Source organism: Polypterus senegalus, chromosome 1, assembly GCF_016835505.1.
Source record: "Polypterus senegalus isolate Bchr_013 chromosome 1, ASM1683550v1, whole genome shotgun sequence".
NCBI classification, from domain to species: Eukaryota; Metazoa; Chordata; class Cladistia; order Polypteriformes; family Polypteridae; genus Polypterus; species Polypterus senegalus.
The window spans coordinates 17203095-17269668 of NC_053154.1; the positions used below are offsets into that span (position 1 = coordinate 17203095).

General features: G+C 40.9%; 1 protein-coding gene across 1 annotated transcript; it reads left to right on the forward strand.

The window, feature by feature from the left end:
* The first annotated feature begins 29925 nt into the window (after positions 1 to 29925).
* On the forward strand, positions 29926 to 59381 carry commd9 (COMM domain containing 9). The gene is made up of 6 exons (XM_039744317.1): positions 29926 to 30021; positions 30633 to 30758; positions 36415 to 36554; positions 45139 to 45173; positions 49363 to 49466; positions 59034 to 59381. Exons 1-6 carry the CDS (start codon positions 29971 to 29973, stop codon positions 59172 to 59174), a joined length of 597 nt encoding a protein of 198 aa, XP_039600251.1. The 5' UTR covers positions 29926 to 29970; the 3' UTR covers positions 59175 to 59381.
* Positions 59382 to 66574: the final 7193 nt, after the last annotated feature.

Consider the following 66574-nt stretch of genomic DNA (forward strand, 5'->3'; position numbering starts at 1 on the left):
ATCCTGATACTCTGTATGTTCAATTCATTATAATAACTATTCATGGTGGCTCTAAAATCCGTACTGACCCCAACTCTTTCTTCTGTTTCTTTTTCCGGTTTCTTTGTGGTGGCAACCTGTGCCACCACCACCTACTCAAAGCATCATGATGCTCCAACAATGATGGATGGATTAAAAGGCAGAAGTCTACATGACCATCTTCTTCAAGTCCTTCCGTGAGAACCCTAAATCCAAAGAGGACTGTTTCATTTATGTTAGGTAGAATGCCCAGAGGGGACTGGGTGGTCTCATGGCCTCAGAACCCCCGCAGATTTTATTTTTTTCTCCAGCCATCTGGAGTTTTTTGTTTTTTCTGTCCTCCCTGGCCATCGGACCTTACTCTTATTCTATGTTAATTAATGTTGACTTATTTTATTTTCTTACTGTGTCTTTTATTTTTCTTTTCTTCATTATGTAAAGCACTTTGAGCTACTTTTTGTATGAAAATGTGCTATAGAAATAAATGTTGTTGTTGTTGTTATTCTGGTAAGAATTGAGGAAGATGATATCGAGCTGTATAACAATCTAACTAAGGGTGATGACCTGCTCCCATCTGGGACTGAGGACTACATCCATTTAAGAACTGAAGAGTGGAACAGAAGAAAAACTCTGATGACCATCCAGGGAATTGCAGAGGAATATGATTTTGATTAACATAAGCTGGTGAAACCTTCAAGACGAAATTTGCATGCAACTGAACTGTGCCCAGTTTGTGAATTCTGACCACAGACTTGTTGTTGCTACTCTTAGGATCCAGCTTTGATCCAGTATGTTACCAACTACTAGGAAAATACGCCTGGACTTGGCCAGACCCCATGACCAGGCTGTTTCTAATGAGTTTCCACGCAGTTTGTGTGAGGAACTTTCAGATTTGGGTACGACTGCCGATCCTAATGTGATGTGGGAGACCTTCCATGACAAGAACCTGAAGGTTGCTGAGGGTTGTGCTGGTATTATTGGTGCTCCCAGAAGGAGATGTTTCATCTCGCAGGACACACTGGATATCATCGAGAGGAGTCGCAGTGCACGGCTCAATGACAACTCTGGTCTGAACTGAGAAGGATGGCTGCGAGGGCTCTGAGGGCAGATAAAGAGGTGTTTGTTAGAGGAATCTGTGAGCAAGTGGCACACCATCTGTGGTCTAGCGACGCACGTCCTGCTTAATCTGTTCATTGGAGAGTCGCAGTTAGGAAGGGTGATGGAGTGGTTCTTACTGATGACACTGCAGTAGTGACCCACTGGGCTGGCTACTTTGAGCAGTTGTTCAAAGCTGATCCTCCAGCTGGGACGTTGACTATTCTCTGGGTCCACAGTCCTTGAGGCTAATCCTCCAATTAGATAGATAGATAGATAGATAGATAGATAGATAGATAGATAGATAGATAGATAGATAGATAGATAGACCCGAAAGGCACTATATAATAGATAGATAGATAGATAGATAGATAGATAGATAGATAGATAGATAGATAGATAGATAGATAGATAGATAGATAGATAGATAGATAGATAGATAGATAGATAGATACTTTATTAATCCCAAGGGGAAATTCACAAATAAAAAAAATCGTGGAACAAGACAAGACTTTTTAGCCTGAGACGAGACGTGACTTTTTCAGAGAGATACTTTCACGTCCCACAAGATGAGACTTTGTGCCAAGATATTTAACCACACCCGGGGCCAGAAATAAAAGACAAAGAGTAGATGACAAAGTAGAACGTCGTAAAGAATTCAGAAACGTTGGTGTGGTACACATGCAGAGCAGGTCAGAGATAATGGAAGTACGAAAATTCGAAAGTTTCAAAAAAATGATAGTAAAGATCGCATTAGTGCAAACAAATGGAAATTATTACTCAGTGAAATAACGGAACAGCGAAAAGAGATCGAAAATATCGTTCGGCTTTAAACTTTAAGTGGGAGACTTGTAGATCATCTAATTTGTGTTGCCATCAGGGAAAAGTAGTGTTTCTTTACAATGAAGAGGCGTATCCGCGAGAATTAAAAGATTTGTTGTTTGGTGAAAGTGAAATCTACAGAGACGCGGAGCGGCTGGCGTGTAGCACAGGCTGGGGGGATTGGCGAGTGAAGCGATCAGGTGGCAAAGCCCCTATGTGTTTCAAAATAAAAGTGGGTCATGGTATGAATAAAAAAAAAACAACTCCAGTTGCCCGCCTCGTCTACTCGGCCAACATCAAAACACTCATAATTGCTCTTTAGGCTGAATGAGCACAAATTCCCTCAGACGCACTCCAATATCTTGTGGAAAGAGAGGAGTGGAGGCTGTTATAGTCACTGAGGAGGGGTGAATCCATATTAATGGCCAAAGGTTTGGAATGGGATGTCCAACAAGCTCATAATGGAGTGATGGTAAGGCCTTAACTCTTTTAGGGCGGATGTCGACTTTTGTCAAAATTCAGGGGTAGAGAATGGTAATCACCCGTAAACTGCAACAAAACTCGCCGTTATGTTTTACTTCAACTCTCTTTGCTAGAAGGAAAGTTAACTTCATTGATTTGACCTCAATTACCTGCGTATGCATGAGAAGCGAAGAGCAAACAACCTCTAAAATGGCATTGACATCTGGTGAGAGACGAAACCAAATGCACAAACTAAAATACTCAGTGGACAACATTTTGCGTATTGCCACCGAATCGGACTCTGACTTGTCAGACTCTGATTTTTGCTTTGGAGATTGAAAACGAAAGTGAGGGACTGGCTTCAGCTGATCGTGGTGCTGAACGCGCTTGTGTAGCTGACGCGCCTATGGCAACGTTCGCCTGGGAGGACCACCACTTACGATAACAAGAGGTACAAGCCAGATTGCGTCGTACTGTCACGTGAAGATGGGCCAGGCAGCCAGCCCCCCACACATTCCTACCGCCCATCGAGCTGCCCCCACACAGCCACCAGAGATGCTGAACAGGCGCCAACAGCAGCCACAGCAACAGACGTCTTACGTTGATTTACATGTGAATCCTTTGCTTTGTGTGCTTTTCAGAAAATGGAGTTGCCTGCAAAAAATATTCAGCCCGGTGGCGTAGCGTAGAGGGGGCAGCAGGGGCGGCCCGCCCCGGGTGGCACTTTTAGGGGGCGGCAAAGAATTACTATATATTTTAGTCTTTTAAATTGAAATACCTAAATAAGGGGGCGGCGAAATTTTCCTCCGCCCCAGGCGGCTGACACCCACGCTACGCCACTGATTCAGCCCTCAAAGAGTTAAAGTGTATCGACAGTATATGGTTAGCAGATTGCAGGCCCTGTTCTGTAAATATGGATGCCTGCTTTGGGGGTCTGCAATACCCTTTTGACCTGTCCAGAGTTGTTTCCTGCCTTCTGTGTAGGGCTGCCAGGATTGAGTCCAGCTGCAGCTGTGGCCCTGAATTGGATCGAGAGGCTCTGAGAATGTTACGTTAGGCTGCATTTTATATTATAAATGTGATTTTGCATCTGTGATTGCCTGGCACCTTACCCAGTGCCAGTGGGAGCAAAATATATATTTTTTAATTTATAGAAAACACTTAACTTTAAAACACAATTCCATGTTACAAATGTTTATAAACCATGTTTGTGAAGGAATAACTTTGAATTAACATTAATTTAGACAACTTTAAACTAGAACGTGGAACCGGACAAGGATGCCACCTTGTTACCACTACTTGTTGCAATCACCATTGAGCCACTGGCAGTTCACTGTTGAAATGCTTATGAACAGAAACTTTCTCTATATGGTACTGTATATATCAGACCCACAAAATACTGTGCCTGCCGTCCTAACAGCAATTACAGAATTTCAAAAGATTTCTGGTCTCAGAATTAATTTGACTAAAAGTGTGCTCTTTCCAGTGAACTCTCAAGCACACAATATATTAGATTGGACACCTACCCTTTTATCATCACAGATCAGTTTAAATACCTAGGGGTTAACATCACAAGTAAACACAAAGCTCTTTATCAACAAAATTTCACTGTCTGTATGGAAAAAATTAAGCAAGACTTGCACAGAAGATCAACCCTTCATCTCATTTTAGCTGGAAGAATTAACGTTACTAAGATGAATATCCTCCCAAAGTTTCTCTTTTTATTTCAAAATATTCCAATACTAGACATTAAGCCCGTTAAAATAACGGGCGCTAGAACAGTAGTGCATAAACATTAGTATGAACAGTCTATATTAAATGGCAAGGGACCTTGTATGTGGCTGTAATATGCGTCACTGTATTGTGTGCCTTTAATTTTCTCTCTCAGTAATACTGGTTTGTATTTCCGTAAAATGCCTGTAATTTTGTCAGACAGTAATACAGTGGAACCAAAGTAATTTCCCCCATAGGATTGTATGTAAATACAATGAATCCGTTCCAGATCATATGAACTGTATGTAAATATATATATTTTTTAAGATTTGAAGCACAAATATAGTTAATTATACCACTGAATGCACAGCGTAATAGTAAACTAAATGTAAAAACATTGAACAACAAAGAAAACTAACACTGCAAGAGTGTGCGCTATGGCCTTACGACCCGCTCGCTAAAAACACCTTTTTTAATGAGTTTTAAGCACAGGGGAAAAAAATGAACATTTGAAAAAACCGTAATCTAATAAACAACCAAGAAAAGTAACATTGCAACAATGCACGCGTGTGCGCCTGTGTGTGCGGTAGGTCGGGCGTGCGGGCATGCGTATCTGTCTCTGTCGCGGGCCTGCCTGCGTGCTAGTGATGGGAAGTTCGGATAATTTCACCGACTCGGACCTTTGAGTCTCGTTCAGCCAAATGAACGAATCATTTTTCGAGTCATTTCGTTCAATTCTCTTTCCGGCTCAGACTGCATAGGTTAAGCTTATGGGGCTGTCACGTAATGATCGAACGACTCAAACCCGAAGACTCGAGAGATGAACTAATCAATTCTGTTTCCGGCTCAGACTGAGTTGGTTAACCTTATGTGGCTGTCACGTGATGAACGAATGACTCGAAAAACCCGAAGACTCGAAACAGGTGAATCAATTCCAATACAGAAACTATAGGAAGTTGCGCAAATGCGCATGCGCGACTGAACGAATCACTCCCACGAGACGATTCGTTCTTCCCGAGTCACATTAAAGATTCGTTCAGAATCGTTCAAGAACGACCTATCACTACTGCGTGCGTGTGTGCGTGCATGTCTGTCCCCCATGCGGGCCTTACTCTGTGTGTGTGTTTTTGAGTCTCTTGTGCGTGTGTGCGTGCATGCGTGTCTCTCACGCGGGCCTGCGTGTCTGTCTGTCTCTCATGCGCACGCACCTGTGTGTCCCTGTCTCTCTATCTCTGCACACACAGGGAATGCACAGGAAGAGACTGAACACGTGCCGTGTGGCCCCGCGCATGCGCACTTCACCAGAAGACACACGCACGGACATCTGGACGCACACAGAGGTTTTATTAAAGAGGATGATACATCAATGAATCATTCTTTAAGAAATTAGATTCAACCATAATCTCATTTATTTGGAACTCAAAACATCGACGTATCCAAAGAGCGACCCTACAAAGACCTAAGGCAGAAGGCGGCATGGCTCTACCTGTTAATTTTATTACTGGGCAGCAAACAAAAAATCTAATTCTCACTTAGAGGATCTGCACAGAACTTTTTTAGAACTTGGCAGGATCTGATCAATGACATTTTAGAACAGCGTTTCTCAACCCGTAAGTATTTGCGACCCGAGTTTTCATAACAGTTTTAATCGCACCTCCCCTAACATTTTTTTGAAATGAAGATGCATATTTTCTTATACCTACTTAACTTTTATCGACATTTATCTAACTCTATATTTATCGTTCTAGTATCAGAATGTAGTTTAAGTTCATTTGTTTTGGTTTCAACGGATGTTTTTTTTCATATTTTTGATTCTTGTTTTCTTTTTTTCACATCTTCGCGTCCCCCTTTTTGTTACTTCGCGCCCCCCTAGGGGAGCCCACCCCACAGGTTGAGAAGCACTGTTTAGTAGAATAAGCTTTGAAAGCACTGAGGAAGCAGATTCTCTCCCTATTCCTTTTTCTTTTTCTTCTCCATGCATTCACTTATTAATTCATCTATTCACTTACAGTATTTTTAAAAGGTTTAAGTTTTACTCTGCTGCTCATGCTCTCTTTCTCAGGGGTGGGGGTTGATTTGTTTTCAGTCCTTCAGTTCTTCTAAAATGGATCTATTTGTATGGAACGTTGTGTGATTTCCATAAAATCAATAAAATAAAATAAAAAAAAAAGGAATAACTTTGAATTGAAAATCACCAAACGTATCCTTTATGGTGATGTGGCTTTGTAAACTTTAAGTGAGTTACTGCTCAGGATTTTGTAGTTTGTGTATGTATGTCTGCTGGCACGTGTGTTGGATGGCCTCTTCTGAAATGCGGGTAGTATGGCTGCTGGCATTGAGGAAGCAGCAAAAGGATACAATCAGAGAGGTGCACAAGTATACCTTGATCTTCAGAAGGATTTGAATAAAACACCTCATATGAGAGGCCAGTAGACAAAATTAAAGAAGTGGAAATGTAGCCGGGGCACTGTGTGTAGGTGAGTACACAATTGTCTTCAATAACGGGAACAGAGAGAGGTATGGAAGAGGAACCTTCACACAGTTAGGTAGTTCTGCCACCAGCAGGAGAACAGACAGAGCAAGATGAGGAGAAGGAAGAGGAAGCTGAGAAACTATTGTAACCACCAGAGGGCACCACAGAGCTCCACTGTAATGGCCAACACACTTTTAAGAAAAAAATAAAAGACACTGTCACAATAGCCACCCTTTAAAAGATCATGCACAATAACAATGACTCAAACCAATTCTTCCTCCTTCCGTCCTCCAATTAAGTGTTGCCCACTGCCTCCCGATTCTGATTCATCCATTATGAGGCGGTGGGCTTCTTATCAAGCCAGAGCCAGGAATGTTTCCAGTGTCTTCCAGGAAACACTTATAGAAAGTAGGGAGGTCCTCCCCCAAATGAGACCCCTGTCAGCACCCAGGGACCTTGACAGGGTTACACTTCCAGACTCTATCTCCCAGTCATTCTTGCGGGTGTCCCAACTGGGGTGCCACAAAAAGACCACTGCCACCAGAACTAATGCATAATCAGCAAAATTGAGAAACTATTGGCTTACACCTGAGTCCGGAAGGTAGGGCTGTGTATTGGCAAGAATTTTGCGATACGTATCATAATACAGGGGTTACGATTCAATATATTGTGATATATTAAAATACTGTAAGCAAGGCAATATATTCCAATTTTTTTTAATCTAATTTTAAGAAAGCTATCACAGTGTTAAGGGCGGCACGGTGGCACAGTGGGTAGCGCTGCTGCCTTGCAGTTAGGAGACCAGGGTTCACGTCCCGTCTGTCAGATACCAGCAGCCATGTCACCTGCACTTCAGAAGAGGTCATCCGCACGTTCAGGCCCAGCCAGAACTTGGATGGCAGACCATCTGGGAAAAGCTTGAGTCGCTGCTAGAAGAGCTGTTGGTAGGGCCAGCAGGGGGCACTTAGTCTGTGGTCTGAATGTGGATCCCTAATCCCCAGTGCAGTGACTTTCTATTATATATTGCTTTTCATATCTATCTATGGGCGGCACAGTGGCTGAGACCTGGGTTCACTTCCTGGGTCCTCCCTACGTGGAGTTTGCATGTTCTCCCCGTGTCTGCGTGGGTTTCCTCCCACAGACCAAAGACATGCAGGTTAGGTGTGTTGGCGGTCCTAAATTGTCCCTAATGTGTGCTTGGTATGTGTGTATGTGTACCCTGCGGTGGGCTGGCACCCTTCCTGGGGTTTGTTTCCTGCCTTGCACCCTGTGTTGGCCGGGATTGGCTCCAGCAGACCCCCGTGACCCTGTGTTCAGATTCAGTGGGTTGGAAATTGGATGGATATCTATCTATCTATCTACAAACCGGATTCCAAAAAAGTTGGGACACTATACAAATCGTGAATAAAAACTGAATGCAATGATGTGGAGGTGCAAACTTCTAATATTTTATTCAGAATAGAACATAAATCACGGAAAACAAAAGTTTAAACTGAGAAAATGTATCATTTTAAGGGAAAAATATGTTGATTCAGAATTTCATGGTGTCAACAAATCCCAAAAAAGTTGGGACAAGGCCATTTTCACCACTGTGTGGCATCTCCCCTTCTTCTTACAACACTCAACAGACGTCTGGGGACCGAGGAGACCAGTTTCTCAAGTTTAGAAATAGGAATGCTCTCCCATTCTTGTCTAATACAGGCCTCTAACTGTTCAATCGTCTTGGGCCTTCTTTGTCGCACCTTCCTCTTTATGATGCGCCAAATGTTCTCTATAGGTGAAAGATCTGGACTGCAGACTGGCCATTTCAGTACCCGGATCCTTCTCCTACGCAGCCATGATGTTGTGATTGATGCAGAATGTGGTCTGGCATTATCTTGTTGAAAAATGCAGGGTCTTCCCTGAAAGAGATGACGTCTGGATGGGAGCATATGTTGTTCTAGAACCTGAATATATTTTTCTGCATTGATGGTGCCTTTCCAGACATGCAAGCTGCCCATGCCACACGCACTCATGCAACCCCACACCATCAGAGATGCATGCTTCTGAACTGAGCGTTGATAACAACTTGGGTTGTCCTTGTCCTCTTTGGTCCGGATGACATGGCGTCCCAGATTTCCAAAAGAACTTTGAATCGTGACTCGTCTGACCACAGAACAGTCTTCCATTTTGCCACACTCCATTTTAAATGATCCCTGGCCCAGTGACAACGCCTGAGCTTGTGGATCTTGCTTAGAAATGGCTTCTTCTTTGCACTGTAGAGTTTCAGCTGGCAACGGCGGATGGCACGGTGGATTGTGTTCACTGACAATGGTTTCTGGAAGTATTCCTGAGCCCATTCTGTGATTTCCTTTACAGTAGCATTCCTGGTTGTGGTGCAGTGTCGTTTAAGGGCCCGGAGATCACGGGCATCCAGAATGGTTTTACGGCCTTGACCCTTACGCACAGAGATTGTTCCAGATTCTCTGAATCTTTGGATGATGTTATGCACAGTTGATGATGATAGATGCAAAGTCTTTGCAATTTTTCGCTGGGTAGCACCTTTCTGATATTGCTCCACTATCTTTCTGCGCAACATTGTGGGAATTGGTGATCCTCTACCCATCTTGGCTTCTGAGAGACACTGCCACTCTGAGAAGCTCTTTTTATACCCAATCATGTTGCCAATTGACCTAATTAGTGTTAATTGGTCTTCCAGCTCTTCGTTATGCTCAAATTTACTTTTTCCAGCCTCTTATTGCTACTTGTCCCAACTTTTTTGGGATTTGTTGACACCGTGAAATTTTGAATCAACATATTTTTCCTTTAAAATGATACATTTACTCGGATTAAACGTTTGATCTGTCATCTACGTTCTATTACAAATAAAATATTGACATTTGCCATCTCCACGTCATTGCATTAAGTTTTTATTCACAATTTGTTTAGTGTCCCAACTTTTTTGGAATCCGGTTTGTAATAGTGCCTTTAATTTCTATTTATTATATAGTGTTTTTAATTTCTACCTATCCATTGTAAAGTGAATTTCTACAAAGCTGTCAATCTATCTATCTATTATATAGTGCCTTTCATATCTAGCTATCTATCTTAAGCTAAGCATGTATGGCCCAGCCAGTACTTGGATGGGAGACCATCTGGGAAAAGCTTGAGTCACTACTAGAAGAGCTGTTGGCAGGGTCAGCAGGGGGCGCTTAGTCAGTGGTCTGAATGTGGATCCCTAATCCCCAGTGCAGTGACTTTCTATCTATTATATATTGCTTTCCATATCTATCCATGGGCGGCACAGTGGCTGAGACCTGGGTTCACTTCCTGGGTCCTCCCTGCGTAGAGTTTGCATGTCCTCCTCATGTCTGTGTGGGTTTCACATTACAAAGACATGCAGGTTAGGTGCATTGGTGATTCTAAATTGTCTCTAGTGTGTGCTTGGTGTGTGTGTTAGATCTCTTATATCAATGAAAGATGCTGAGAAATTAGTTCACGCGTTTGTTTTCAGTCGACTAGATTACTGTAATGCACTCCTCTCTGGACTACCCAAAAAAGATATAAATCGTTTGCAACTAGTGCAGAATGCAGCTGTTAGAATCCTAACTAGGAAAAGAAAATCCGAACACATCACACCAGTCTTAGCGTCACTACACTGGTTACCTGTGTCATTCAGAATTGACTTTAAAATTCTGCTTATGGTTTATAAAGCCTTAAATAATCTGCTCCATCTTATATATCGGAATGTCTGACACCTTATATTCCAAATCATAACCTCAGATCCTCAAATGAGTGTCTCCTTAGAATTCCAAGAACAAAACTTAAAAGAAGTGGTGAGGCGGGCGGCCTTGTGCTGTTATGCACCTAAAATCTGGAATAGCCTGCCAGTAGGAATTCGCCAGGCTGATACAGTAGAGCAGTTTAAAACACTGCTGAAAACACATTACTTTAACATGGCCTTTTTATAACTTCACTTTAATCTTAATTTAACTTAATCCTGATACTCTGTATGTTCAATTCATCATAATAACTATTCATGGTGGCTCTAAAATCCATACTGACCCCTACTCTCTTTTCTGTTTCTTTTTCTGGTTTCTTTGTGGTGGTGGCCTGCGCCAACTCCACCTACTCAAAGCTTCATGATGCTCCAACAATGATGGATGGATTAAAAGGAAGAAGTCTACGTGACCATCATCTTCATCAAGCCCTTCCATGAGAATCCTAAATCCAAAGAGGACTGTTTCATTTATGTTAGGTAGAATGCCCAGAGGGGACTGGGTGGTCTCATGGTCTGGAATCCCTACAGATTTTATTTTTTCTCCAGCCGTCTGGAGTTTTTTTTGTTTTTTCTGTCCCCCCTGGCCATTGAACCTTACTCTTATTCGATGTTAATGTTGATTTATTTTGTTTTATAATTGTGTCTTTCATTTTTCTATTCTTTAATATGTAAAGCACTTTGAGCTACTGTTTGTATGAAAATGTGCTATAGAAATAAATGTTGTTGTTGTTGTTGTTGTGTGCCCTGTGGTGGGCTGGCATCCTGCCCAGGGATCCAGGTTAGGTGCATTGGCGATCCTAAATTGCCCCTAGTGTGTACTTGGTGTGTGTGTGTGTGTGTGTACCCTGCGGTGGGCTGGCATCCTGCCCGGGGTTTGTGTCCTGCCTTGTGCCCTGTGTTGGCTGGGATTGGCTCCAGCAGACCCCCGTGACCCTGTGTTAGGATATAGCGGGTTGGATAATGGATGGATGGATCATAGTGTAAAGAACACACACCACTATATGTATCAAATCTGAGTAAAAAAAGTGTACTTTCTTTAGGCAATCAGAACAGTGGGATCTGCAACTGCATTTATCACAGTCCGTATAACTTCAGACATCATAGCAATACCTTTTGTGTAATCTGAGGAAAGAAATGAACATGTTCCTACATCACAAACAAATCACTTTACATTTTGATTCTGCTTTAAAGGTTCTAAGTAGTTTATAAGAAAATGCATAGCATCATAGCACTGTAATCTGAACAAAGGAATTAACATTTGTTTACAGTATATATGGGCTGGAGACGGTGGCACAGGAGACAGAGCTGGAGGTGGCAGAGTTAAAGATGCTAAGATTTGCATTGGGTGTGACGAGGATGGACAGGATTAGAAATGAGGACATTAGAGGGTCAGCTCAAGTGGGACGGTTGGGAGACAAAATCAGAGAGGCGAGATTGAGTTGATTTGGACCTGTGCAGAGGAGAGATGCTGGCAGGGCCGTTTGAAGGAATTTGGGGGCCCCAAGCAAAATGGACATGGAGGCCCCCCGCACGCACGCACACGCACGCAAAGGAACCACAGCATAGCCGTACAGTTTAAATTCACTCACACTTTATATTAATAAAAAAGGTTTACAGTATAAATACTGCTGTTGCATATACTGTGCATAAATAAAAAAATGTTTAGAGTGCAAATACTGCTGTTGCATATACTGTGCATAAAATTTGAACATTTTTCAACAATTGAACATTTGCAAAAAACACCACTGTACAAATAAACAATCATTAATTGAAGGTAAATTGACAGTTAATTAATCTTTAGTCTTTAGCTATGCATTTACTGAATGAGCACTGTGCAGCTGTTCGTCCGACTGTACTGTATTTTATTTTATTTTTCTAAACTGTTTTAATTATTCTTATTTCTTTTTATTATTTTAATTTCTTCTATGTAAAGCACTTTGAATTGCCATTGTGTATGAAATGTGCTATATAAATAAACTTTTTACTGTTAACAAACAGTGAAATTATAATTAAATGTTTACTAATTATTAGTAGTGCTGTGAGTCGACTACCAATGCTTAAAAACATCCCAAGCTAATGTTTGATGCACAGAATTTATTGTGTGGTTTTCCTAAACAGATTATCACAGTGGAATAGTTAGTATAGCATGCTATGCCACTTTCATCAAAACCTATTACAAAGCTATAGCAATGTCATGTCATTTATGTATGATACATACTGTAAACATATTTCTGCTAGCCTACCTGCTGCAAAATTGCACCATTTGTACAAGACAAGTAGAGCTATTTTATGTGTGTAATTTATCACTTACCACTGTCTTGTTTTTTCTTATCCTCCTCTTCCTTTCTCTTCTTTCTTTTTTGGCTTCCTGAAGCATAATTCCGCTTCATGACTGCCGAGGAGGAAGTTTTGTATTTTGCCGGCAGCAGAGATCGCGTGGTTGGCTGGCTGCTGTCAGCGAGGGGGGCCCCCTTGAGGGGGATCCCGATAACAGTGTCATTGCACTTTACTGCATTCACTATCAATGGGGCACTCACACAGTTTGTCGCTGCATTTTATTCTTAACCAGTCGTTGTCTTGGGGCCCCAGGCCAGCTCGGGGCCCCAAGCAACTGCTTGGTTTGCCTGCTTTGTCGCGACGGGCCTGGATGCTGGGTATAGAAGTACCAGGGAAGAGGAAAAGAGGAAGGTCTAAGAGGAGGTTTATGGATGTGGTGAGAGAGGACATGCAGGTGATGAGTGTGACAGAACAAGATGACGAGGACAGGAAGATATGGAAGAAGATGATCCGCTGTGGTGACCCCTAACGGGAGCAGCCGAAAGAAGATGAAGAAGAAGGTGTCAGTAAAAAATAAAAGTGCTTGCAGGATTCTTTAGGCAAACTAATTGAGAAAATTAAATAAAATCAAACAGTGTTACATATAAATTCAGACAGTATATATATTCAATTCTGCTTTAAAGGTTGATATTCTACTGTAGTATGTACAGTAGGCCATTTTTAAAATCTTCAATCTGAAGTGGTTAATAAAAGAAAATGCATTCTCCCTGTAACATCCATCCATTATCCTAACTACAGGGTCACGGGGGTCTGCTGGAGCCAATCCCAGTCAACACAGGGTGCAAGGCAGGAAACAAACCCCAGGCAGGGCGCCAACCCACCGCAGGGCACACACACACCCAAACACCAAGCACACACTAGGGACAATTTAGAATGTCTTTGGACTGTGGGAGGAAACCCACGCAGACACGGGGAGAACATGCAAACTCCACGCAGGGAGGACCCGGGAAGTAAACCCAGGTCTCCTACCCACTGCGCCACTGTGCCGCCCCTCTCCCTGCAACATTAAACTTCAAAACACTATATTATCTGCAATCTGACAAAAGGAACTACATCTGCCTATATCGGTGAAAATGAAAACTGCTTGCAGGATTTCTAAAGAAAATATTAAACAAATGTAAGATATTGATATTGAACATTTTCAGATCTTAAACTTGGATTGCATGTGTTATTACAGTTTGTATGTTTGTCAGTGCTTATTTTTTAACTCTTTGAGGGCTGAATATTTTTTTCCAAAAAACATTTTTTTCTGAAAAGCACACAAATCAACATTAAAACATGTGCTGTGGCTGCTGTTGGCGCATGTTCGGCATCTCTGGTGGCAGTGGTTGTGCTGGGGGCACCTTGATGGGCAGTAGGAATGCATGGTGGGCCAGCTGCCTGGCTGTTTTTGCACAGCAGATGGGTGGCGGTCGCAGTGTGACGCAATCTGGTTTGTACCTCTTGCCATCATAAGTGGTGGTCCTCCCAGGCAAACAATGCTGTAGGCACATCAGCAACATGAAAGTGTTCAGCACCACGATCACCTGGGGACCGATCAGATGATGCTGGTATTTTTGACCTCCATCTCCAAATCACTTGCATCAAACTCAGAGTCCAACAAGTCAGAGTTCTATGCAACAAAATGACCTAAAACGTCCATGGAGTATTTTGCTTTGCACATTCGCTTTGGTCTCTCGCCAGATGTCAGTGCCATTTTAGAGGTTTTTTGCTCTTCGCTACTTGTGCACGCGTAGGGAATCGAGATTAAATCAACAAAGCTATGTAACTTTCCTTCTAGCAAAAATAGTCAAACTAAAATGTCATTTTGTTGCACTTTACAGCTGATTACCATCCTCTATTACTGAATTTTGACAAAAGTTGACATCAGCCCTGAAGAAGTTAATGTCAAGGCTTTTATGGAGGAAGATGAGCTGCTCAACATGTCCAGCTTTCAGAACACTTCTCTGCGGTAGCAGTGTCTCCTGCGGTGGAGCTGAGAGATTCCAGTACCTTCATTTTTACCAACTCGTACAACTTGGGCACAGCAACGTCAGTGATGTTTTGTCGGGAGGGTATGGTGTAACGAGGCTCCATTGCATTCACCATATTTCGGAAGGCTTCACTCTCTACAACACTCAGAGGGTGCATATCTTGTCAACATCAATGTCAATTTATTTATATAGCACATTTAAAACAACACAGGAATGCTGTGGCCAAAGTGCTTTACAATAAAAGAAGAAAAAAAAAAAACATACAAAATAACATAGAAATAAAATAAATGAACATAAATAGAAGTAATGTTATATAATCATACTGAGGAAACCATCAGTATTACTGAAGGTCACGGAATGCAAGTGAATAGAAATGAGTCTTTAATCTCGTTTTGAATTGTCGACGACTCCTTTATCTGACGAGGTAAAGAGCTCCACAGGCGAGCTGACATCTAGTGTCCTGGGGGAGGCACTGTCCCAAAGTAGCTGCCTTCCCCCCGTCCTTCCACTCTTTGAGCGTCCCGGCTGGGTTGAGCTGCTAGCCATCCATTGCAGAAAATAAGATAGAAACCTAATAAGATAATAAGATAGGATCCTAATCAAGGACTTTGTTAAATGGTGCGACTCAAACCACCTACAACTGAACACCAGTAAGACCAAGGAGCTGGTGGTGGATTTTAGGAGGCCCAGGCCCCTCATGGACTCCGTGATCATCAGAGGTGACTGTGCAGAGGGTATAGACCTATAAATACCTGGGAGTGCAGCTGGATGATAAATTGGACTGGACTGCCAATACTGATGAGTAGTGCAAGAGAGGACAGAGCCGACTATACTTCATTAGAAGGCTGGCGTCCTTCAACATCTGCAATAAGATGCTGCAGATGTTCTACCAGACGGTTGTGGTGAGCGCCCTCTTCTACGCGGTGGTGTGCTGGGGAGGCAGCATAAAGAAGAGGGACGCCTCACGCCTGGACAAACTGGTGAAGAAGGCAGGCTCTATTGTAGGCACAGAGCTGGACAGTTTGACATCCGTGGCAGAGTGATGGGCGCTGAGCAGGCTCCTGTCAATCATGGAGAATCCACTGCATCCACTGAACAGGATCATCTCCAGACAGAGGAGCAGCTTCAGAGACAGACTGCTGTCACCGTCCTGCTCCACTGACAGACTGAGGAGACGCCACACTATGTGACTCTTCAATTCCACCAATGTAAATGTTAACATTATACAAAGTTATTGTCTGTTATACCTGCATTGTTATCACTCTTTAATTTAATATTGTTTTTTATCAGTATGCAGTTGCTGGATTATGTGAATTTCCCCTTGGGGATTAATAAAGTATCTATCTATCTATCTATCTATCTATCTATCTATCTATCTATCTATCTATCTATCTATCTATCTATCTATCTATCTATCTATCTATCTATCTATCTATCTATCTATCTATCTATCTATCTATCTATCTATCTATCTATCTATCTATCTATCTATCTATTCTAGAAAGAGAAAGAAAAGGCGAAGAATTGTGTTGGGTGTTGTGCTTGGGACTGTGTTGTTGTGTCTTCCTGGTCTCCCACAAGGGAAAAGAACAAATAAAAGCCATGTGTGCTTTGGAGTTGTGCCTCTGCGTCTGTCTGTGCCAGGTTGGGGTAGCAGTGCCCACCTGAGAGGTCCACACTAGGCTGGGACTCAGTCAGAGACAGACTTATAACCTTTTAGGAAAAGCTGAAGGAGTCGAGCCTTTTACCTTTATAATTAGGCAGTGACATGATTGCAAGGTCTAATATTACAACAAAAATGATTACCGTGGATCCTAGCTGTTACTTTAACATAAATTCTGCAACAGGAACACAGGGACATGGTTGGAAAATTGTTAAGGGCAGATTTTGCAAATTTGTCAGAACGTTTTTCTTCACGCGATGAACCACAGACACATGGAATAAATGACGAAGTCTTGTGGTGGAGAGTAGGGCTTTAGGGACCTTCAAACATCAACTCCATGTTTTTTGGAGAATCTAGAAGGACAGGATTGGTGATCTTATTTGGCCGAAAAGCATATCCTCGTCAAAATTGTGATAACGTTTGTGGACCACTGGGGCGCGTACAGTCGCCCTAACCCCGACACAGACAGGCAGGACATGAGTTCCAATCCAGCACACACATTTATTTACAGCTGGGGAGTGTTTTTCTCTTCTCTCCACAGCACAGTACATAAAGCCCAGCTCTCTTCTTTCTCTTCCTCTCGACTCCCTCTAAGGCAGGCTTCGTCCTCTTCCTCCCAACTCTGGCTCCCCGATTGGAGTGCGGCGTCACCTTTTATTCAGCTGTAAGGTGTGGTAGAAATCCACTGTGGGGCTCTGCAGCTCCCCCTGGCGGCCCAACGGAACCCAACAAGGTAGTACCAAACTCCAAGTCCCAGCATGCCCTGTGGGAATCCGTGGTGCTACAGCCAACCAAGAGAGCTGCCCTCTAGTGTCCCAGTGGAGGTAGTGCCTTACAGATATTCTTTCTCCAGGTCCTTCCATCCAGCTAGCGTCCCAGCCGGGTAATGGCCGAGGCCCCCCGTCACATGTTCTAATGTGTATCTATGCATATTGCTTGGCCAAAAGGTAAGGAAAGGGGTCCTAATGGGTAACCTACACTGGTGACTGAAGAACTCATCCAGAACACAATTTGGTTAATCAGTTGCTAGGGTACAGGACCCTCACATCCTATAGTTAAGGCCTCTGAAGGTAATAATCAGCACACACACATACCTTTGTACAGCAGGCTAACAGACCGCCGTGACACATGGCGCACTGAGCGTGTGTGTTCTGCATGCACTGCTGCAGCGTGGCCTCCTTGCCATCTTTGACTCAGTGCTCACACTATTTCATAGAAATCTGTGAATAAGAGGAGTTTTGAATCAACCCCAAAAGCAGATGTCGAAATCAAATGTTCTCGCCTGTGTAACTGTTAGTCATTTTGTTGGCTTTGGTGGAAATCATGGGTGATTCGTGGAAAATACGGGCCGGCTGTGACAACGCATGCATCTGCCAGCCTGCCTTCTGAAGGGCACGGGTGTAAAAGCACATGGACTGTAATTCATCCCAACTGCTCTGCAAAATGATCCACATGTCTGTCAAGAGCCGTTTATGGAGGAATGAGGGAAGCTGAGGGGGTCTCAGTGACATTTTATCAATTGCTCAATGTGATTTACTTCTCATTTTTAAAAGCAGATGGTGCCACTTGCCACCTTAACCCGGCCTGGTATCGCCAAACTGAGGAGCCTACAAAGAATTTCGCAAAGAAATGAAATAAACATGGCTCTCACCTAAGAGTTTTGCTTTTTTACCTTTTGTGCATTTTTCTTTAGTTATCTAACACATTGTTTTAATTTTCTTTCTGCCCGCTTTGTAATCGTTTCAGATCTTTACTAAGGCTACGTCCACACTACTACGTTTGCATTTAAAAACAGCATTTTTAAGCAAAATTGATCTCCATCCACACTAGCATTGTCACATCACTTACGAAAATATCTCCATCGACATGAATACGACTGAAAACGCACCTGACGTAGCTGCTCTCCTACACTGGGCATGCGTACATCGGCAAGAACAGGAAGATGAAGTGTCCTCCCTGACGGGATGGTAACGCCACTGGCCATGGGATTTGTCACAAATCTGTAGTTACCAGTAACTTATTTTCCTTTTGTGCATTTATGCAGCATTCAGACGGTACAAAACAAAATTACGTGTATACAATGTCACACACGTGCGCATGGGAGACAACTAATGGGCTCAAAAGAAGGCAATTCCATGCCAGGCCAGGGGGTGGCAGAGTGCAATAATCCTTTCTCTGTTATTCCTGCAGATCAAACATGGGAAATTCTGCCTGGACCCGATGACACCATTTCTGGCTCCGGGCCTGATGACCTCACTTCCGGTTCCATACCCGATGACATCACTTCCCCTGACCAACCTTAAAACCCCGCCATCTTTCCACTGTTAGTCAGTTCTGTTTTGGACTCAATTTGTACAGAACCATGCAACCTGTTTTCTCTTTTTTGCAGCCAAATCTCAAGTATACGGGTGGCTGCCCCAAACGTTTTTGTGCGTGTCAAGGCTGATTACTTCACAACAGGTAAGTAGTGGTGATCGGCAAAATTTGCCAATGAATATGCTGGGCTTGCTGCCAACCTCGTTCACTGAATTTTTCTTTGTAAATTTGCCATAGGAAACAAGCACCCCATGATGCCTGGTGCCACGTGACATCCAAGAGCTGTAGTAATGTTGGATCAATACTAAAATGTTGACTTCAGTATTGATATTAGCTGTTGGAACTCAGCCCTGCAGTGGGCTGGCGCCCTTCCCGGGGTTTGTCTCCTGCCTTGCACCCTGTGTTGGCTGGGATTGGCTCCAGCAGACCCCTGCGACCCTGTAGTTAGGATATAGCCGGTCGGATAATGGATGGATGGATGTTGTAAGGGCGGCACGGTGGCGCAGTGGTAGCGCTGCTGCCTTGCAGTTAGGAGACCCGGGTTCGCTTCCCGGGTCCTCCCTGCGTGGAGTTTGCATGTTCTCCCGTGTCTGCGTGGGTTTCCTCCGGGCGCTCCGGTTTCCTCCCACAGTCCAAAGACATGCAGGTTAGGTGGATTGGCGATTCTAAATTGGCCCTAGTGTGTGCTTGGTGTTTGTGTGTGTCCTGCGGTGGGTTGGCACCCTGCCCAGGATTGGTTCCTGCCTTGTGCCCTGTGTTGGCTGGGATTGGCTCCAGCAGACCCCCGTGACCCTGTATTCGGATTCAGCGGGTTAGAAAATGGTTGGTTGGTTGGTTGGTTGGATGTTGTAACTCAGTGCCAACACCAAAATGGTACCAAAGGAGAGAACTGATCATCAGAACTGAGAACTGACTCAACATCAATACAAGGAACAGTTTCCTCTTGGAGTCTCCAGTGCGTCAAAGACTGAGGATGCGTCAAAGACTGAGGATGGGACAGGACTCCCCCATGGAGTCTTCAGATCATCAGAAAACTGACCCCCCCCAGTGAGGTCTATAGTACGGCGAAGAACGGGTCCCCCAATGGAAGACATTAAATTATGTTCTACCAAGTACGGGGTAGGTACGGTATATAATGCACTCCTGGACGCCAAATATTTTTTGCTGCACTTTTTACGGAACCGTCACAATTCACCAAGAAGAAGTGAAATTTTAACGGAACACATATTTTTGTCCATGCAATCAGCCTCACAATTACTGCAACATTGATCATGTTACACACTGCCAATGAACTGTAAAGAACTATAAAGAAAACTACTGCGACAATCTCTTATTATATGTAGAAGGTGCAACTGATGCCATTGATGAAATTCAGTAAATCACCGAGCTAACTGCGCTTGAACTGGCTGCACACGAACACACAGAGGCCAATGCTGATGCTGGCAGGGTAGTCTAGTGCAGCGGCTGAATCCCAGGGACAGTGACAATTCACTAGGGGGCGCCAGTGGTCATGAGCTGGCTGCTTAACGAATGTAAGGCACGGACTGATCAGCTCCGGCGTGCTGACAAATTGCACTGGGAACCGACTATAGCCGATTGTGGCATTCAATGAATGTCTTCTTCTTTTGGCTGCTCCCTTTAGGGATTGCCATGGCAGATCATATTAACGGTGTTCAATGAACGTACGTCACTGAATATACTCGGCTCTGCCGTGCAAGCAAATTGCACTGGGAAATGACTATAGTCGGTTCCGGCAGTTTAAGGGTTAAAGTCCCAGCTAAAGACATTGATCTCTTACGCTTTTCGTGATGGCCTGAAGGTAATCTAAGTAAAGAATTTAAAATCACAGTACATGTTTTTGGTGCTTCATCTTCACCCAGTTGAGCTTCTTATGCTTTTACGTAGAAAAGCCGAAGATACCAGAGAAACGTTTCCCGAGGAAGCTGTTAACGCCGTACTCAATAATTTCTACAAAGATGACTACTTAAACAACAACAACAACATTTATTTATATAGCACATTTTCATACAAAAAAAAATGTAGCTCAAAGTGCTTTACAAAATGGAGAATAGAAAAATAGAAGACACAGTAACAAATAAAAATAAGTCAATAAAGTCAGTGTCACCATAAAGTTAGCAACAGATCTCCAAGTCCTATGCCTCAGAGGGGGATTCCACCTGACCAAGTGGGTGAGTAACAGCAGAGCAGTTTTATTGTCTCTTCCTGAAGAAGACAGAGCTCTTCCACAATTGGACTTAAACTTGAGCCACAGTCTGCTTCCAACAGAACATACCCTGGGTATCCAGTGGAGTTCAGAAACAGACAGTTTCAAATTTCAGATAAAGTCACAAAACAAGCCAGCTACAAGGTGTGGTATCCTGTCTGTTTATGGCCCCGTTAGATTTCTAGCACTCTGTCAGCAAAGCTTATTTTAAGAGACTTGTGCAAAGATAAGTGTGGGTGGGATGAAGAAGTGGAAGTCAAGCACATACACCCTGACAGACTCTTAACAATTTGTACTGAAAATCTTCAGAGACTGTTAAACTTTCGTGGAAGAAGAACTCAAGTATTCCTGAAAACCGTAAATAATGCTAACAATGATTCAAGGTGGGAGGCACGGTGGTGCAGTGGTAGCGCTGCTGCCTCGCAGTTAGGAGACCCGGGTTCGCTTCCCGGGTCCCCCCTACATGGAGTTTGCATGTTCTCCCCGTGTCTGCGTGGGTTTCCTCCCACAATCCAAAGACATGCAGGTTAGGTGGATTGGCGATTCTAAATTGGCCCTTGGTGCTTGGTGTGTTTGTGTGTGTCCTGCGGTGGGTTGGCACCCTGCCCTGGATTGGTTCCTGCCTTGTGCCCTGTGTTGGCTGGGATTGGCTCCAGCAGACCCCCGTGACCCTGTATTCGGATTCAGCGGGTTAGAAAATGGATGGATGGATGGATGATTCAAGGTTGGGAGCGAGATCCTGCCCCAAGTGGAGGAATTTAATTATCTCGGGATCTTGTTCACAAGTGAGGAAAGAATGGAGCGGGAGATCGACAGGCAGATCGATGTGGCTTCCGCAGTGATGCAGGCTCTACATCGGTCTGTCGTGGTGAAAAGGGAGCTGAGCTGAAAGGCAAAGCTCTAAATTTACCAGTCGGTTTATGTTCCTACCAATGTTCCCTCTAAGGAGTAGCATATAGTGAGCAACAAACATTGTTTATGAGTGACATTTTGTTTAAGCCAAAAATTTATGAGCACCAATTTTCACGATAAGTACGAGCGACGCCGTCGGAATGAGCGACGCTCTGAATTCGGGTGAGCGATCGCTCACACGCTCAGCTTAGAGGGAACATTGGTTCCTACCCTCACCTATGGTCATGAGCTATGGGTAGTGACCGAAAGAACGAGATCGCTAATACAAGCGGCTGAAATGAGTTTCCTCCGCAGGGTGTCTGGGCTTTCCCTTAAAGATAGATTGAGAAGCTCAGTCATCCGGGAGGGGCTCAGAGTAGAGCCGCTGCTCCTCCGCATCGAGAGGAGTCAGATGAGGTGGCTCGGGCATCTGATCAGGATGCCTCCTGGACGCCTCCCTGGTGAGGTGTTCCGTGCACGTCTAACCGGGAGGAGGCCCCGGGGAAGACCCAGGAGTACACGCTGGAGGGACTATGGAACGCCGCAGGATTCCCCCGGAAGAGCTAGTAGAAGTGGCTGGGGAGAGGGAAGTCTGGGCATCTCTGCTCAAGCTGCTGCCCTGCGACCCGACCTCGGAAAAGTGGAAGGGGATGCATGGATGGATGGATGGATGATTCAAAAGTGCCAACTAAATGTTCTATCTTATCAGATATGCAAGTCTGTGGTCTCAATGATAATGAATATATCGATTGGCCAAAGGTCTATACACAGGTCTCTATTCCAGTGGGAAGAGAAAATATTCCACGTCAAGAAGACACCGAGAAGTGGACGTATCTTGAGGAGGTATGTCTACCATTCACAGACTTTGAAGTCGATCTTTTAATAGGTGTCAACATCGCCAAGGCCTTCGAGACATGACAAATCGTACCTGGTGTCACACACGTATGATTAGGGGACAGTCAGCGGGTTTGATCGTGCGTGAAACTACAAGAAATGGGCATCTGGATCGTGGTATTAATGCTCTTCTCTCCTTTTCATCTACAGGAAGACGCCCGTACCTCAATGAATACATAATTCCGCACCATGAAGAAAATGTTCCGTTCCAGCCTAGGAAATCACCTCACTTCCGGTCCCGTCCTTATAACTTCAGTTCCATCCCTCTGCACCTGATGTCATCTATGGCTCCGTCCTTCTTCGTCACTTCCGTTATTTCGATTTGTCCCGCTAGAAATAGCCTCGTGACCCCTGTGTTTTTGTTAAATGTATCAAACTTTTTGTTGTACTCTTCACCTTATGGCTTATTACTGGAACCTACAACCAATATGTGAGGAGGCTCTCCAACTGTTAATCTGTTTCATTTTCTTTATTTATCACACTAGAGATCCAGGAGGACCTCACGCTTTGAAGACTGTACTTGGATGGATGATCGGTGGGCCATACAAAGAACAACAACAACAACAACATTTATTTATATAGCACATTTTCATACAAAAAAATGTAGCTCAAAGTACTTTACATAATGAAGAATAGAAAAATAAGAGACACAGTAAGAAAATAAAATAAGTCAACATTAATTAACATAGAATAAGAGTAAGGTCCAATGGCCAGGGGGGACAGAAAAAACAAAAAAAAACTCCAGACGGCCAGAGAAAAAAATAAAATCTGCAGGGATTCCAGGCCATGAGACCGCCCAGTCCCCTCTGGGCAATCTACCTAACATAAATGAAACAGTCCTCTTTGTATTTATGGTTTTCACTGAAGGATTTGATGATGATGATGATGATGATCACGTGGACTTCTGGCTTTTAGTCCATCAATGCTGGGGCATCATGGTGCTTTGAGTAGAAATAGACGGTAAGCTGCCTAAACGTTCAATCAGTCATGCATCGATAGTAGAATTTGAAGATATGTTGCTTCAGCAGTACAATTCAGACTTTCCAGAGTGCAGCTGTGAAGAGAAGAACGAAACGTCACAGGAGGACATCAAGTTAATGCACACAGTCTCAGAATCTGCAAGACTTGTATGGGGTCACTATTGCTTAAATTTGACGTTGAAGAATGAGCAGGTTTCCATGAAGACTATAAAGCCTTCATGAGAGACATTATTCAATTCAATTCAGTTTTTTATTGTCATGTGTACAAGTACTTTGTACCATGTGCAATGAAATGTTTGCTTGCATGTGCCAAAAAACACACAATAAATACATTTATATAAATAAGTAAATAAATAAAACCAGAATCCTAGGAATAAACAGAGACAGTGGCAGAAGTATATGTGCAGGTAGCAGTGGAGGTGACACAAGGTTACTGATTGTTCACGAGTCTGATTGCAGCTGGGTAGAAACTGTTCCTGCACCTGGAGGTGTGCATCTGAATGGTCGTTCCCTAGATGGAAGGAGGGTGAAAAGTGACAGTGCAGGGTGGCTGGGGTCCCGCCTGATACGGTTCACTTTACTGAGACAGCGTGTAGTGTGGATGTCATGGATCACAGGGAGCTGTGTGCCCGTGATCTGCTGTGCTGTGTTCACCACCTGCTGCAGACTCTGCAGTCCTGAACTGAGTAGTTGCTGTACCAGGATGTGATGCCTCCTGTCAAGATGAATTCCACAGTACACTTGTAGAATCTGCACAGAGTTGTAGGGGACAAGTCTCCTGAGGAGGTAGAGGCGTTGTTGGGCTTTCTTGACTACTGCCGCAGTGTGACTTGACCATTTAAGGTCATCAGTGAGGGTGACTCAGAGAAACGTAAAGCTGCTGATCTACTCCACAGCCTCACCTCCGATGTAGATGGGGCTGTGCTCTGTTGCCCGTCTGCGGAAATCCACAATCATCTCCTTAGTTTTGTTAACGCTGAGGGTGAGGTTGTTGTCCTGACACCATTCTGCCAGGAGTCTGACCTCCACCCTGTAGGCCGTCTCATCATCCTCGCTGATCAGACCTATTACAGTGGTATCGTCAGCAAACTTGAGGATGGTGTTAGAGCTGTACTTAGCTACACAGTCGTGTGTGTAGAGAGAGTAAAGCAGTAAAGAGAAGGGTTATGCTGTCAAGGCAGGGCCATCTTAATGTATGGGCACAATGGGCACCACAGGAGTATAGGGGTCCACGATGTTTCTGATGCCTCTGTTTTGCTGTCAAAACAAGGGGCCCTGTGCCCGGGATGGGTGGTGGGTGTCTATAATGCTGTTAAGACTGTCCCGCGTCAAGCTCCCCAAAGAAAGACTGAATTGCAATAAAAACAGAGTGTGGCACATTCCACACCACAGTGTGTAAAATCCAAAGAAAAATAAGATCTGAGTGGTCTTTGGCTGAGAAAACTTCAGCACTTTGTATCATATGGGGTAGGGTTTTCTACTCTGTGGAGTCTCCAGTGTGTATTGTTTGTTTACTTAAATAGGAAGAAACTGTGGGTTCTTTAAATGAACTTTATTACAATTCTAAATCGTTACTGAAACATTTCAACTATATGCTTCTCTAAGCAGGCACTGGTGGCAACTGCAACACTGCTAATGCTTCTTCTACAGTGTGTACAGTCTGTTGTGTTCCCTGATGTGTACTCTACTGCCCTCTACAGGATCGCCATGCTTATTTACATTTCCTTCACACAGTGCCTTAGAGCAGTGGTTCCCAAACTCGGTCCTGGGGACCCACTGTGGCTGCAGGTTTTTGTTCCAACCAGACTCACAATCAATGATAATAATCGATAACAACTGATCTCACTTAATTAAGTGGTCTTTTTACTCTTCACATTATTCTACATTCAGAAAAACACAACAGTATGGTTTTTACATTTATTAGGCATTTAAAAAATATTTCTGTTTTTTTTCTAAAGCTATAAATGCTTAGCATCTCTTTTGTTGCTTTCCTATTCTTTTCCCCTTTGTAGTTTGCGCCCTTAATTTAACCCTAATAGTGACAACTAACAACCAACATAACAGACACCTGGGATGATGAAAGCAGAAGCGACTTCAGCGACAGACCCGCTAATTAGTAAATAATTAAATAATCAGAACACCTGGACAAACAGAATGAAAATTAGGTTGTAAATCCTGTTAATGACTTAAAAAACTACATATTCCCCATATAACTGTTATTACATTTAATAAAAATCTATCAAACTTAGTTTCTAATTCCTACATTGACTCCAAAACACAGAGACTGGGAAATAATGACTTACTTAATAAGGCTAAGAGTCCAATGGAAAACGGAAGTTGGTTGGATCAAAAACCTGCAGCCACAGTGGGTCCCCAGGATCGAGTTTGGGAACCACTGCCTTAGAGATTTGAACAGCGGACAAAGAATGTTTTACTCCTAGTGCTGAAAATAGCAAAAATGCTGCTACCATATCATTTTAAAAAATGACCACCTAACACTAAACTGTACCAGCCAATGCTGAATGAGACCTGCACCAAATGAAGTTGAAGAAAGTAACTGGTGGTACTCTCTGTAGTGTCCGATTCTTCTTCCTCCTTGTGATGAATTTCACATAATACATACAGATCGGGGTTGGGGGGCTTTGGAGGGCCCTCTTGGAGGTTTGAGTGAGCTGTGCTGATATGCACCATTTGTTACACCATACCGCCCGCTCTTCAGAAAGGGTCACCCGACGTGAAGCTAAGCATGTTCAGGCCCGGCCAGTACTTGGATGGGAGACCACCTTGAAAAAGCTTGGGTTGCTGCTAGGGGAGGTGTTGCTGAGGCCAGCAGGGGGTGCTTTCATTGTGGTCTGAAGGTGGATCCCAATGCCCCAGTGCAGTGATGGGGACACTGTGCTGTAAAAATGGAGCCATTCTTCTGAAGAGATGTAAAACTGAGGTCCTGACTTTCTGTGGTTATTAAAGATCTCTGGGCATCCTTTGTAAAAAGTAGGGTGTATCCCAATGTTCTGCATAAATTGCCCACTGTGTCCTAGTCAGTCTGGCCCCCTAATCATCCCCTTTCTCTAATTGGCTATCTCTCTCACCACTTCAGTACTTGATAGCTCATGTGTGTGAGTGTATTGTTGCAACAGTGGCTGCCATTGCATTATCCAGGTGGTGGTTGATGAGGCTCCCCACTTAGTATGTCAAGTGCTTTGAGGTGTGAGAAAAGCGATGCATAAATGCAATTATTATTATTATCATTAATTAACATTACACTGCTGGTACATGAAGTGCTTCCGCCAACTTCATAGATCTAATCCCTTATATTGGCAAGGTGGCACAGTGGTGAGCACTTCTTCATAGCTCAGGTCACATTTTTGGCCACAATAATCCGCTCAGCATAGATGTTTCCTTGACCTTCAGGGACAGTTAAAAGACCATTGGACCTTTAAAATTAATTCAAAAGTAATTCCGTTTTTGCTTTCCAAATGGCTACAAAACATTTCGTGGAGTATGTCAAAATTCCTGAACATTTCCATGTTTTCACTGAGCTTAAGATGAAGAGAATTCAGCAGGGTTTAATCATCACTACAAGTAAGCAACACAACAGTCACCATGGAAAGCAACTCCTCTGTGTCTGCCATGTTGGAATATGGTTTCTTCCATGAAATGTGGCCATTCAGGAAATGAGATGGTAAGATGAGCAGGATCCAATCAGAGTAGGGAAATATAAAAACCATGAACCAATCAGATGGAGATTAGAGTCTGTGTTTTCAAAACTTCATTTTCACCTATAGTATGCAGAGCCAGGATCGAGCAGTAGTGACATCACGGTGGCCTCGTCTTCTGGGGCTCCACCCACAAAGATCAAGGAATGGACACCACTCCAAAAACACAGTATGTGATGTCGCACATGTGAGATTTGGGTCTCATGGGTAACGGAATGAGGGAAAATAGGAGGATGATGCTTCCTGTGGCATATCCACTAGCCTAGTTTCTGTTTCCTTTAGAGAGGAGAACAACTCCCTGGAAGACAACTGACATCATGTCTGCTTCTAGATAGATAGATAGATAGATAGATAGATAGATAGATAGATAGATAGATAGATAGATAGATAGATAGATAGACCAGCTTCAAGAATTTGAATGTAATGCATGCCGCTTCAGGGAACCAGTGAAGTGACCAGAAAAGAGGAATGGCTTGTGCCCTGGTTGAACACTAGATGTGCTTCGTGACACGTACAGGTACCCCGGCTAGTAAGAAGATGTGACAAGACCAAAACTTGGACCAGGAATTGTGCCAATTTCTCCAGTCGATAACAGATAATCTTGCAGATGTTATACATGCAGAGTGAATCTGCATAAACAAGACAGAGTTGCAGTGGGATCAGCTGAGAATAGCTAGTCATCGATGACCACCCCAAGAGGCATCGAAAAGATAGGCTTGGCTGGAATATCAAGGAGGATGGTCTTTGCCAGGTTAAGCAGAGGACGATGCTCCTTCATCCAGGTTGTAATATCAGTGAGAAATGCAGAGATTCTAGCTGAGACATACCGTATGGTTCTCTGGAAGGAACAACAGGTACAGCTGCATTTCATCCATAAAGTCCTCTATTGAGAGTCCATGAGTCTAGATCAGGGGTGGGCAAAGTTATTCCTGGAGGGCCGCAGTGGCTGCAAGTTTTTGTTCCAGCCCAGTTACTTAAGCAGAAGCACTTATTGCTCAAGTAACACTTCTCCATTTTAGTTGTCTCGCTCATTAAGATTTTGAACCCTTATGGCCTATTTCAGTCTTAAACAGCTGTATTCTTGGATTTTAATTGCTCCTTATTAGCAATAAGATGCAAATGATAAAAGAAACTAGCATTTCTCCATTTAACTTGTTTCCACTTACACCTGTGTGCATTTAATGTGCACTATTTGGTTTAATTAAACACTTAGAAGGAAAGTGAAGAGAAAAAAGTAAAGGGATGAGAATTACTCCTCAATTTTAGACCTCAAATAATGTGGATGATATCCTTAGAAAAGAAAAAAAAATCTACGATATGAGAATGACCTAACATGGCAGATTTAAAGCATTAACAAGTCCATCCATCCCTTTGAATCCAAACACAGGGTCACAGGGAGCCAGTCCCAGCACGCAAGGCAGGAACCAATCCCGGGCAGGGCGTCAACCCACCGCAGAACACACACACACGGGACAATTTAGAATCGCCAATCCACATAACCTGCATGTCTTTGGACTGTGGGAGGAAACCCACGCAGACACGGGGAGAACTTGCAAACTCCACACAGGGAGGACCCAGGAAGCGAACCCGGGTCTCCTAACTGCGAGGCAGCAGCGCTACCCACTGCGCCACCATGCCACCCTGAACTAGCAAGTCACGAAATTAAATTATTGGCAAGGATTATTTTCTAATTAAGTAACTGGGTTGGAACAAAAACAGCCACTGCGGCCCTCCAGGAGTGACTTTGCCCACGCCTGGTCTAGATAAAAGGGCCCAGTGAAAAGGTGTATAGAGAGAAGAGGAGACCAAGTCAAGAAAGTGGAGGTGTTTCCTGCCTGTTTCACAGTTCCTTCCGCTGCACGGAATCATGCGAGTAACATAAGCATTGTGCTCCATGGATAAAATAATAACCTGTTAAAATGCTACAGCTGGTCTGGCATGGTATGCTCACCTTTACAATTAGACAGTAATGTTAACTTCCTTTAGTTACCTGTTTAAATTTATAGTCAGAAGGTGGCTGCTGTGCAGCCTCGTCCATTGTTCTACAGATCTGTTGATTTGGGTGTTTTGAGTACTAAAATCTGCGTTCCCTGCTCTTCGTTAGCAGCTGTCTTAACTACAGTCCTTTTGTCGGAGTATGACATACCGTTTACTTCCGACAGCACCTGCGACAACGTACCATTCACTTTTACCATTGCTCAATTAATGTCTTCCAACGGGTGTACAGAAAAGTTTTGTTCCCTTGCAACAGATTATGTTTATTTTTAACATATTTAAGGTGCTCTCTTCATACGCAAAACACGTTTACTGTATATGTTTATTGGGGGTCTTTTTGGGAGACTTTTCAACTATTCTTTGTAAATCAGAAACTTATTCTCTGTCTGATCAGGTTAACAAGAGCACCGCCTCATTTTACAGTTCAAAATCACCGCCTCTGCTTTGAGCTCCGCCTACACGGGGCGCTGGATTGGGTTAGAAATGCGACACTCAGTCAGTCGTCCAATAATCCCCACCCAGTTTTAAGCGACGCTCACTCATACGTCTGACGTAACTTACACTACACTTCCCAGAATACCCTGAAAGGAGCGTGTATCTTTGCGTCATGTGACTGGCAGTGATTCACGTGATGGAAGATGGACGCTCTAACAGCGGAAGGTTTCATTGCGCTGCAGTTGTTATTGAAGGTACAGCTTATTTATAGAAATGGTTGCAGTTTCGTTTATATCCTGATGCTATCGGTAAAATGATCTGTATTTCGTCATTCAAGAAATGCGGATTAAGTTGATTGGCGATTCCTAATTTGCTAAGGTTACGTGTGAGTATAAGTCAAGTTTATTATCATGTGTAAGTAAAATTTCGTACATGTACCTCCACAGAACAGCAGACAAAAACATAACAAATAAATTAAAAATACATAACCCAATTGACTTAAGATGGGCTGCTCAGTAGCCTTACGACTGGCAGGCTGTTTTGCTCTCTTGAGAATGAAACAAGATGAGATTCGCAGGATCGTTTTGACTTAAACAGAATAAGTTCATCCTGTGATATTTTACCACCCCCAGTGGTAACCTGCTTATTTTAGTTACAAAATTCAGTGCACACTCAAACCTTTACCAAATGCGTATCACCTTCAGTGGCTTGATAAGTGAGGTAGTTTACGTTTTCAAAGGACTAGCTTGCCACCCGGACATTTTGCAGAAAGGGCACAACTTGCATCGCGTCAGTGTAGAGTCACTGTGCCTCCGACCAATCCACTTTCCAATTCACTCCTAAAGTTTCTTTATTTAAAACCCAGGCTCCTTCCAAAGAAGTCGTGAGACAGCTTTGCCAAGAAAGCTTTGCATCTGGTTCGGGTGAGTCCTCAAAGCTGATTGAGAGCACCTGTAGGAGCTTATCGGTCACAAGAGAAGAAGCCCAGCAGGTACGTGAAGCTCCTTTTTATTCAGTATTATAGCCAAGGTCCAAAATTGGCTCATTTTTGGCTTTTAAAGTGTATGATAAGAATGGTGAGTAATGTCAAGTCCAACATTAACAAGTGTCAAGTAGGCTTCAAGTCCTGACCTTCAAATTTCAAACCACGTCTTAAGTTATAAAGAATTACAGTCAAGCAGGCCAAACCATGGTTGAGAATAACTAAACGTAATACTTTCACTTCTATCTGCAGTTAATCTAATTATGATGATTTCTAATGTACACCAACATAAGCCAAGAAAAGACTTTCTCAGAAAGAGTTAACTTAAGGTTTATGTTAAAGTAATTGTCATTTGTACAATCACTTTCCCCATACTTTTATCCTAATTGCATTGCATCTATAACACGCTCTAGTGTTTTTTTATTGATTTTACTTGAAGAAAACAACATTCCATAGACTCAAGTCAAACTTAACAAACCAGAATTCAACACCAGCATGAGCAAATCAACACACACTGTTTAAGTAAAATAAATATTCTATTTCACTACAGAGTAGTACAGTTATAATCCACTCACATTTTAAAACAAACGTCTTCACATAATTTTGCATATTTTTAAATTAACAAAATATTTTAACCTTTCCCAGCCTTTACAATACATTGGACTTACAGAAAATTAAGTTTGACAGGAGGTTATCCCTTATTTGTGAACAGTGTTGACCGTATTATCACCCCTCCATAACTGGTGCATCAAGGTAACTGATGGGCACAGCCAGTTTGAACAATGACGGGCAGCCCGTTTAGTTACAGGCCATAATAGTAGAGTAGTGGTTCTGCTGAACTTGAACCCCGCAACTTTCAACTTTTTTTTGTTTAAATTTGAGTTAAGCTACATTTAGCTCTTTCAACACTCCCCACCTTCTCCTTGGTTATCTCTAAGCCAGCGGTTTGCAAATTTGGTCCTGGGGACCCCCTTTGACTGCAGATGTTTGCTCCAAACTTTCTTAGAAGGTTGGCATCCTTCAACATCTGCAATAAGATGCTATAGATGTTCTACCAGACGGTTGTGGCGAGTGCCCTCTTCTATGCGGTGGTGTGCTGGGGAGGCAGCATAAAGATGAAAGACGCCGCACGCCTGGACAAACTTGTTAAGAAGGCAGGCTCTATTGTAGGAGTAAAGTTGGACAGTTTAACATCTGTGGCAGAGCGACGGGCATTAAGCAGACTCCTGTCAATCATGGATAATCCACTGCATCCACTGAACAGGATCATCTTCTCCAGACAGAGGAGTAGCTTCAGTGACAGACTTTTGTCACTGTCTTGCTCCACAGACAGACTGAGGAGATTGTTCCTCCCTCACACTATGCGACTCTTCAATTCCACCCGGGGGAGTAAACGCTAACATTACTCAAAGTTATTGTCTGCTTTTACATGCATTTTTATTACTATTTAATTTAATATTGTTTTTTGTATCAGTATACTGCTGCTGGATTATGTGAATTTCCCCTTGGGATTAATACAGTTCCGATCCGATCCGATCAACTGATATTATCTTATCACATTTAATTAGCTGGTCATTTTTCTCTTCTCTTATTTTGCATTCAGAAAAGCACAGAAGTATGATTTGTACATTTATAAGACATTTTAGAAATATTTTTGTTTTTGATAAATGGCTTTAAATGTTGTTTTTTTTGTGCTTTGTGTCCTTACCTGTCAGCTGTGGAGGAGGATTGAAAACTTTAGATTCGTCAAAAAATTTTGATCTCCGGTTTTCAATGGATCTCGATGTTTTAGGGTTCTCTGATACTGAAAACACTGATATCTTGATGATGGGTGTTTGTCTGTCTGTCTGTCTATGTGTGATGTCTGTGTGTCACAGTTTCTTGAGGACAGTCTAGAGCAGGGGTGCCAAATGCGTAGATCACAAAGGTACTGCAGGTAGATTGCGTTGCATTCCAAAATACATTTTTTTAAACGTTAGTCTGTCATATATCCTCCCTATGACATTTGCCACTTGATTGACATACAGGGCGGCCAGTCTGAGATCTCTTTTCTTCTAACACACTGGTCATCCCGCACGCACGATCAAATGCGCCAGCTACTGCAAAACTCCGGCTGTGATCTAGTTAGCCTTCCAATTTATATCGACTAAAGAAGGGATTTAAAAAAAAAATTGTTTGAGGAGGGTATGGGCTGGATGTGGAATTGGAAAAGGATTGTTTTTCTCACAATGTCACAATCGAAGTACGTTTTTCTGATCTGTCAATCTATCATTGCTATTCCAAAGAAGGAAAATGTGGAAAGGCACTTTCGAACTGTTCATAAAAACTACAAAACTGACGTCCTTCCAAAAAGTGATCTGAGAAAGAGAAAGGAGAGGGAACTAAAATCGCAGTTAATCGGACAGCCGTCATTTTTCACTCGGCTGAATTCAAAAGCTCCTTGACTGCATTATTCGGCTCTGCTTATTTATGCGAGTCAGCCTTTTCCCACATGAAGATTATTAATTCCAAATACTGTAGTGACCAGAAATGTATTGAATTGTTACTGTGCCATAAAGGTTATTCAGTTATGAAAGGTACGACAACATATATTTTATGTAAAAAGTATACTCCGTGTGTATATAGCATTTTCAATGTAGGTAGGTCATTTCGACCTGGTCATTTTAAAAGTAGCTCGCAAGCCGAAAAAGTGTGGGCTCCCCTGGTCTAGAGCAAGGGTCCTCAATCCCAGTCCTGGAGGGCCGCAGTGGCTGCAGGTTTTTGTTCTAACCCAGTTGCTTAATTAGAATGCATTGTTGCCAGTAATTTCATTTAATGTCTTGTTAGTGCTTTAACTCTGCTATGTCAGGCTATTCTCATATCCTGGATTTTCTTCCCCTTTCTAAGGTTATCATCCAAATGATTTGAAGACTAAAATGGAGGAGTAATTCTCAGTCCTTCCCTTTTTTCTCTTCACTTTCCTCCTAAGTATTTAATTAAACCCAATAGTGCACAATAAATACACAACAAGTGTAAATGGTAATAAGCTAAATGGAGAAATGCTAATCTCTTTTGTCATTTGCATGTTGTGGCTAATCAGGAACAATTAAAAACCAAGAACACAGCTGTTTAAGACTAAAATAAGCAATAAGGGTTCAAAATCGTAACGAGCGAGACAAAGTGAAGTAGAAGTGTTACTTGAGCAATAAGTGCTTCTTAATAAACAATTGGGTTGGAACAAAAACCTGCAGGCACTGCGGCCCACCAGGACTGTGATTAAGGACCCCAGGTCTAGAGCTAAAACACCTGGAAGGAAAAATCCCAACCTCGAAACTTCAGTCTGTAATGAGATGACGATGTGCTGATTAGTTTTTGAGTCAAATCGTGCAAGAGAAAGACCCTCAAATACAGTAATTCTTCAATTAATTATGAATTCTTCTCATCAGTTGCTATCATAATGACCTATTTTATGATCGGAAAGATCAGCATCAGAGCGGGAAATAATTACTGAAATGTTAGAGAATAGTTTGGGTAACTTGGTTCCAAGGGTGCACAGCCTACTGACACGTCCAAATTGGTTTTTTTTGTCATTATTTTGCCATTTTTCTTTGTAGTTTGCTCCCTTCATTGTATTCTAATAATTTAAAAACAAACAAAGCAGACCCCCAGGTGAACAAGACTAAATGATGAAAGACTGCAACTACTTCAGCATCAGACCCACTGATTAATAATTAATCTATCTATTATATAAAAAAATCTTGGGTCGAGACATCTTGGAGAGACACTTTGAGACTTCTTGCACGTCACGTTCTACTTACAAACAATTTCTCGGAGATGCTTTAATGTCCTACGAGACAAGGAAGTGAGACAAAAGGACAGCTGCTGTACAGGCTTTTAAATGATCGTCGTGCAGCGTGACATGCAGTCCACGCAGCTTGGTAGCAGCTTGCAGACAGCCAGCAGCTGATCCGTCCACATCTCCTTACCGTGCGTTCAAACCGACGTGAAGTGGCGAGCGTGAAGTGCGCCCCCGGGGGTGGGTGAGCGAAGTGAGTAGGGGGCACAGCCCCCTAGTTTTAATAAAAAACATACCAAGTTTAGTTTTGTATTTTCATCATTGACCCCAAAACACAGGATCTGCCAAATCACAGCTCACTTAATTAGGCTTGCAGTCCAATTGAAAACAGAAGTTGGTTGGCTTTTTTTTCCAACTAGTTTCCTAATTAGAATTCGGTCCTTGCTGATAATCAAACTTGGTGTTTAACTCTTTGGCTTGTTATTGCTTTCATTCATCCAAGAGAAATGTTAATTGTACTGTAGAGTTTCCTTCTCTGAAGACATTATCTAGGAGTTTTGTGGACCAGAACAGATTTAAACTTAGCGATCCTTCCAATTCCCCTCTCATTTATTTTTTTAACACGGATACTTCATGGTGCACTTGCACAGATTTACTGTAAAAGGAAGCCCTTTATCTGGAGAGCTGCTGGTTTATTGGTTAGCTGCATTTCATTACTAACTAACTAAATGGTTAATTAAACAGGCAACAATTAAAATTTAAATGGAGCTGCCAACAGCTAAAATAAACAATTAAGGGTTCTACATTGTAACGGGCCAGATAACTAAAATCCCAAGAACTGCATTGCTTTAGTAGTAAATAAATGGGTTCAAGTTAAGAAAATTGTTGAAGTGAAAACTTGCAACCATAGCAGACGTCCAGGATTGTAATTGAGGACCTCTGATCTACAAATTAACTAAAATTTGTCTTTGATGAATGAAAGCGCTAACGAGGCCTAGAGTTAAATAGCAAGTTTCATTATCAGCAAGAGCTGAGTTCCAATTTGGAAAACTGACTGGAATGAAAACCTGTAGCCACTGTGGCCCTCGTGGACTGCAATTGAGGACCCGTGACCTTATACCTTTGGCAGTGTTTAGCTCATGTAAGGTTTGCTTTGTCTCATTTGCAAAAAAAAAAAAATTAAAGTTGCCATTTTGCAGTGAAACAGCATGAAGGTTGCAGGTGCCAGCATTGCACACTGGAATGCGGTTAGTGAGTTAGAATTAAAGGAATCTTTTCTCTAATAAGACTTATCCATCTGAACATTATCTAATAAAGGATGTTTGCAACTCGGGTGGCATACTGTATCATCTGGGACCTTCTACAGAAATTTGTAAACTACAAAAGAGGGCCGCAAAGTTGGCCATAGCAACTGCCTGGAATAGTGTTTAGGAAACAACACTTAAGGGTCTTCACTTAAAATGCTCTCTGCAGCAGTTTTTTGTATGACTTGGCTGTGTTACAGATCCTCACTTGGATTGGCAAGCCACAGAGATGGGGGGTGGATCAGTGGGCTGTGCATTGCATTTGCATCCAGTGTGGACATTGAGTGACTCAAATCAGCGCAGAAGATGAAACCTGAAGCTGACACACAATCAAGTAGTATAATAGTTCGAACAATGACCCCTGAGTTACAGTATTTGGGAGTCAACTCTCTAATAAGTGCAACTGTCTTTATGAATTTTGAAATGAAATTTTAAGATGGTGGTGTTGGTGATTTTTTGACCTGCAGGTCTTGCAGACAGCCATTCCATTCTTTGCAGTGTAGTCTGCAGTAAATCAGACTTCTCCATTGCTTTTGCCTTTCAACACATTGATTACTCCTGATAACCACTTCTTTTCTTCCAACAGCTGCTGGGTGCTTTGCACTGCCTTTCTCGACACGTGCTGTTCCATGGAATGGCCTCTCCTGAAGAGATTTTCACCGTATTTCCAGCCAGCTTCCACCCGAATCTTAAGAACCTTCTCACAAAAATCCTTTTGGAGCAGAGGTACAAATAACAATGATTTTGATTTTTTTTTTTGTCTTGTATTCTTTCTTCTCACAGTTTTTACTTTTTATGTCTACTATCTTTTCCTGCGATTTTACTGCTGCCTAGTAAGGCTAATTCTGTGGTTTAACTAAAACCATTTCTTAAGTAGATGTCTTTTAAAACAGGTGTGCCAGAGACACTTTTTTTGAAGGATGCATTATCTACACGTTTTGATTACATTTGCACACTAACAGATGTCATTTGTACGTATTTACATGGGTAATTCATATTCTGTGTCCTGTGACTCTTTGAATAGTAATGTCAGCATAAATTTTGCTAAAAAAAAGTCTGTGTAAAGAATGTGTTTATTTAATGAAAAGGTGGGTTCACATGATGCCACATCCTGGTCATTAGCTGCTAATTTTTAATCAAGTGAACTAGGGATACTCCGATCAGGCTTTTTAAGGCCAATACCGATCACCAACTTCCTGTTACTTCATCGGCTGATTCCAGATTTTTTTTTCTCCTTATCTCTATTCTTAAAAACATTTTACACTAAGCTCCAGACAAATAGAAGCCTTATGTCCTATATTAAAGTGTATTTCTATAATTAAACTATAGACCACAGGTGTTAACTGTTCATTTTTTATTAACAAAATGAAATCTTGTAGACTTATTGTTCAGTGACCATAAAAATGCTAAAATAAATAAACATTTCTTAAAATACATACAAATAAAATATGTACAAAATGTGTATCCATAATGCATATGGCATAAAAGAATGAATTGTGAAAATTGTTTTCACCATTTCTCTAACAATGACAAAAAAATAATTATATATATATATACACACACTCACTCACACTCTTACATAATCAATTAATTTGTATTGGCAATTAAGCACTGCTTAAATGTAAATATACCTACACTTACAGCTTTTTTTAACTGTTAAAGTATACAGTGATACTTTGGAATCCGAACTTAATCCGTTCCAGAACCCCATTCGAGTTCCAAATCATTCGAGTTCCAAGACAGTTTTTCCCCTTTAAAATCATAAAAACTGGATTAACCTGTTCCTGGGTCTCACAAACTCAAATTTTCATAAATGATTTTAACAGTAAATACACTGGATTTTAAGGTAAAATATTAACTAATAATAATAATATTTGAATAAAAATGTAAATTTTATAAAATTAAAAGTTGTAGCTCTAACAGCGTTCCTCTTACCCTTATTTTCCTGACTACACTTTTTAAGACACATGGCGAATACACTAAGTTGTTATTTTATAATAACACAAAACAGGCACAAAAGCATACAATTAGCAGCGAAAATCACACAAGATGCTTTTATTGCAGCTTCCGACAACAAAACTGAACGACAAAACGTATGGGTGGCCCAATCGTTGGGTAAACGTACACACGAACAACAATACAATACAATACAACATTTATTTATATAGCACATTTTTATACAAAAAAGTGCTTTACATAATGAAAATTAAAATTAAAAAAATAAATAAAGGACAAAGTAGGAAATTAACAGAAGTCAACATTAATTAACATAGAATAAGAGTAAGGTCCAATGGCCAGGGAGGACAGAAAAACAAAAAACTCCAGACGGCTGGAGAAAAAAATAAAATCTGCAGGGATTCCAGACCATGAGCCCGCCCAATCCACAATGTGCTGGGCGTTCGGATTCCAAAGCAGTGTTCGGATTCCGGGGCAAAATTTGCTCAAATTTTTCTTTTGGCTTCCAAGTTGTTCGAGTTCTGAGCCGTTCGGAATTCCGGGGGCAATACTGTACTTTATTATATTTACTAGCAAAATACATATATACACACACACACACACATATATATATATATATATATATATATATATATATATATATATATATATATATATATATATATACACACATATATAAACATATATATATATATATATATACATACATATCTACATATATATATATATATACACACACATACACATATATAAACATATATATATATATACATACATACATATATACATATATATATATATATACACACATACACTCTTTGGGGTGCGAGCAACTGTTGCTGGGGGTGGCAGAATCCATCAAGGAAGAAAAATGAAAAACATTATTTGTACAAAATCTTTATTTATCCATTCCTAAATAATTAAATGGACAGGCTATTTTGTATCAGTGCAATACGCTGTTTGTTAAAACGGATGACTCCCTCTTACGCAAGTCTGCGTGGATATTATGAACTATCGTTCTGTTCAAGTTCTATTTAAATTTTAAATAGAAGGAATTTTTATTTAGTCGACAGAAATATCTTTGGTAGAAATTTAAGTTAAATGTAGGCATCATTGCATAAATTTTTCTTCACCATACAAATGTAAAGAGTAAATTCTCCTTACATTCCAACCAAAGATATTTGTGTCGACTAAATCAGGGGTTTCAAACTCAATTGCACAGGGGGCCAAAATCCAAAACACACTTTAGGTCACAGGCCGAACAGGATAAACATTTATTGAACACACTAAAACTAAACTTTTAAAACTTTGAACATAAATATGAATAAAAACAGAATATTATTCCTGAATAAATCAACTCAAACCTTAAAAAACGTATATTTTGCTCTCCTTAAAAATATATCCTGTCTAAATTATATAAGTTAGAAATAAAGTAAACGTTAAAAGAACAAACATTCAAATTTCTTTACTCTTATGTAATTTTATATAAAAAATAAACTTAAATTTTAAATATCCCAAAAGATTTTGCTCTCCATAAAAATATATCCTGTCAAAATTATACAAATTCAAATATGAACATGGTGCATAACAAAACCTGGAAATATAAATAAAATTTGTTCTTTTCAGCAATAACAAATCAAATCATTCAGTTGTCTTTGCTTTTATGTCATTTTATCAGAGCTGGACGCCTGGCATCTTTTTTTGGCAACAAGTTCGTTTCTGTTTGGTGTGAGGTTCTGTGTTGTGGAGATTCTCAGGATGGACTGCAGGTGCTCATCAGTGAGGCAACTCCTGTGTGCTGTTTTGTTAGTCTTCATGACTGAGAAGAGCTTCTCACACAGATATGTGCTACCAAACATGCACAAGGTTCGAGCCGCATGTAGACGGAGCTGGAGCATTTGTGAGGGAATGGAGTGAATAAACTGTGCGGGCCGTGCAGTATCGTACTTTGCCTTCAGTGTGCCATTACACTGCAGCTCAATCACCTCCATCTGAATCTGCACAGGTGCAGTTTCCACATCGACGGCAAATGGGTTGCGAAACAACTCAAAATTCTTTTTTTGTTCTTCAAAGTCACCAAAGAACTCAGTGCACAGTGCGCTCAGTTTATCAGCAAAGTGCGTATTTGGGAACACCCAGCCGACTTGGTTCAACATTACTTGGAAACAGGAAAGTGGGGCAAGTTGCACTGGTGCATTTGTGTCTCCCATAAAAGCAGCTTCACTTGAAATCACTTTGTGATTGTGCACGGGTAAAAACGTCTGCTGAAGTGTCAGATTCTTCTTTAACTCTTCTGCTTTCTGTATCTTCTGCATTGCATTCAGGTCTTTCAGGTTATCCTGATGTTTTGTCTCATAGTGCCGTCTTAGATTAAATTCTGTAATTACAGCCACATTAGCTCCACAAATGAGACACACGGGTTTACCGGCAATGTCAGTAAACATATACTCAGCCTCCCATCGGTTTTTAAAGGCTCTATTTTCAGAATCAACTTTTCTCTTCAGCATCGTGTGAGCTAGCTTCGCAATAACTTGCAGCATCATAAGCTAGACTTGATTAACGCGGTAAGTGTTCGGCAAGGCAGCTGAAGCGCTGCATTATGGGATCTGTAGTTTATTGTGTTACCAGCGCTTCATATCCCGGGCCATTAATAACAATAATACAGTATATAAAATGATCTCGGGCGGATATAATTACAGCTGGGCGGATGTGGCCCGCGGCCTTGAGTTTGACACATATGGACTAAATAGAACTTGAAAAGATATATTTTTTCGAATGTGATCGCACAATTCAGATCGAGTTGACACGCACTACAGTACATCGAGCCCGCGTGCTATTGTGGTTTTGCCAGCATCGCTCTTACTTTTTTACTGTTCATCTAATGAATACACTGAGTATAGCTTTACCAAAACAATCATTGATGGCGAATAAAGTATACATTATTCGAGTATGTACATCTGGGTATATATATCTATCTATCTATCTCTATCTCTATCTCTCTCTCTCTCTCTCTCTCTCTCTCTCTCTCTCTCTCTCTCTCTCTCTCTATCGCAGCAGCGAGAAGTAGTGTGTTAAAGAAGTTATGAAAAAGAAAAGGGAATATTTTAAAAATAACGTAACATGATTGTCAATATACAGTAATTGTTTTGTGAGTGTTGCTGTCATCAAGGATTTGATTATCATTATTTCTTTCAATCAGGTTCGTATTTGTAGGATGTGTTGTGTTCAAGTTACATTCCGTGTTTGTCAATCGTTGTAAAGATAACAGGTTTCTTTCATCGATTCGTTTCTTACTGCATCAATAAACAGCTCGTCGTCTTCTTTATCTGAGACCTGACACACTGTATGCACAGGTTTTTTTTACACTGTCTTCCTTTAGCGGGACATTGACTTTTTCCACCGTGTGCTTTGTTTCCGCAGTAGCTGCACTTATGAATATGCTTGTATGTATCACACGCTTCATATTTTTTTGTTGCCTTTTCAGTTGTGTAATTCGGTTTTTGTTCAGCGCTCTTTGGAACTGTTGCTTTTTGTCTGTGCACTGCGTCATTTCATGTGAGCCTCTCGGTGTACATGCATCGAAGTTTCCCAGCTGTGCTGGTGCCATGTCGCTATGTCCACGGCTGTATTTAATGTTAGCTACGTCCCAGCACTTAAAAGTTTCTCTCGCAGTTTCGCTGAGTTTGTGCCAAACACCACCCTGACCATCTCATCTTCCTCTGCATAAGCACAGTCCTTCACCCGTGAATATTTAGCGGCAGTGTTTCTATTGGATTGCCACTTACGGACGGCCTTATATGGGCAGGCACTAAATTACAAATGCCAGCGACAGCCTGTCTATAAACTTAAAGTTTAGGTTTACACCGTGCTTTGTTTCTGTAGTAGCGGCACTCATGAATATGGTTGTATATGTCAGTCGTTCGCTTTTTATTGTTTCGCTGCCTTCTCAATTATATAATGCATGTTTTCTTCAGCGCTTTTTGGAGCTCTTCCTGGTTTTCTACATACTGCGTGATTACGTAGGAGGCGTGATGATGTCACACGAAACTCCGCCCCCCACGGCTTTCGAGCTCAACTCCATTACAGTAAATGGAGAAAAACATCTTCCACTTATGACCATTACGCGTAGAATTTCGATATAAAACCTGCCCAACTTTTGTAAGGAAGCTGTAAGGAACGAACCTGCCAAATTTCAGCCTTCCACCCACACGGGAAGTTGGAGAATTAGTGATGAGTCAGTCAGTGAGTGAGTGAGGGCTTTGCCTTTTATTTGTATAGATACAGGAGTGTTTTTTTCTTCATTGTTTCAGATAGACATTCATAATTCCTGAGGTGTAATTATAAATATGGATTTCCATTTTAATATTGCAGTACTTGTTTCTTTACCAAAAGGTATACTGTATGACACACAACAAAAAAAAAAACAAAATACAGGTACTGGTCGACTTACGACCGCGATTGGTTCCGACTGACTGGTTGTAAGTTGATCTGGTTGTAAGTCGGCCTTTGTTAAATAAAGGTAAGAATATTAGACTGGGTAATGATATCATCTTAAAGTAATATTTTATTAACATTTTCTTACTTTCTAAGTCAAACACAGCATACTACAGTACAATTGGCTTAATATGTGGAAAACATACAAAAATAAGAAATACTGTACATTTAATTCCTGGCACCACTGGTGCTTGGCTGCTGGTTGTCGATATCGCCTTCATCAGGCGAGGCTGCAGACGGGGTGATGGGAGAAGTTGCTCTTTTCATAAACATAGTGAGCTTCGTCTGAATTGTTTGTTTATTTTTTCTTTTCATAAATTTCTCAATAAGGACGAAATGTGTCTTCTCCGGCACATTCCTTTAAAGCAGCGCTTCCTGATTGGGGGTGCTCGCAAAGGGGGAGCAACTGTTGCTGGGGGTGCCTGAATCCATCGAGGAAGAAAAATGAAAAACATTATTTGTACAAAATCTTAATTTATCTATCCATTCCTAAATAATTAAATGGGCAGGCTATTTCGTATCAGTGCAGTGACATCCGCTCTTACGCGCACTTAGTGCTGCGTGGGTATTATGAACTATCATATGAACTCATATTTTTTATACTTCTTCTCAAACCAAGGGGGTGCGAAATCGGCCTCGTCCGTCACAGTGGGTGCGAGGGTAAAATGAATCGGGAAGCGCTGCTTTGAAGTCTCAAACAGACTTCTAGCCTTCGACTGTATTGTAAAGAGGCTTAACGGTGTCCGCTTTTGAATCTGATCTTCCATCCAAATGTTTAACAATTTCTTCATTTCATGGATGGGCCCGGTACGTTGCTTCGTAATTACTGTTGATCGCAAAGGTCCAGAACCTTTCACAGCTTCATGAATTCTATTTTTGTCCTTTAAAATAGTCGACACAGTAGAGTGTGATAACTTTATATTACATGTGATCGCATTCACTTTCTTTCCTCCTTCATACTGTTTTATTATCATTTTGGTGTCTAGATCAATGGCCTTTCTTACCTTTTTGGCAGGCTGAGGAGTGGAAAGGGACAATTTCCTCTTGGTAGACATGTTAGGGGTATATTATTATCGAAAACTGCCAAAACAACAAGACACAAACACACGTGGGGCAACACTGCTGCGTATATTATTACTGCTGCGTAGCGAGACTTGGGACTACAGGAAATAGGCGCTGCCAACAGCTGGCGGGGGAAACTGTCCAACACGTCGTAAAGTCGACCAGTCGTAACTTGCATAGGTCGTATGTCGACGAGTACCTGTATAGTACAAATCTTTAAAAAAGCAGCAAAATGATCAAATGTTCATAAGTTGTTTATCAAGAAGACACAAGACTAATATACTTAGCAGGTTTATAAGTAAACAACACATTTCTGTTAAGCTAACAAGGCTATTGTTAACTAACCTGCAATTTTAAATTCTTCTTTCTTTTGTTTTTCCAATTGAAAAATGGAAGCTGATACACTTAACACAAGCTCGCTGTCCAAACTCAAACGGTGTCTTGTTTTAATTTAAAGGACAAAACAAAAAGGTCTGAATTCATTAAAGTAACTTTTCTTGCCTATTGTCTAATTGCAAGGGATGACTTCTCCAATTCTTTTTTTTGCAGTTTATTACTCCACTTTCTTTAACGCAAAGGCTAAATATTCCAATTAGCTTTCGAGGCAACTCAGGCCCCTTCTTCAGGCAAGATGTAAGATTACATAGATTACATCTTGCCTGAAGAAGGGGCCTGAGTTGCCTCGAAAGCTTGCATACTGTAATCTTTTAAGTTAGCCAATAAAAGGTGTCATTTTGCTTGGCTTTTCTCTACATTCATAATGGCTAACACGGTACAACAACCTAGTACTGTAATACCTTGCATAAAGGAGCACTGCAACTAAGTTACCATAACGTCTAGAAAAAAACAGTCTGAAAGGATCAGTTTTTCTGGTCAACAATTTACTGATCACCGATCCAGTCCTTTTTTTAATGGAAATCGGCCAATTTAAATAAGTGGCTGATAGACTGGAGCATCTCTAATGTGAACCGATGTTTAAACATTGTAAGTTGTCAAACACGTTGGATTGGTTTTAATTATCCACCTGCATTGTAATGTTTTCTTCAGGCAGAGAAGCATTTTCAAGCCTGCCCAGTCCTACACACAGCATTAAAGTTCTATTCCACAACACAAAGTATTAGTTTGGGTCCCACAGTACTCTATTGAAATGCTTATCTATAAATCTCAATACAGTCCAGTAAAATTTCTGTAAAACTTTTCCGTAGACCATATCATAAAGTCAGACATCCTGATGAGTAAATTTCTTTACTTTTTCTGGTTGCTTGTCAATTTTGTGTTTGGTGTGAGTGAAAGTTTACTTTTCCTTTGGCTCTTGTGCATGAAGAATGTCTACACAGACCATGGCGAATTTAAAAATAGCCTTATGGAACCATAGAAGAATTTAACCCTTTGCTCACCCCTATTTTAAGATTGGTGATTCACATTTGACTTCAGTTTGACAAGGTTTCCCATATGGAGATTTCTGTTTGATCTTTCTGTCTCTCTGTCTATCATATAGTGCCTTTCACATCTGTCTGTCTGTAATTGTGTATATTTTCTTAACTTATTTTCCCTGTTGTCCTAGGGTATAATCGGCATGTGCCAGTGGAGGATCGTTGTTACTTTTTGTTTTTATATGATTTGAAAGTCATTTATTGTTTGTACTCCTTTTCATCCTGTTAATATAATTTCCATTGCAAAAGACATCACTTAAACACAACTTAATATCTACTGCATGCAAAAATAAATTTGGAAACATTTACTGATTCTTGTAGTATCTTTAATTAAATTCTTATTGCTTTTGTTTTGTTTTCTATAGCCCTGCATGGAGAAATGATGTGCTGGCAAAACAAAGTAAGGACTTTTTAAATAATGTTTAAGTATAATGCTTTTTATAAAGATTTTAAATTATATTTCATTTTAAACTCCTTTGTTTTGCAAAGGAATATAATGTATTCATTTACCTTATATATTTATGTTGTCATAATCATACCTTAGAAATTTAGAAGGCATTTTTCTGAAATCAAAAACGATTGCCACCTCAAAGTGCATGCATTTGTAAGTTTTAAAGCATTTGTGGATTTGTTCCTTTTGGAAGGCAGTTTAAAATACGGAAACTGTGTTTTTTAAAATATAAATAAAACTTAAGTTTCAAACACATTTTCCCATAGTAAATTCATGTACTAATTAATTGTAGGGAGTATGGTTTGACTTGAAAAATACCAATCGTGTCCATTAAGGTGGTTATTGATAATTTGGGGGAAAGCTTCTGTGAGTATTAGGAAATGCCAAATGAACATTATTTTTCTTTAGTAAAGAATTCATTAACATCTCAACAATTATCAATCACTAAATAGCTTACAAATAACTAAAGAAATTATTAAAAACATATTAAGAGATGTAATATTGCATATGTATGTGTCTTTAAAAGACTAACAAATTGCTGATAACGTTTAACAAGGAAGGCATAAAAAAAGGCACTGGTTATATAATGTGGGAGTCACAAAGTTTAAAAAAAACAAAAAAACACACAATGCAGAGTAACCAAGAAATTTTTATTCCACTACTTTAAATACGTATGTGTCAGACGAGTACACAATAAAACTTTTGAATCTTCACAAGCAGTGCACAAAAAGATGATTTAGCTGACCTAAGTTCTTACCCTGTCGGTCAGTTAGGTCATATTGTGTTATGAGTGAATGGAATCATTTAGAAAAGCAGTATTGATAACAACTATTTTGGGGTAGTTTTACTCATATGCTGGAGTTTTATGAGAAAGTAAACATCATTTTATGATAACAGTATTAGTTTTCTTAACCCTAAAAAAGCAGTTAACAGAGCATAAATAGAAAAATCCTTCACCTTTAAACAGCAGAGATTTAATATGTGGTAGACAGATGAGTGCAAGTAAGCATTTCAGTGTGTTCTCTGCACAATAATGGATCTATAATCTGCCTTATCTATCTATATATATAATTCACTAAGGCAAGACAACCATGGAAAGCACGCTGGAAGGGGCGTGGATTCACTGAGCCGCCGACAAGTAAGACACCTATGGCGCACGCAGGAAGGAGCCATGCCCACCAACTCCTGGCACCTCCGAGCCACGTTGACTGTTCATAGAGGCATGTTTCTCGCGGAGGAGAATCGCCATATGCAGCATGTAAAACGGTTTGCGAGGGGTATCTCATGGGATCCTTAAAACAATCCTTTACAACTGAGGTTAAAACACAATGAAGTAAACAGTCTTTAAAAACCGAGTTTTCGGTTACGACGCTGTGTGTTGGTTCGTTCCATGCTTTGTTACAATGTTGCTTTTCTTGCTGATTTATTACATTACCGATTTTTCGAATGTTCATTTTCTCCCTGTGCTTAAAAAATCATTAAAAAACCGGCCTGATTATGCGGCGTATGGTACACCGCAGGTTGGCTAGTATATTGAATTCAACAAATTATGTTGCAAATAGCATTTACTGATTTGGTCATAAAAAGATCAGTTCTGTGGCTGTATAATACACTTTGTGAGGCAACATCTAGACTATTCTGAGCAGTTTTCATATTATAAGACAAGGTGAAACCTAAAAATCCTAGAGAAAAGTTATAAGGCCAGTTCTACAGTATAACTACAGGGTGTAAGCTATGTGAAAAAATACACCTAAACAGAAAGTGATTAATAAAGGAGAAGACAAATAATACAAAATAATACAAATGTTTACAATTATAAAGTACCTAGCTGTGCCCTGTGGTTCCGCCCATAGAGTAGTGAAACAGGACAGTGAGGAGGGTCCTGCCCGGCTTACCCCTCCTGACGTTATGCTTCCCTCCCCTCGGCCTGCAGCCTCTCTCTCGGATTAGCGTGAATATAATGCTCCTGCAAGTAGACTATGATTCATAGCGCGATGAGAGAAGTCGCAAAATCAACAGGAATATTCAAGCAAATTATAGAAAAAAAACCTGATCTAAATCCGTTAAGTAGTTCTCTCATTCATTACCTAAGAGGAGGTAAAGAACGACCCAAGACTGGTGCGTGAGTGAGGAGGGTCCCATCCCCTCCCCTCGGCCCGTTGCGTGTCTCTCAGATTTATGCAAATAAATCGACACCGTGACTGAACTCTGATATATAGCGCAATGAGAGAAGTCGCAAAATCAATCGGATTGTTCAAGCGAATTACAGAAAAAACCCAATCTAAATCCGTTAAGTAGTTCTCTCGTGAAAAGCAGACAGACAGATGTTGGATTTTATATGAGATTATAGTCGAAATCTCATGTTACTTTAAAAGAAGTTCATCACGGAGAGAATGCAGGTCAAGTAAAAGTACATTTTTTGCAACACTTAGAAAATAATTATTCACCAAAGAGTAGTATTATGGAACAAGTTACTGAGTACTTGAAAGCAGATCCTAAGAGACCTTAAGTACTTGGTGATATTTTTTTTAGGAAAATAGGACCTTGCAAGCTGTGTTGTGGCTAAGGTGTGTGTGCTCATCAAAATTGTTCTTGTGTTCTTAGCTGGAAATGGTAATTTTTTCAGAATTTAACACAGAGAAATTTGCACAAGAACAGGCCATTCATTCTAACCAAGCTTGCCAATCAATTTAATTCCTCCAACATAACATCAAGACTAGTTTTAAAGGTCGCTAAACTCCTTCTCTACAGCACACTACTTGGTAATTGATTCCATGTGTCCATTGTTTTCTGTTTGAAGAAAAACTTCACATTTCTTCAAAGTTTATCCTTAACAAGTTTCCAGCTGTGTCCTCGTGTTCCTGTTCAACTCATTTTAATGTAACAGTCTTGATGCACTGTACTAATTTGTCACAATTTTAAACACTTCAATCATGTCTCCTCTTAACCAGTTAATCTCTTTTTGCTTGGGAAATCTGTGTAATCACTCTTCTCTGCACTTTTTCTAGCACTGCGATGTCTGTCTGTAGGCTGGAGACCAAAACTACACACTAAACTCCAGATGAGGACTCGCTATTGTATTATAAAGCTTGTGCATAACCTCCTTTTAACTTGTATCCTACACATCAAGGACGCTATATAACTAGCATTTGTTACCCTTTTTAATGACTTCTGAGCACTGACTGGCAGTTTATAGTGTCAAGTCCACTACGACTCCCAAATCCTTCTCATAAACAGTGCTTTCAATTTTCAGACCAAACTGTGCATTCATATGTACCATTTTTACTTCCTATGTGTAATGCTTTAATTTACTTAAACAATGCTTACATTAAATTTCATCTGACACAAATCTACCCAAGCCCAAATGCTGTCCACATCTGTGTTGTTTTTCATCATTGCAGAGTTTCTAAAGATACACAGCAACACATCTTAAGTTTTGATGTGATTAAACTACATATATATTATCATCCACATTTCTAGGTTGAAGTAAGCTGAAGCCTACCCTGGCAGCAAGTAGGAAGCAACCCTGGGCAGTATAGCAGCCCATTACAAGGCCCATTTACAAACATTCACAAATGCACACATATAGTGCCACATGAGAATTGCCAGTTAAAATAACAAGTATGTTTTTGGGGATGTGGAAGGAAAAGCAGAGTGCCCGTGTAGCTGTATGAGAATTTACAAACTCCACTGAGACAACAGCCGGACAAGGGATTTGAACCCTGACTGGGAAATTTTACATTAATTAAAAAATGATAAATTGTTGGGATATTTTTTTAAAGCATAGCTAGAGAAAGTGATATCAGTATTTATTAAATTGCAGGCAATTATTAATTTTAATAATACAATTTATCTAGATTATCATTTTTAACATTTTTTTTAAATGTCTTGTATTTCCAGGTGTTATATTGTCGCCTTTTAAAGAGAGTACAATTTGGTATCATTATGTCATTGTAATGGGAACAGTTCAGGTTATAATGTTCAGTACATTGTTTCAATAAAAAACTGCATTTGTGATTTTTAATAAATTATAAAATTATGGTTGGTGTGTCGACATTCTGATGAGTGGGCTTTAACATAATCTGCTGTGACATGTTTCCTTTATATTTTACTCACATCTTCCACAACACTTTTTTAGTTTCCCTTCCGCAGCTTGTAGATATGGACTGGAGGGTCGACATCAAGACATCTTCGGATTCCGTAAGCCGGATGGCCATGCCCACGTGCTTAGTGCAGATAAAAGTAAGTGTGAAATTCATCATTCCAAGAATTTATTTTGATTGTGGTTAAAGTCTTACATATTTTAGTAAAGAAAATAAAGTAACCCAATTATTTTTGGCAAATACTGACTACTCACTATAATCCTTTTATTAGATCACCAGCTGAAACGAATGAACAGTTTATAGATAATTTAAAAAATGAGGTTGAAATTGTATATACAGTGGAACCTCGAGATACGAATAGCTCTGTATACAAGAAATTCAAGATACGAGGAAAGTATGAGCGAAAAATTTGGATCTAAATACGAGCATTGGCTCGCGTAATGAGCCACGAGCCAGGCTGTGGGTATGCGTGACGCGTTTCCCGATCCGCCTCGACTCGGGGATTCACCCGAGCTGATGCTGCCAGCCCGTCGGCTCACTCGGTGTTCCTTGTTCTCCCATAGCCTGAGGATCTACGCGTTTGTGCGCTTGTGATTTCATTGTTTCACTGTAGCAGTTCGCCATATAAGCGTATCCAAAAATCTCGCGGACATGCAGACGGAGAATAGGAGACGATTGCCCTCAAGAGGAGTACTAGGGTGTTGTACCGTGTTAGCCATTATGAATGTAGAGAAAAGGCAAGCAAAATGACACCTTTTATTGGCTAACTAAAAAGATTACAATATGCAAGCTTTGATTACATCTTGCCTGAAGAAGGGGCCCGAGTTGCCTCGAAAGCTTGCATATTGTAATCTTTTTAGTTAGCCAATAAAAGGTGGCATTTTGCTTGGCTTTTCTGAGAGAGACCGAGAGAGACGTGCACGAGAAGAACCATCAGCTCAGTTATGATCACATGATGCTCAGCAGACAAAGTGTATCCATACTACTCGTATTGCAAGACATCGCTCGTTTTTATCAAGTCAAAATTAATTAAAATATTTAGCTCGTCTTGCAAAGCACTCGTAATTCAAGTTACTTGCAAACCGAGGTTCCACTTGTATATATTATTTATCAGTGTTATTTGTTTAGGAAAATTGATTTTTATGTTGATATTTTTGGGGGTGCGGAACGGATTAACTGGATTTCCATTATTTTCAATGGGGAAGTTTGTTCTAGATACGAGAAATTCGCTATACAAGCTCAGTGCTAGAACGAATTAAATCTCGAGGTTCCACTGTATTTAGAAAAACAGTAATCTGTACTGTTGTGATAACAGTAAGGACACAACAACCACATTTATTTCTAAAGCACATTTTCATACAAATAATGCAACGCAAAGTGCTTTACATGATGAAGAAAGAGGGAAAAAACAGACAAAGTAAGATTTAAAATAAGACAACACTAATTAACATAGACCAAAAGTAAGGTCCGATGGCCAGGGAGGACAGAAAAAACAAAAAAAAACTCCAGACGGCTGGAGAAAAAATAAAATCTGCAGGGGTTCTGAGGCCATGAGACCACCCAGCCCCCTCTACGCATTCTACCTAACATAAGTGATCAGTCCTCATTTGATTCAGGGTTGTCATGGAAGGACTTGATGATGACAGTCACGGGAACTTCTGGCCTTTAATCCATCAATGTAAGGACATCATGGTGCTTTGATTAGGTGGTGGTGGCGCAGGTTGCCACCACAGAAAACCAGAAAAAGAACAGAAGAGAGTAGGGGTTAGTATGGAGTACACAGTACAATAAAACGTAAATTTTATAGGTTCATATTTCTTGTAATTGTATGCTTCTTGTAAAGGTTGACTTTTCTGAAAATATCCAGGTAACTACAGTTAGTCACAGATAATAAGCTTTAATTATAGAGGTAGAAACGTCTATGGAATAATTTGTGTATTTGGTATAATTTTATCAAATCTTATGCAACCATCATGTGTACTAATATTCCAACATTCATTTCCAGAAAAAATAACACCAGTTTGCATATGGTGCTGTTAAAATTGTGTATGATGGTAATGGTCAATAATGTAAAAAGTTAGTTTTTCTCAAAGACACCCTTTAAGGTGTGTGTTGTATATTTGGTGGTATCTGTATATAATTTAGCCAGATTAGCTTGTCATTAAAGTGCATCTACTGCATCCACTTTCATTTATCTACACAGCACATAATGGGTACTAACCTGTAATGGAAAATTGTGGCTTGTTATTACCTAACAAAAAGTGAAAAGGTGGTGATAATACCATACTGCCATTTAAATAAAATAAATAAATAAAACTTTAGTGATATGACAGTCTCATGAAGGAGATGGTAGCTCAACTTCATGCATGCTGCCTCCACCACTTTTTTAAAGCTGCTGGGTGGCCATCCTTATGTGGGTTACCTGACTGCTGCCACCACCCAATATGATGTTTCTGTCTTTTGTGCTGACTTTATTGTTGTGTACGTTAAATGTGATCTTTGTTCTGTTTGATCCAGCACAGTTGCACCATTTTTTCTAATTTGTTCAAGTGCCATCCATTTTTTACACATGTTAATGCAAGTGTAAATGGACATACAGTAATCCCTCGCTATATCGCGCTTCGACTTTAGCAGCTTCACTCCATCGCAGATTTTAAATGTAAGCATATCTAAATATATATCACGGATTTTTCGCTGGTTTGCAGATTTCTGCGGGCAGTGAGTCTTTCAATTTATGTTACATGCTTCCTCAGTTTGTTTTCCCAGTTGATTTCATACAAGGGACGCTATTGGCAGATGGCTGAGAAGCTACCCAATCAGAGCACGTATTGCGTAATAAATAAAACTCCTCAATGATATACGATATGCTTCCTGCACGGTGCTTTGCACACTTAAAAGCTCTAACAGCACATATTGATTTTTCATTGTTTGCTTTTCTCTGTCTCTCTCACTCTCTCTGACATTCTCTGCTCCTGACGGAGGGGGTGTGAGCAGAGGGGCTGTTTGCACAGAGGCTGTTTGCTTAGAAGATACGGACGCTCCTCTAAAAAATGCTGAAAGACTACCTTCACATTGATCCCTTCTCTGCAGCCGCTTTATCGTGGTGCTTGCATATTTAAAAGCCCAACAGCCCTATTGATTTTTGATTGTTTACCTATCTCTCTCTCTCTCTCTCTCTCGTTTGTTAAATAAAGTTTAGCGGTAGCTCTTTGATAATATATTGAGGCTCACGTTGGGTATGTGATGTAAATAATTTAGTCAGAGTGATGACAAGTTAAGATTTGGTTAGAAATACCAATGGATAAATACATTTCTGTTTTTGTATAGCACTCTTTACAGGGCACAGGCTCAGAGTGCTTTCACAAGTTTACTGTTATAAAGAAGTAGCAGAAAAAATTAAGCCATACATTATTTACATATATGAATACAAAATTAAGTTAAACACGCAGTAAATTTTCAATTTAGTTAACAAAACGTAACATTAATAAGTCCTTTTAGTTTTAAAATGAATACAGGTGGAATCCTGTTATAATGAAACTCACAGGACCATAAAAATATTTCGTTATAATTGAAATAGTATTGCGACCAGGTCTGCTGGCGATATGCCGTGTCTAATGGCAGTGGTGCAAGGACAGCTCCGTAGCTGATCTGTTGTGACTGGTAAACCAAGGGTAAAGCAATTGGTTGTCCTCTGCAGGATCAGGGTTACCGCGTACCGTGCTTGTCGCACAATGTTTAACATGTAACACTGGGCTTTGATCTGCTCTTCTTCACACTCTCCTGATCTGTCTTCTCCAGACTACATTTGCCACAGCAGTGATTCCGAGCTGCAGGTGGTGTTCTAGTCTGAATATGGGAGCTAAAGCAGGACAATCACCCGTGCTGTGACTCCTAACAGCTCCTATTCTGAGTGAAGTCTTGAGACTGTACCTGCATTCTCTATACAGTAATGAAGTACCTGTATTTTCCTTGAAAGCCAGGACTCATCTTCCTGTCTCTCATGTGACTCTGTGACCGAAAATTGACAATATATGTAAAAAAAAAAAAAAATGGATCTTCTTAAAAAGCAAAAAATATTTTATTTGAAAATGAGACGTTGGATGTAACTTTTTTTTTTTTTAAATAGAAATACAGGTATGAAAATACTGAATGAAAACGAGTTGTTAGATGAGGATGAAGGCACGATTCTAAAATGCTTTCGCCACATCCTTTTTATTCATTCCAGAATCAACTTTTTCCAGGATTGTTCATTTATCTTTCAGTGTAAACCGACACCATTACACAATTTTTTTTCTGCTCATTTCAAAGAAAACTTTGGGAAGCGCAATGAAACTGGAACACAACTACCCACGTGGACTCTTGTTGGAGCACAGACTCAGAATTCAGGCATGTGTATGTCATGCCTAACATGCTCGCTGAGACGGCCTGAGACAGTAAATTCCACAACAGTCTGTCTCTCTCTTTGAGACCACCTATGGGTTCCTGGGACTCGGCGTGGAAAGTGTAGGGAAGGCATTAAGTATTTTTTGCATTGCATTATTATCTTCAGTGGCCATTTTTGGTCAAAAAAATGTTACACTGAAATTTACATTTACAAAACAAGATTCATTTAAAATGATGTTCTACTACAGTTTGTCCAAGCCCACAAAAAGTATTCTTTATTTTGAAAATTTTGTTACTTTGGTATTCACTATAATGGGATTTAACTTGTATATGGTCAGTTAAGATTTAAAGACAATAAAATTAAAAATTCTAATCAGTGTTACTCCTGATCAAAATAAACAGACAGAGCTGTACATTTGGCTAAAACAAAGTTCTGGTGACCTGCAACCCCCTACCATTACATGGGCATTCTATAATATCGCATGTACATGCCAGGCAGAGGTCTAAGGCTCCTAGTTTCTCTGAGCATGTGAGAAGAAATTTGGCAGTATAACCACAGCATCAAGCACCATAGCAGTATACCAAGTAGAAAAAAATTGTCATGCTTATCTTTAGATAAGTGCCAGAAAGATTTGAAATATGACCAAGTAATCGGCAGCTCTCTTCGGAGTAGACTGGAGTAATTAGTCTTCCCTCTGGATTTACTGTACAGTCAAAGTAAAAAGTATGTGAACCCTTTTGGAATTGTCTGGTCTATTGCATGAATTGGTCATAAAAAGTGATCTGATCTTCATCTAAGTCACAGGTCCTGATATACACAACGAGCTTAAGCCAATGACACACACAAAATTCTACTCTTTCATGTCTTTATTTTATGAACACATTCAATGTTCACAGTGGTAGTGGAAAAAGTAAGTGAACCTTGGGATTTAATAACTGGTTGACCCTCCTTTGGCAGCAATGACCTCAACCAGGCGCTTCATGTAACTGCAGATCAGACCTGCACATCGTGCGGGGGGAAATTTGAGCCCATTCTTCCCTACAGAACTGCCTTAACTTTTCCATATTCTTTGGTTGTCTTCTGTGTAGGGCTCTCTTCAAATCATTCCACAGCATCTCAATAGGATTGAGATCTGGGCTCTGACTGGACCACTCCGAAAGGCGCAGTTTGTTCTTCTGAAGCCATTGTGCTGTGGATTTGCTGCAATGTTTGGGGTCATTGTCCTGTTGCATCTCCCAGCCTCTTCTGAGCTTCAGTTGACAGACAGACACCCTCACATTATCCTGGAGAATTTGTTGAGAAACTTTTGAATTCATTTTCCCCTCAATGATGGCAAGCTGTCCAGGCCCTGATGCAGCAAAGCAGGCCCAAATCATGATGTTCCCTCCACCATACTTTACTGTAGGGATGATGTTTTGATGTTGATATGCAGTGTCCTTTTCATGCCAAATGAAGTTCTGCTTGTTCCTCCCAAATAGTTCAATTTAGGTTTCACTCCACAAAACATTTTCCTAGTACTGTTGTGGAGTGTCCAAATGCTCTTTCACAAACCTCAGGCGTTCAGCAGTGTTCTTTTTTTGATAGCAGTGGCTTACTTCTTGGTGTCCTGCCATGGACTCCTTTCGTGTTCAATGTTTTGCGTAAAGTTGACTCCAGAACAGAGATGTTTGCCAGTTCTTCGAGGACTTCTTCAAGTCCTTTGCTGTCACTCTAGGGTTCTTCTTTACCTCATTGCTGAATTTGCGTTGTGCTGTTGGGGTCATCTTGGCAGGGCGCTCACTTCTAGGCAGAGAAGCCACAATAGCAAATTGTCTCCATTTATAGACAACTTGCCTAACAGAGGACTGATGAATATCTCAAATCTTTGAGATGACTTTGTAACCCTTTCCAGCCTTCTGTAGATGAACAATTCTCGATCGTAGCTCTTCAGACAGCTATTTTGTGCGAGGCATGATTCCCATCTGGATATGCTTCTTGTCAAAAACTCAAACTTTATAGTGTTTTTTGGTTTACACAGGTTCCACATTAAACGTGGCAACACAGATGTTCCTGTAGCGGCCCACTTCAACAGCCATGGACACAGTGCTTATGGGCAACTTCAAAACACAGCAAGAGAGAAAAGAATGGGAAGTTAAACTCATTTTAAAATGTAATATATTACAACATGGCTTGAATAAAGACAAAAGAGTTTTATGCCGAGATATGAGGACTGTTTGCATCTCTCAGACTGACACAGATAACCTGTCTACAGACCAGTACTGTTTTGAAAAACTCATCACAAACTTCAAAGGACTTTGTTGGACAGTTATCTTATCCAAAAATCTCTTGACCATACATTGTTCTTCTCTCTTAAATTAATCTTAGCCTGAAGGAATCTATTAATTTTTTACATTTAAGATTTTTCATTTAAAGATTTACCATTGTTGTTTCTTGTCCTAGTGTGTATACTGTATAAACACAGGGAACTCCAGTTTCTGTATTACATCTTGCCTGAAGAAGGGGTCTGAGTTGCCTCGAAAGCTTGCATATTATAATCTTTTTAGTTAGCCAATAAAAGAGGTCATTTTGCTTGGTTTTTCTCTTGATCAATCAAAGTAATTCTAGGCCACACCTCTGAACTCATTTCATTAAATGGACTCTAGGTGTGCTAAATTCTGACTGCAATGAGCTTTTTAAAAAGTCATTAGCTTAGGGTTCACTTACTTTTTCCAATCTTCAGTTTCACAGTTTGAATGATTTATTCAATATGGTCAAAAAGTCTCTGAAAATCTGTGCATCTTTAGTTACAGGAGACTCTGTTTGTTCATTATTGTGACTGACATGAAGATACGACCATGTTTTATATGGGAATTAGACATAAATATAGATAATTCCTAGGGGTTCACATACTTTTTACTTTGACTGTACATTGACTTTTATATTTATAGGTTGATAGAAGTATTTTCCTAGTGTCAAAGTTAAATCACAAAGCTAGTCCAGGATGAGAAAAGTACCTTTAATGACAGATACGTGGAGTCACTCTGCACATGGAAAGATATGCCTGACTAACAGATGGTGGTAATGCTTCTTAAATACACTTTGTCAATTACTGAAGTGTCTGATTAGTTTAATCTCTCATGGCCTTGCTAGTTACTAATAAACTGGGCCCTTGGAGTCAGGATTCTGCGACACTACATTCCACTGGTTCTCTTATCCATAATTGTCCTTGTGCTAAAGTAACAGTGGCACTGGCTCACAGGTCAAGAGGCTTTAATTTAAATGTTTTTTTAAGAGTGCTAAAGGCAAAAGCTAACAATTAACAAGGACAGACGTTACTCAGTATAATAAAATAATGAAAATCCTATTTAACAGAAAAAATTCACACTAGTTATGTGAAAATGTTTGTCTGTATATTAGTACGTAGTTAATGGGGGCTAATTTGTAAATGGAATATTCTTATTGTTGTCATTTTGAGTAGAGACAAGTCTGTGATCTGCCATGCAACTGGTAAGGCATGGAGGGCACACATTTTCAAACCGTACTGAATCTCCTGAAGCGAGGCCTTTATATGTTCTCCATAGAAAAGTAACATTTATAGAGCATAACTGGGGTTTAACATGAGAAAGCTAAGATCGTAATGAAACAGAGAAGAAACATTTTTTCTGTCTTTTATAATCCAACCAGCAATATCCTAACCACAGGGTCAAGGGGGTCTGCTGTGTGTTAGATAGATATTTTATTAATCCCAAGGGGAAATTCACATAATATGTTATGTTTTTCCTTATTTTTGTAACCTGTTCTTGTTTTGAATTTTCACTAAGCTTTTCTTATAATGAACTTTGTTGGACTGTGGAATTTCTTTAGTGACACTTTAGCTGCACCCGTTATATATGAACACACCTAAGCAGGAGCTTCTCATTTTATAATTGCCAGGTGCATGACCAAAACTTGACATGCCCTTGAGGGTCGGAAAACAAGAAGACAAGCGGTATATAAGAAAAGAGGGGATGGTTAAAGTAATATTTGGCAGAGTTCATTTTGTTGTCAGTAATAAGCATTTTTCCTAATTCATTCTTGTGGCGGTTTGGTTACCTCCAGCTCCCCTGCAGCCTTGCAGAATTAGACATGACCAATCTACAGATCGATCTTTAATGGGTGAAAGTGACAGTTTTTCATTTCAAAGGAGTTTGTGTGCAGTGTCATTAAAGTAAATAAATGAAGAAGTAATCAAATATTTAAAGAAAAAAGCAACAAAATACATATTTTATGAAACATTTATGCTCTCATATTTTGGTTATTATCTCATTTCACAATGCATGCATTTATTTGTGTATTTAATTAATTTTGTACATAATATTCCCCCATATACAAGGCGAGACACAAAAACAACCGGATTAGTAAAAAAATCTGGATTTATTGATGACTTACAACACTCCCCCGTCCCGATCTCTACACCGCTCCATACACATTTTCCATTGATTGAAACAGAGCTGGAAGTCTTCTTGCTTGAGGCTCTTCAACAGGCTTGCCGTTTCTGTCTTCACTTCATCCATTGAAGAAAAATGTGTTCCCTTCAGGTCACTTGTGATTTTCAGGGAACAAGTAAAAATCACTGGGAGCTAAATCGGGAGAATAGGGTGGATGATCGTGGACAGGAATGTTTTTGTCAGTCAAAAACTGCTTTATGGAAAAAGCAGTCCGATCATTTAGAACAATCACTGGTTTGATGTTTTCATCCGTCCGAGACGAGCGTGGGCAAACAGGGCGTTTAACATCTTCCACATTTTCTTGTCTTTCTTATAAACGTTTGTGCCATTCAAAAACTTGTGTGCGAGACAAACTGTTATCACCGTACACTGTTTTTTTTATCATTTCATAAGTTTCTGTGGCTGTTTTATTCAATTTCGTGAGAAGTTTGATGTTGATTCACTGTTCAATTTTTTTTTCTTTTCTCACCCGACATTATAGCGGCAACTCGTGTAAAAGTTGTTGTGCAGATACTGACTGGGCTATTCACAGGATGTACATAGCTGGTCGTCGGTTTGAGAGGGCATGTAGGAGGGGGTTATAGTTCTATGATTCACGTCCGGCCGACCTCCAGACGGTTTTCCAGGAAAGCCCCAAGCCCAGTCCGGTTATCTTTGTGTCTCGCCTCATATTTTTACACACATCTGGTACTTTTCTGGAATAATCATGTATTGCTGTGAATATATTTCAGATGAAACCGACCCTTCATTTTTATGCTGATACGTTTATTCATGACAATTATTCATTGGTACTCATTGTGTCCTTGTTTATAGTCCAGTCAGCTTTTGAAGTCATTTCATTTTTGTTCTTTTTCAGGTCCAGGATGACCCTGGGCTATGCCAGTCTAAGCCTGTGGAGTCAACAGTAATGGTAGAACTTAGCAAAGAAACCCTGGAAACCATGCTGGATGGACTGGGAAAAATTCGAGACCAGCTTTCAACTGTGGCCAATAAATGAGCTGTGACTTCTTGCAGATCCCAGCATGGATGTGGTGTGTTCTGCATTAGCAAACTTTCCAGATGTTATAAATGTTTGTGTGTTTTCATCCTTCCATTTCAGCTCATTTTATTGATTGGTTTTACCTAAACTGTTTTGGTATTGAACATCTTATTATGTGTAAAGGTTAAAAAGGATGCTTCTCTTCAATAGAGTGTACACCAAGTACTTTGCTTTATGTTTGTGTTCACTTGTCACAACATTTCAGCCTATATTTTTATAGACCTTAAATTTTAAAAAGAACATTAATATCATGAACAAATGCTACTCACTGTCATTTCATTAATCTTAAAGCGTTTAATACTGGTGCCTATAGTATCAAAAGTGTACATATTGTAAAAAAAATACATCATAAGGGTGGGACTATGAAATCATTTTTGTATTTATACTGTGCGTGACAAATAAAACACACATGTTACGTAGCATAGGTCTTCATGGTGGAGTGTTCATTAAAGTCCTGGTGTTCTGTCTGGTGTTAAACCAAATGTGACTGTTAATGGTAGCAGATTTATGGTGGTTATACACTTGACATTCATTGTGTCACTGCCTTCAGCAGTCACATCATTAATGAACAAAAGTGTGCCAGGACCTGTGGCAGCCATACATGCCCAAGTCATAACACCCCACCGCCATGTTTAACAGATGAGGTGGTCTGCTTTGGACCTCGGGCAGTTCCTTTTCATGTCTAAACTTTGCTGTCGCCATCACTCTGATGAGGTTCATCTTTGTCTCGTCTGTCCACAAGACCTTTTCCCAGAATTCTGCAGGCTCTTAGGTCCTTTTTTTTTTCCCCCCAAAGTGTAATCTGGCCGTCTTGTTTTTGTGGATAACTAGATAGATAGACAGGACTTTATTTGTCCCCTGAGGGAGTTTTAGCTTTTTACAGAAACTCTTTAAAATAAATAAATAAATATACACAGACACTTTGGTGCGAACAAACACCAGAATGACTATAAAGCAAGAAAATTCAAAAGAAAGAAAACTTCTGACTTGGTAGTCCCAGTCCCAGTGAAGTGCAATGCTGTTGGTATAAAGGAATTGGTTCAGGTTTGTTAACTTTGTCCAGTCTCCTTTTAGCACGTGAGCCCTGGCTTGCTTGACTCCCATAACGAAGCCCAGTCCATTCCAGATGTTCTTCATGTTATTCTGAGTCAGATTCTTTTCTGTTTTAGCTTTGTAAGCTTCCTTTCTTTCACTCAACGTTTTATTTAGCACTCGCTGTACATCATTCAGAGCCTCTTTGTCCTCAGATTTGAACGTTGTCTTTACTCATTCAGGAGACCTTTATCACCTTAGTAGTCCAGAGCTGCTTGTTTGAAAAGCAACACACTGTCTTTATGGGTACCCCCGTGTTGACACAGAAGTTCATTTAGTCTGTGATGCAGTGACACACCTCAATATTGTCCCCATGTGATTTGCACAATGTTTCCCAGTCTGGGAGCAGTCATTGAGAGCCATTTCAGCTTCCAGGCTCAACGTCTTCACTATTCTGCTGGTACCAGGTTGCCGTCTAATAAGAGGACTGTAGCTGGAAACTGGTGGTTTGCATCTTGCAGTGTGTTCTCTGTGTTTCTGTTCATGAAGTCATCTGCTGATAGTCGTCTCTGACACGTCCACATCTGCCCACCTGAAGGCTGTTTCTGATCTGTCTGACAGATGTTTGGGGCTTTTTCTTTACCATAGTGAGGATTCTTCTGTCATCAGCAGTTGAGGTCTTCCTTGGCCGACCAGCCCCTTTGTGATAATTGATCTCACCAGTGTGTTCTTTCTTCTTTATGATATTCCAGACAGTTAATTTAGGTGATCCTAAGGTGTGTCAGGTGTCACTCATTGATTGTATTCTTGGTTTTAGACTCATAATGTCATCTTTGATGTTCATTGGCACAGCACTTGTCCTCATGTTGACCAATTGGCAACTCCAGACTCCAAAGTGTAGAAGCAAACTGAGGTATCTTATGAAGCACACCTGGGGAATCACAAAATCTGTGACACCAATTGCCCCACACATTATGGTGCCCTGAAATGGGGGGATCTTGTACAAAAAATGTTGTCACTTCTACATGCTGTGCACTTTAATCACAACATCTGAATTATCCATCCATCCATTTTCTAACCCGCTGAATCCGAACACAGGGGTCTGCTGGAGCCAATCCCAGCCAACACAGGGCACAAGGCAGGAACCAATCCTGGGCAGGGTGCCAACCCACCACAGGACACACACACACACACACACTAGGGCCAATTTAGAATCGCCAATCCACCTAACCTGGAAACCCACGCAGACACGGGGAGAACATGCAAACTCCACGCAGGGAGGACCCAGGAATCGAACCTGCAGGTCTCCTAACTGCGAGGCAGCAGTGCTACCACTGCGCCACCATCATCTGAATTATGTGATTTCTAATTTTAAACTGTGGAACAGAGGGGGGGAAAAAAGGGAAAAAGTTGTCTGTCTCATACACTATGGAGGGCACTGTATATTATTCCATTCTAAGTCTCTAAAGATGAATTCAGTGTTAAGATCAGATGGCCAGATAAAACAAAACTGCAGTCAAGCTGGAGATAAAAACAAAATCTGTGACGCCAAATGTCCCAAACATTATGGAGCCCTGAAATGAGAGGCCCATGTAGAAAAAGTGTCATTTCTACACACTGTGACCCAAATGCATGCAAGAAGATTAAGAGGTGACATGATTGAAGTGTTTAAAATTATGAAGGGAATTAGTCCAGTAGATTGAGACTTGCATTTTAAAATGAGTTCATCAAGAACACGGGGACACAGTTGGAAACTTATTAAGGGTAAATTTCGCACAAACATTAGGAAGTTTCTCTTTACACAAAGAACGATAGACACTTGGAATAAGCTACCAAGTAGTGTGGTAGACAGTAAGACGTTAGGGACTTTCAAAACTCGACTTGATGTTTTCTTGGAGGAAATAAGTGGATAGGAATGGTGAGCTTTGTTGGGCTGAATGGCCTGTTCTCGTCTAGATTGTTCTAATGTTCTAAAAAATCCCTTTAAATGGGAGTCTGCACTTTAATCACGATGTCTGAATTGTTTGATTTGTGATTTTAAACTGTGGAGCAGAGGTAGGGAAATCTGGGAAAAATGTGTCTTTGTCACAAACATTATGGAAGACACTATTTCCGATAATTAGCCTGAGAAATTTCAAAATTTTGTAGGAAATGTGCAGCTTAACTCCAGAAGTATATAAATCTTTTAAAGAAAAAGTCGATAGTCAGAATTAAGAATTGTGAAGTGGTTGGAATGAAAACACAATTCAACTTTTCATTCCTGGGTGATGTAGGAAAACATGTTAGGCCAGATTTATACTTCACACGACGCGACACATGCTCCAGCGGACGCTCCTGCTACACAAGCGTTTTACTGTTTATACTTGCGCGTATACTTTATGTAAATCTGGAGGAATCCAGCAGGTGGCAGTGTGAGATATTATCACGGTGAGAACAGGTTTGGCTTGGCTGTGTTGTGAATTGACTGGAACATCCATTAAATTCCGAGGACACCTTACCGCAATATCTCTGAAAAGGATGTTTAATGTTTAAATCCCATCAATCCAGGGATGTGCCCATTCCAGCCTGCATTGGGCACGAGGCAGAAACAATCCCTGGACGGGGCTTCAGCTCATCGCAAGATGAATACAAGCACTCACATACACTGGTGTCATTTTAGTGTCACCAAATCTGCATATCTTTGAAAGGAAACCGGAGCACACTGTGGAAACCCAGCAGGAAAACATATAAACTCCAGGCAGGGAATACCAGTGACTTGACTCCCTGCGAGACAGCAGCACACTACCGCTCCGCCACCGTGTCACTCCCATGTGTGTAATGAGTAACAGTATTCATTATTTAAATTAAATTAATGATTTTTCTGTAAAATGTAACATTCATACTTTTATGCATTTCATCATGAAAGTGATATCAAGTATAAATGTAAGGATTCTAAATGTCCAGAGAGTTGGAATGTCATACATGTAAATGTGTTCTGTGCGGTGATCTATTGCTGGCGATCCGCTGCTGTCAGGACCGGATGAAGCCACAGAAAAAAAGGCGGCACAGAAGATGGCATGTGAGACTTTTAAAATGTATCGTGCCATTACGATGGGGAATATGCAATGCTTGAATATAAAAGCACCACGAATGCATCTGTGTGTCGCCATTTTGCTTCACCACATCGAACCATTCATCAAACATCGAAGCGCGCACATCGATCTTGTAGGATCCACATAGCGGCTTTCTGTCACATGTAGATAGTAAACAGAGATTCTGTGACGTCACATTCCAACTTTTATCACACTTGTTGGTACTGCAACTCGCGTTAATTTTTGAGGACCTGCTCGGAGGATGCATCAAATAAACGCTGGGCATGCGTGGCGGCCATGAGCGTGAAGTATAAACGAGCCCTTATAGTAATGAAGCTTTGTGAAACAACCAAACAGCCACTGTAGCCCCCAGCTCCATGGGCCCCACCTGCACTCTCTATCATTGGGCTCCTGCAATTGTTGTAAGCATTTTATCAGTTTTTCCATAATTGACCCGATTGAATGCCTTCTCATAATCAACAAAACACATATGCATATATAGCCCAGAATCACACAAGGAGTGCCGCAATGGGCTTTAACAGGCCCTGCCTCTTGACAGACCCCCCCCCAGCCTTGACTCTCTAAGAGGTTTTTCCTTGTCTTCTTACAGAGTCAAGGCTGGGGGGGGGTCTGTCAAGAGGCAGGGCCTGTTAAAGCCCATTGCGGCACTCCTTGTGTGATTCTGGGCTATACAAAAATAAATTGTATATACAAATGTGTACCCTGATCAAGGTCCACTACACTGGACATTGAAGGTTTTGCTTGCTGAACACTTTTGGGTGTGATCTTGTTGATCACAAAAATCACCTTTACATTTTTTATTAGTACGGTTTTACTGTAATAACCAATTTTTGTGATTTTTCTCTCATATTACAAGTATACTTTGTAAGTGCCATGGAGGACAGATGGGCATTTCAGCTGGTCGAGCAAACGACTTCTGGATTGGCCAGAGGAATTGAAGGGATGCACCAGTAGAAGTCAAAGGTCAGGTGCAGTTCCATCCCCCATACGAGAGGAGGAAGTGGTCCTCCCGATGTGTCCCACTTTGGACACCTGCAGGGGTACATGGGAGTTGGAGTCTAGAAGTGCAGCCCTGTCTGGGGAGGACCACCCTGGTTTCCACATGACCTAGAATTGCTTCCAATAGGACACACTATGGTACCAGAAACATTCCCAGGCCCGGCTTTAAAGGGTCCGGACACTTCACCTCAAGGAGTCCGTGTCAGGAAGAGACAGTGGGTGACACTCAAAGGAGGAGCAGAAGGAGAAAATGGAGATTTACTTGTTATGGAATTATGGATTTGTTGATTGTGCACACTTGCTGTATTATAATCCTTTATTATCTGACCCCAGGACTAGGTTAGGTGATATTATGCTAGAGGTTTGGGGCTCAGTGGTGCCCCCTTTTGGGTACAAGAAATACAACTTCATCTAAAAGTGATGGCACCGCTACTAGGAATGCAGCTCCAATATCCCAAGTGCAGTGAATGGGACACCCGTGCTGAAGGGTCTCAGTACTTTAGAAACGACTGTCCACTACATAGGCATTCTGTTCAGGGCTGAAAAGAGGGGCACACGTGTTGACCCATCAAAGATATTTTTGCCACCTCTACATATAAGACCTGGACCAATGAAAAATTTCATGAAAGTGAGGATCAAGGAAGGTAACGGATTTCGATACTTGAGATGTTTCCACAAATAACGGCTGTCAAGATTAAGGAAGGCATTTTTGTTGGCTCACAAATCAGACCTGTCATTAATGGCCAGCGGTTCAATGATTTGCTGGTTGGGCCGGACGAAATCGCATGGGAGGCATTCAAGAATGCTTTCTTGGCAACTGCAGACCACCAAACTATGTCCAGCTGGTTTAGTTTGGTTTCCCTTTAATTGTCCACAAGTGGGAATTTGTTTGGATCCACCCAGCATACAAAAGTGCATTACTATTTAGATATACTCACCGGCTCTTACTTGTACCCGGTTGGACTCCTTTTGCCTTCAAAACTGCAGTAATTCTTCATGGCATTGAAACAACAAGGTGCTGGAAACACTCCTCAGGGGTTTTGGTCCATATTGACATGATGGCATCACACACTTGCTGCAGATTTGTCAGCTGCACATCCATGATGTGAATCTCCTGTTCCACCACATCCTAAAGGTGCTCTACTGGATTGAGATCTGCTGACTGTGGAGGCCATTTGAGTCCAGTGAACTCCTTTTTCATGTTCAAGAAACCAGTTTGAGATGATGTGAGCTTTGTGACATGGTGTGTTATTCTGCTGGATGGAGCCATCAGAAGATGGGGACACTGCGGTCATAAAGGGGAGGATGTGGCATTTAAATGATGCTCAGTTGGTACTAAGGGACCCAAAGTGCGCCCAGAAAATACCCCCGCACCATTACAGCACCACCACCAGCCTGAACTGTTGATACTAGGGAGGATGGGTCCGTTCTGTCATGTTGCTGACACCAAATTCTAAGCGTACCATTGCAGCAGAAATCGAGACTCATCAGACCAGAAAAACGGCATTCCAATCTCCTATTGTCCAATTTTGGTGAGTCCGTGTGAATTGTAGCCTCAGTTGCCTGTCTGAGCTGACAGGAGTGGCACCGGTGTGGTCTTCTGCTGCTGTAGCCCCCCTGCTTCAAGGTTTGACGTGTTGTGTGTTCAGAGAGGCTCTTCTGCACACCTCGATTGTAACGAGTGCTTTTCTATCAGCTCAAACCAGTCTGGCCATTCTCCTCTGACCTCTGGCATCAACATGGCATTTCTGTCCAGAGGACTGCTGCTCACTGATATTTTCCCTTTTTTCAGACCATTCTCTGTAAACCCTAGAGATGTTTGTGTGTGAAAATCCCAGTAGATCAGCAGTTTCTGAAATACTCAGGCTGGCCCATCTGGCACCAACAGCCACGCCACGTTCAAAGTCACTTCAGTCACCTTTCTTCTCCATTCTGATGCTCAGTTTGAACTTCAGCAGGTCATCTTGACGATGTCTACAGGCCAAAATGCATTGAATTGCTGCCCTGTGATTGGCTGATATTTATGTTAACAAGCAGTTGAACAGGTGTACCTAATAAAGTGACCAGTGAGCGTATATAAATATACAGTGCATCCGGAAAGTATTCACAGCGCATCACTTTTTCCACATTTTGCTATGTTAACAGCCTTCTTCCAAAATGGTTTAAATTATTTTTTTTTCCTCAGAATTCTACACACAACACTCCATAATGAGAACGTGAAAAAAGTTTACTGAC

Coding starts and splice junctions, on each gene's coding strand:
- commd9 (XM_039744317.1), top strand. CDS start 29,971: ATGGACGCTCTAACAGCGGAAGGTTTCATTGCGCTGCAGTTGTTATTG. Junction 36,555..45,138: donor AAAATCCTTTTGGAGCAGAG/GTACAAATAACA, acceptor TGTTTTCTATAG/CCCTGCATGGAGAAATGATG. Junction 49,467..59,033: donor CGTGCTTAGTGCAGATAAAA/GTAAGTGTGAAA, acceptor GTTCTTTTTCAG/GTCCAGGATGACCCTGGGCT.